The sequence below is a fragment of the Arachis hypogaea genome, chromosome 18 (assembly GCF_003086295.3).
Source record: "Arachis hypogaea cultivar Tifrunner chromosome 18, arahy.Tifrunner.gnm2.J5K5, whole genome shotgun sequence".
NCBI classification, from domain to species: Eukaryota; Viridiplantae; Streptophyta; class Magnoliopsida; order Fabales; family Fabaceae; genus Arachis; species Arachis hypogaea.
Window position 1 is genome coordinate 19,002,380 of NC_092053.1, and position 72,089 is coordinate 19,074,468.

The 72,089-nt window shown below is 35.0% G+C and overlaps 4 protein-coding genes across 7 annotated transcripts; 3 read left to right on the plus strand and 1 right to left on the minus strand.

The window, feature by feature from the left end:
• Positions 1-4,116: 4,116 nt before the first annotated feature.
• Positions 4,117-7,898, plus strand: LOC112772386 (G-type lectin S-receptor-like serine/threonine-protein kinase At4g27290). Of its 3 annotated transcripts, XM_025817319.3 has the most exons (8): positions 4,117-5,533; positions 5,609-5,746; positions 5,837-5,964; positions 6,045-6,255; positions 6,498-6,735; positions 6,848-6,998; positions 7,084-7,389; positions 7,550-7,767. In XM_025817319.3, exons 1-7 carry the CDS (start codon positions 4,258-4,260, stop codon positions 7,387-7,389), a joined length of 2,448 nt encoding a protein of 815 aa, XP_025673104.1. In that variant the 5' UTR covers positions 4,117-4,257; the 3' UTR covers positions 7,550-7,767. The 3 variants fall into 3 exon arrangements, 2 of the variants coding, with proteins under 2 accessions (XP_025673104.1, XP_025673105.1); XR_011876586.1 differs by lacking the exon at positions 6,848-6,998 and having other exon boundaries at positions 7,550-7,898; XM_025817320.3 differs by lacking the exon at positions 7,550-7,767 and having other exon boundaries at positions 7,084-7,491.
• A 2,123-nt stretch (positions 7,899-10,021) lies between these two features.
• LOC140181276 (serine/threonine-protein phosphatase 7 long form homolog) lies at positions 10,022-11,442 on the plus strand. Its single transcript, XM_072224807.1, has 2 exons — positions 10,022-10,087; positions 10,672-11,442. Exons 1-2 carry the CDS (start codon positions 10,022-10,024, stop codon positions 11,440-11,442), a joined length of 837 nt encoding a protein of 278 aa, XP_072080908.1.
• A 47-nt stretch (positions 11,443-11,489) lies between these two features.
• On the minus strand, positions 11,490-12,632 carry LOC112769692 (uncharacterized). Its single transcript, XM_025814178.1, has one exon. The coding sequence runs from the start codon at positions 12,630-12,632 to the stop codon at positions 11,490-11,492; it is 1,143 nt and encodes a 380-aa protein (XP_025669963.1).
• Positions 12,633-47,355: 34,723 nt separating this feature from the next.
• On the plus strand, positions 47,356-51,114 carry LOC112769181 (G-type lectin S-receptor-like serine/threonine-protein kinase At4g27290). 2 transcript variants are annotated; one of them, XM_072225744.1, is made up of 8 exons: positions 47,446-48,751; positions 48,858-48,986; positions 49,074-49,204; positions 49,291-49,501; positions 49,802-50,039; positions 50,161-50,311; positions 50,395-50,700; positions 50,890-51,114. In XM_072225744.1, the coding sequence occupies exons 1-7, from the start codon at positions 47,479-47,481 to the stop codon at positions 50,698-50,700; spliced, it is 2,439 nt and encodes an 812-aa protein (XP_072081845.1). In that variant the 5' UTR covers positions 47,446-47,478; the 3' UTR covers positions 50,890-51,114. The 2 variants fall into 2 exon arrangements, with proteins under 2 accessions (XP_025669408.1, XP_072081845.1); XM_025813623.3 differs by lacking the exon at positions 50,890-51,114 and having other exon boundaries at positions 47,356-48,751; positions 50,395-50,886.
• The last annotated feature ends 20,975 nt before the right edge of the window (positions 51,115-72,089 follow it).

A 72,089-nucleotide genomic window follows, 5' to 3' on the forward strand; every position in this document is an offset into this window, starting at 1 on the left:
AGTCTTCTGTCCCTCATTAAATAACTCGTAGAAGTAGCTCTTCCACCTTTCATTAATCTTCTCCTCTTGAGCCAATACCTCTCCATCCTTATCCTTTATGCACTTAACCTGATCCAAATCTCTCGTTCTTCTTTCCCGACTCTTTGCGATTCTATATATACCTTTTTCTCCTTCTTTCGTGTCCAAAGACTGGTAGAGACCCTCATATGCTCTTGTTCTTGCTTCACTTACAGCTACTTTTGTCTCTTTTTTAGCCGCCTTATTTTTTCCCAATTATCTGCATTGCGGCATAAAGACCACTCTTTAAAGCATTCCCTTTTTATCTTTATCTTTTCTTGTATACTCGCATTCCACCACCAGGACTCCTTGTCTCTTGGTCCTATTCCTTTAGATTCACCAAAACTTTCTTTTGCTGTTCTTCTAATAACTTCTGCCATCTCCCTCCACATCTCTTCTGCGCTTCCATTCCCATCCCACTTTGCCTCTTCTCCTACCCGTCTTTGGAAGCTTCTTTATTCCTCACCTTTCATCCGCCACCACCTCGTCCTTGGGTTCTTCGTATGATGTCTTTTCCTCAACTTTTTCTCAACGCGAAAATCCATGACGAGCACCCTATGTTGTGTTGTCAAACTCTCTCCCGGGATAATTTTACAGTTAATGCAAAATTTCCGGTCGACTCTCCTCAACAAGAAGAAGTCGATTTGAGAGTTTGTCATGCCACTCTTATAGGTTATAAGATGTTCGTCTCTCTTTTTAAAACATGTATTTGCAATGAGAAGATCAAAGGTTGAGGAAAAGTCCAAAATAGTTTTACCCTCGGCATTGATCACCCCGAAACCATGGCCTCCGTGGATACTCCCATATCCAGTCACTTCTCTCCCAACATGGCCATTTAAATCTCCTCCTAAGAAAATCTTATCTCCCAAAGGTATGCCTTGAACCAAACTCTCTAGATCCTCCCAAAATCTTATCTTGTGTTGTTCGTCCGAACCCACTTGCGGTGCATAGGCGCTAATCACATGGTACGCACCTCCCTCCACCACAAGTTTGATAGAGATGATCCGATCTCCCACTCTCTTGACATCCACTTCTTCCTTCTTCCACTGCTTATCCACAATTATTCCAACCCCATTCCTATTCTTCACCTTTCCTGTATACCAAAGTTTGAAACCAGAAGTATCAAACTCCCTAGTCTTTGCACCAACCCATTTCGTTTCTTGTAGGCACATAATGTTAATCTTCCTCCTTGTCATGGTGCCCACCACCTCCATGGACTTTCCTGTTAGAGTGCCTATGTTCCATGTCCCAAATCTCAACCTTCTGTCGCTTCGACCTTTACCTTTGTGAACTAGCTTATTTACCCTCGTCCGTTCACGAAAACGCGAGAACCCTTGCTCATTTAACACTACATCCGGGCACCGATGCATCAGCTCTTTCTTTGACACCGTACTCGAGCCATACGATGCATTGCTTCTGGGCAACGACCTAGCTTTAGCGCAATAATGTCTTTGATTCATGTCATGGGGGTTCGGCTATATTTTTATGTTGGTTGCCGAAGACCTAACACAACCCTCCTCCTTTATCCGGGCTTGGGACCGGCTATATACCTCATTAATAAATATTTAAATTTATTCTTATAATTATATCTGTTATATTTTTTTAATTTAAAAATTATTTTACTAAACATAATTATTTTTTGTGTGTATAATTTATTAAAAGTTATTTTTATTTTAATTTACTAAATATAAATATTACAAATTTTAAAAAAAATTAAAAAATCAACTTTAATAAACTAATTTTAAAAAATAAGAATTTTACAAAACCAACTCTAAATGGCAGTACTAGGGGTGTTCACGAGTACAAATAATCTGATTACCCACTCAAAATCAATTTGAGGCTATTGTATTGGTTCTAGATCTAATGATAATTGGGTACAATCGAATCTGACCCGATCAAATTCGATTTTAATTGGTTTGGGTATTGGTTCTAGAATCGCAGAACCCGAACCAACCAAATTACCCAATTAGTTTAATATTAATTAAAATATAAATAAAATCTAATAATATATATACAAATTTATCTCTTATGTTAGTTATTTAAGTTTGAATCTGATGATGTATTATTTTTTAATATTATTATTACATATTTATATTATTTAGATTTTTTTTTAATTTTTAAATTTTATTTTCAATTGGTATCCAATTACTTAAACCGATTGAATCTGGGTTTAATCGGTTTGAATTGATTCAGATCCACTCACTAAAAATTATAAATCTAAACCAATATGAACCAAATAAAATTTAATCAGTTCAATTATCTTTTTTTTTTTAAATTTGAACAAACCAGACCCGTAAATATCCTTATTTAGTACTTTGATAGTTTGATGACAATTTAATATTTTAATATAGTTATTAAAAAAATTTAAAATGTAAATTAAATAAAAAAATTCTCATTTAGATATGAATAAAATATCAGAAAAAATAAAAATAAAAATAAAAATTTTATATTTTAATTTAAATTTTAAAAAATAAATTATTATTTTTATTTTAAAAATTTAAAATATTGAAAGGCTTATTCATGAATTAATAAAATTGATTTTGTAATCATAAAAATGAGTAAATTATTTTTTTCATAAAAATTTAAAATATTAATAAATCTATCGATGAATGAAATTAACGTTTGGATACTTTTTGTTACAAATATTATGCTTCGTGGATCACACTTTGGTTTATTTTTGAACAACTTTTTAGCATTTTAAATTTTTATGTGTAAAAAGAGTAGTTTATTAACTAAAAAAAATTGTTTTATAAACTTAATGCAAAACGAAATGTTAGTAACTCCAAAATATTATTCAAAATCATTCTTCAATTCATTAACATATATAGAAGCATATATTATTGGGAATTTTGATAATTTTTTTAAGAAAAAATACTTTAATATACGGGTCTCAAAAAAAAAAAACATTAGGGACAAACTTATAATTTTAAAAAATAGTAGGATTAATATTTTTTATTAAATATTAATCAATATATTGAGTTAATAGTTTACTTTTATATTATTAAAATTTAGGGTTTAATATTTAGAATTTTAAAATTTAATATTTAAGAGCAATAAAGTTAGACGATCAAATTAAATATTTTACTGATCAAGTCAAATCTTTTTCTTCAACAGTGTTATCTTTTTCTTTTTCATTTTTTTTATATATATTTAGTAAAATTATTAAGCACATAAATTTTGATACACAATATAAAAATATTGGAATATAATACAAAAATTTTAGTACACAGAATACAAATTTTAAAGGATTATATATTTAAAACATTAATACTAAACCAACAAAGTACATAAATTTTGATACATAAATATAATGCACAATACAAAAATTTTGTAGAAACTACATATCTAAAACATTATTAAATTATTCAACTAATAAAATACATTTGTATCAAAATTTTATGTGCTATACGTTAAAATTTTTTTGTTATTTACAAAATTTTTTATGTTATATTAATAAGTTATGTGCTGTATGTAAAAATTTATGTATTATGTGTAAAAATTTATATTATATCAATAAGTTTTTCTACTATTCAATAAAAATGTCTATATTAAAAAACCGTGAAAAAAGAGAAGCAAAATATGTGATCTATGCGTGCCTTTTATTTTATTTTATTATTTTTTTTGAGCTTCTATCAATTTAATTAAATTTAATTAAAAAATATTTGTACATATAGCAATAGCATTACTATTTTAAAATTTAAATTTGGATAAATATTATAAAAATAATAAATTTTATTAGTAAGTATTCTATAATTTTTTTTGTTCGGAGAAAATGAAGTAACAAATTACAAGGTAAAACACTTATCAATTTTTTCTCACCATAACTAAGGATGTATTATATAGCATTAGGTGGCATTCATGATATCATCATTAGGCTAATTTTGATCATTTTGTGTATGACGGCATACCAATATAATATATAAAACACAGATGGTGTAATAAACAAGCTGCTAACTGATATGTATTTAGTCTTATATTATTGACTAATAATAAACCTAATCTGGTCATCTGAAGTGAACAATTGACAAATTCGTGTTACGCAACACAATTTTTTCCCCCTAAACACCAAAATAATAATAAGAAAAGGTGAATCAAGAAGCAACTTTCAACTTTGACATGAAAGCAATTTAAGGAAACCTTATATTAACACATTTTCTGATTTTTCTGCTTATAGAGAGAGACTTAGATTCCCACTGCAAAATGGAAGGCTTTACAATAATGATTCTGTTCTTCTTCTTTCTGATGAACTATATGGTGGTGGCTTCAACTGCAACGGACACTATAGATTCACTGCAATCTATCAGTGATGGTGAGACAATAGTTTCTTCTGATGAAATCTTTGCATTGGGATTCTTCAGCCCTGGAACTTCCAAGAACCGTTACGTGGGAATCTGGTTTAACAAAGATCCATCCAAGACAGTAGTTTGGGTTGCAAACAGAGAAAAACCCCTCACTGACTCCTCAGGGATTCTGAAGCTCAACAACACTGGAACTCTAGTCCTTCTTGATCGTAACAATAGTGTTATTTGGTCCTCCAACACAGCAAGATCCGTCATGAATCCAATTGGAAAGCTTTTGAATTCAGGAAATCTTGTTGTGCAAGAAACAAGTAATAATGGTGCTAGCAAAGAAGATTTTGTATGGCAAAGTTTTGATTATCCATCCGACACGCTCTTGCCTGGACAGAAGTTAGGAACAAATCTAAAAACAGGACAGAATTGGTATCTAACGTCTTGGAACAGCTCGGACGATCCATTTCCAGGTAGATATACTTTAGAATTCGATGTCAATGGATATCCTCAATTAGTCCTTAAAGATGGAGGATCCAAAAGATGGCGTGCCGGATCATGGAATGGAGTTCAATTCAGTGGAACGCCACAAGTGAAAGAAAACTCAGGCTTTAGATATAAATATGTTTCTAACGAGGAAGAGATATATTTTATGTATGAACTTATCAATAATTCAAACCCTCATAAAGTGGTTCTAACGCCGGAGGGAATCAACCAGAGAAGCCAGTGGAATCCGGACACATCGAGTTGGACCAACTTGGCGAGGTTACCGGCTGATGATTGTGACTACTATGAAACATGTGGAGCTTATTCTAGTTGTAATGTTAACAACTATCCAATGTGTAGTTGTTTGGATGGATTTGTGCAAGATAATTATAAGGAGGAGCAAGGTTTATCAGATGGTTGTGTAAGGAGAACTTCATTGGATTGTAATGGAGATGGGTTTTTGAAGTATTCAGGGCTGAAATTGCCAGATACAGAAAGATCATGGTATAGTAGAAATATCAGCATTGAAGATTGTAAGATGTTGTGCTTGAAGAATTGTTCATGTATGGCTTATGCAGCTTTGGATATAAGTGAAGGCGCAAGTGGTTGTTTGATGTGGTTTGGTAATTTAAATGATATTAAAGTTCTGACTCCATATTCTCTTGAAGATATTTACATAAGGATGGCTGCTACAGAACTAGGTATAAATACTTTCTAATTTTTTTAATTAATTAATTGTTTATTTTTGTTTAACGGGTGTATTTTTCTTTTTATAGAAGCTATTCAGAAAAATAAATCTCACAAATCAAACATCCGAAAGAAAAGGACGATCATCATAGTTTGTGTCTTATCTTTTAGTGTTTTAATCATATGCTTGGCCTTCATCGTCTTTAGATGGAAGATACGAAGAAAAGGTAGTTAAGTAACTCTTATATTATTTAAGTAATGTGGGGAAACAGAGCATGTATTGCATTTACATATCACATATGATACTACTTATGCAGGTGTAATGAATGACTATGAGGAAGATCTACAATTGTCTTTGTTTGATATGTCCACAATTTCTTCGGCAACAAATAATTTTTCAGCTGATAACATTTTGGGAAAAGGTGGCTTTGGTTCGGTATATAAGGTAATGGAACCATTTTACTTTTGTTTTACAAAGCTATTGAGAATCATAATCTTTTGCCTATGTGTTTTTATAACTTTCAGGGTGTATTAAAGGATGGGAAAGAAATAGCAGTTAAGAGACTCTTACAAAATTCAAGTCAAGGAATCCAAGAGTTCAAAAATGAAGTTATGCATATTGCCAAACTTCAGCATAGGAATTTAGTGAAGCTCCTAGGATGTTGCATTTATGCAGAAGAAAGATTGCTAGTCTATGAATTTATGCCCAACAAAAGCTTGGACTACTTCATATTTGGTTTGATTTCAGAAAACCTTTATGATCATTCAATTAAGTTGCAACTGTACTCTAACTTGGTGAATGAGAATTCTTTTTTTTTTCTTTGAAAAATATATAAAAATGAATTTATATGAAACAGATTTTCCACTTATGATTTCTTATTAAATTTTGAGATAATCTGTTGATCCATAAACTATTTAATTATTTCTCAACTTACAATCTTACTACAAGAAAGATATAATTGGCTACTTTTTGGACAGATGAAAAGAAGAGCATGTTACTAGATTGGACAAGGCGCTTTGACATTATCAATGGAATTGCTCGAGGTCTTCTTTATCTTCACCAAGATTCAAGACATAGAATAGTTCATAGAGATCTTAAAGCTGCAAATGTTTTGTTAGACAGTGAAATGAATCCAAAAATATCAGACTTCGGGCTAGCTAGAAGTTTTGGAGGGAACGAAACTAAAGCAAACACTCGGCATGTTGTTGGAACTTAGTAAGTCTCTTATGCTTTGCAGATTATTAATATGGGTATGTTGTATGTATGATGGCTTGGCTATAGGTTTGATTTTTTATCCTTTTCTTTTCCTTTGGTTGGATGTGCGCAGTGGATATTTATCACCGGAATACATAATTGATGGAGTTTACTCAATAAAATCTGATGTATTCAGTTTTGGTGTATTGCTGTTAGAAATAGTGAGTGGAAGTAGAAATAGAGGATTCATTCATCAAGATCATCACTTTAATCTTCTAGGACATGTAAGTGTGTAACTGAATTTTAATAATCACCTTTGTTATATCTGCTTCTAATCTTAACCACAAGCTTTGCAATATACATATGCAGGCATGGAAACTATTTATGGAAGACAAAGGGTACGAAATAATTTATGCTCCAATAAGAGATGCATCTAATTTATCTTCAATGCTAAGATCAATTCATGTGGGACTACTTTGTGTGCAAAAAAGTCCAGATGAAAGGCCAAACATGTCATACGTTGTTCAAATGTTGAGTAGTGAATCCACACTACCTCCACCTAAAATGCCTGGATTCTTCACAGAAAGAGAAATGGTTGATGAAGGTTCTTCTCCAAGTAATAACAGAACATACTCAATCAATGATGTCACAGACAGCATATTGGAGGCTAGATAGGTAAAGTTTCATACGGAGATCAAGAGATTCTTGTATATATACTCTAAAAGTTAAGAACGTCTTAGACATCAATTATATTTTAAGAGTTTTATATTGTATAAACATACTACTGTACAAGTTAATCTAGTATACCACTATGAATATTGCTTCTTTGAAACAGAGTTAATGCAAGAAATGGTGAACCAGCTCCCATGTGCTCAAAGCAAATGTGGCTTCTGAAAATCAGATGATCAAGAAACTTGTCAAGAGCTTAGCAGGTTGCAGCAGGAAGCTGGAAATCAAATAAAGTGTTGAAATATATATAGTCTATATAAATCTGATTCTTCTAAATTTGTTTTTCAATTGTTATAAAGAAAAATAAAAGCAATCTACATACAATTAAAAGATAGTCAAACTATAACATAACTCTTTTTCACAATTTTCTTTTGAATTGTCAACATCCATAAATTGTACATTATAATATTTATTCTTAAATTATTACAAAGAATAAAAAAAAAATAATTTCAACTTAATTTTCAAATATCAAATAAATTAAGAGAAAATTCCACTCTCCTCTTCTGCGAGATGCTAAAATGACACTCCCCTCCCCTTTATTTTATAAATATACATTTCCCTCCCTTCTAATTTTTAAAAAACCTCCTCTTTAATCCATTTTAAATTTTTTGTGTTAACTAATGTTAATTTTATCCATTTAAAAAAAATAAATTATTTTTTATAAAAATATCCTTTAGTAAAAATTTTATTTTTTGTCATTAAATTTTGCTTACCAAAATACACTTTAATAAATTATTTTTTTATTGATTAAATTGTATTTTTATCAAAATATTTTTAAAAAAATTTAATAATTAAATTAACTTTTTAAGATTTCCTTCAATAATTTTTTAATTATTAAATTATGATTTTACCAAAATTTTTGTTAACAATTTTTTTTATTTTACTATTAATTTTTCGATATCAATATATATTATTTTAATATTAAAAAAACTCTTAGTAAGATTATTTTTCAATATTAATATATATTAATTGTTATACATATTAATAATGGTAATATTTTTTATTTAATGTTAAAATAATATACATTAATATTAAAAAATTAATAATAAAATATAAAAAAATTATTAACAAAAATTTTGGTAAAATCATAATTTAATAATTAAAAAATTATTAAAGAATATTTTAGAAAAAATAATTTAATTATTAATATTTTTAAAAATTATTTTGATAAAAATAGAATTTAATCAATAAAAAATAATTTATTAAATGGTATTTTGGTAAGTAAAATTTAATGATAAAAAAATAATTTTTTTGTTAAAGAATATTTTTGTAAAAAATAATTTTTTTTTGAAAAATAGATAAAGTTAATATTAGTTAATACAAAAAATTTAAAATGGATTAAAGAGGAGGTTTTTTAGAAGTTATAAGGGAGAGAAATGTATATTTTATAAATAGAGGAGATGACAGTGTCATTTTAGCATCTTACAGAAGAAGAAAGTGTAATTTTCTCATAAATTAATCTTGACTAATTTCATATTGTTATATTCTCTCTCTCTAAATAAGTAAATATGCAACGTTTCAACATATCTTGAATAAACAAATTAAAGCGAATGTCTACTTTAATTGTGACAAACAGCTATATAAAAATTATAAAAGTGTCTATAATGTGCATTTAGCTATTTAGAAATAATTATACACTTGCTTCTTTCTCACTTTTATATAGTTATATAATTGAAAGAAAAAATGAAACGTAGCATCATTGTTTAATTTTCTAAAAGACTCTCAGAGCTAAATTAAAAATGAAATAGGGAAACATTATTATTCCGATTATTCTATGGTATAATAAATTTCGTTTGATCAATATGTAGCTTCCACCTGTAGATACATTGGATTAAGGATTTAGCTAGGGTACTACTCCAATGAAATAACCTGTTAAATGTTTTATCCATGGTTGATTTTTGTGATGTGGCTCAATGATGTGAAGCCACGTTAAAAAAAAAAAACAAGGGATATAGAAGTGTTTTTTTGTGTACGTTGATGTTAACATTCTGACCGAAATAGGAGTCGAATCTTAGTTATATTAATATGCAGTAATATTATAGGGTGGCTATTTTCATGAAGATTTTATCATTGTTATTATGTGAAGATATTTTATTTTAATTATTGAATAATAAATTGTAGGATAATTTACTTAATTAAATTGTTTTACTCTCAATATTATGTAAATATATTATTTTTAAATTTAATACGTAAATACATTGTTTCACGTATCTATATAAACCGTTATTGGCAGTAATGGTTTATAGGTGTATAGAAACCGCTACAACCAGCCGTGGTTTACGTGTAAAATGGGTTAGTTATAAACCGTTGGTACCTGTCACGGTTTACGTATAATATGCATTGGTCATAAACTGCTACTGCCAGCAGCGGTTTATGTGTGTTGGTGTGCGTGCGTAAACCGCTAGAGCCTATAGCGGTTTATGTGTAGTTGGCTGCCTATATAAACCGTGGTGGTAGCCGCGGATTATTCATTTGGAGGGGTTGTGAGGTTTTTTAGAGAGAGAAAATTCTAGAGAGAGGTCAGAGCAAGTTGAGAGCGGGTCCGAGGTATCTCAACGGCGACTTCCGGCGTGTTATCATGGCAGACAGGACCTTGTATCGACTGAACGGTGTTGCGCATATTGCCGGTTCTATTGGTGACGAGGTTAGTTAATAATTATTTTTTTTTAGGCTTAGCATTTGTTAGTTAGAAAAATGGTATGTAAGGTAGACAAACTAGAATTTATAGATTATTCCCTCTAGTTTGAAATTAGGCTTCGCATGCTAGGATGTTAGTTTAATCGGTTTGGGTTAGTGTTTTGAATTTTTCTTGTTAACTTATAAATATGACTAGTTAGCTGAATTTCAAATCCCTTCAATGAATGTTATTCTACATGGTGTTGGTTTAGTTTAGGGAAAGGGACAGTTGACGTTAGTGATTTATTTTAGTTCGGTTAGTGTATTTATATGATTTGAAGTTTTTAATTTTAAAGCTTTATAATATTTTTATAATTCTGGCTGTTATTTATTCAAGTATGTGTGTTGTTATTTTTACTATCGTAATTAGTTTCTATAATTTGAAGCTTACATGTTTTTCGACGGCTTAGTTATATAGGGTTCATAGATTAATTTATTTACCGGTTCATCATTTGTTGATGATTTAAGATATTTGTTATTGTTAGATAGGGAAATTTTTTTATGGATAGGAGAATTTAATTGGACTCTGTATTTCTTTCATGTTCTGTGCAGCCCACTAGGTGTATATACAGTGTGAGACGGCAACAGAATATGCCCATGCATGAAAGAATCATCCCGTATTTAGAGAGGGCTGGATTGTACCATTTGGCCAGGCTAAACAGCCAATGGTTCTGGTTGGATGAGTCATTGGTTAGTGCGTTCGTTGAGAGGTGGCGTCCTGAGACGCACACGTTCCATATGCCTTTCGGAGAGTGCACAGTGACATTGCAAGACGTGGCATTTCAGCTAGGGCTGCCTGTGGATGGGGAGGCTGTGAGTGGTTGCCTTGGTGAGTTTGAGAAATACATGGAGGGTGGCCGACCAGCTTGGGAGTGGTTTGAGGAGCTATTCGGGGAGCGGCCTCTACCGAATAAGGTCAAGCAGATGACAGTACACTTTACATGGTTCCACGAGAGGTTTAGGGTGCTACCACCAGATGCGACCGCAGAGACTGTCCGCATCTACGCACGTGCCTACATCATGATTCTGTTATCGACTCAGTTATTTAGGGACAAGAGTGCGAACCGGGTACATATACGGTGGTTGTCATTTGTGGCAAACCTTGATGACATGGGGAGGTATAGCTGGGGGTCGGCCGCTTTGGCTTGGTTGTACCGATGCATGTGTCGGGTAGCGAACAGAAATGTGACTAACCTTGCGGGTCCCTTCCAGTTGCTGCAGAGTTGGATATTCTGGCGGTTTCCATCTTTGAGGCCGTCCGGGTTTGAGGTTTTCTCTTTCCCGCTGGCATCCAGGTATGGGTTATGTTTTTTTAATGCTTAAAAATTTCATGGGCGGTTTTTTAAGTTTGTGTCTCATATGATTTACAATTAGGTGGTCTGCCTACTTACCGTCATGTGACCATATCCTCTCCCCCCATCCTTGTGCTGTGTCCACCTCTCATACTCCATTCTGTTTGCCCAATCGCACATGGCCGGATTCTCTGTCCTCATTATATCAAACCAATAGTTAAATTCTGCTTCCGTCTTTGCATAAGCGGCATTTACCAGCCACCTCCTCGCATCCTGTCCCTTGAAAGTAAGGGCAAAATTTGCAGCAACATGCCGAATACAAAATGCCCGATAAGCATGGGGAGGTCGCCAACCACTATCGGGGGACTCTAGTGCAGCCTTGATACCGTTGTGTCTATCAGAGATCACGAGAATACCTTGCTGTGGAGTAACATGTCTTCTAAGATTGGATAGAAAGTATGACCAAGACTCTGCATTTTCTCCCTCCACGAGTGCAAACGCAACAGGCAAAATATTCGAGTTACCATCCTGAGCGATCGCCAACAACAATGTCCCGCCATACTTGCCATAGAGGTGTGTTCTGTCGATGCTTACGAGCGGCTTATAGTGGCGGAATGCCTCAATACATGGAGGGAATGTCCAAAACATGCGATGAAAGTATACTCTATCTTCATCAACTTGGTCACCCACTCTAACCGGGGAGGTCTTCAGCAGAGCAACGGAACCTTCCATGGTGGATGTGACCACAAGGATCCATCGAGGCAGATCCGCATATGACTCCACCCAATCGCCATATATCTGCGCTACTGCCTTCTGCTTCACCAACCACACCTTCCGATAACTAGGCCTGAATCCATATGTCGCCTCCGTTGCCTCTTGCAACACCTTAATCGACACCGACGCATCAGCTCTAACCAATGGAAAGATTCTCGCACAGATGACATGATAATCAAGCTGCTTGTGATCGCTCGATATCGATGTGGCCATACATGTGTGTGGTCCGTTGTACCTCCTAACTTCCCATGTGCTCTTCCTTTTCCACATGACTATCCGAATCAACCACGTGCACCCGTTTCTAAACTCCTTGCATCTCCCTTGGTATTTCAGATTGTCTGACTCCATAACCTTGTACTCAACTCCACGCCGAATACTGTAATCTTTTACGCTCAGCACGGCTTCCTCCTTACTTTGGAACGATTGGCCAATCTGAAATTCAGTCATAGGTGTCCCATCATGCATCCCCTACCCATCGAATGTTGCATCTACATTCTGGTGTTGGCCGATGGCTTCCAAGTTCAAAGAAGAGAGATGGGGAGGGTACTCTTGTGTTCCAGAACCGGAACCTCCATGGGTTGTACGTGTACCTCTTGGAATATCATCATCATTGTCCCCACCAATATCGACCGGCTCCTCATCCGAATCATCGTCACACATCGCATTCTCAACTTGATCCGGTCCGGCATCAAACTCAAAATCAGGCACAACAGGAGCCACATATGCATGAACAACCCCAGCATGTTCGGGCTCAGGAATCGGAACTGCCGCTGCTACCACTGGCATCGATGTCGAGGCACCACCGGCTGTGGTCGACTGAGGATTTGGTGCCGATGCCCCAGAGCTATCCACACCATCTTCCAACTTCGCAAGCAGCTCAGGTATCCTCACCTCCGGAAAACTACGCCTGCAGTGAAACAAGACCTGCAGGTCTTCATCCGACCCTATCACGAAGGTCTCATATCTCACACCAGTTGAAACAACGGCTATTGGAATCTTGTAAAATAACTTTTTTACCCACTTCGTCCCACAGGTACCGAACTTCCGTAATATGCTTTGCTTAATCTCTGCCAGCGTACTCGACGATCGAATAAAAATACTAAGTGGTTCTCTATCTGTGAATTTCACACCATGCCTTTTGCTCTTTTGAATTTTTCCAGAGCAGTGAACTAGAGCCACAAAACTATCTTCCCCCTCCATTTGTGAATAACACTCTACCTCTCCACATTTGCCCCCTCCATGGTTTATATAGGCAGCCCCATTCAGCATGCTTAACGTAAACCGCTATAGGCTCTAGCGGTTTACTATCACACACGCACACACATAAACCGCTGCTGCCAGCAGCGGTTTATGACTAACCCGTTTTGCACGTAAACCGCGGTTGGTTGTAGCGGTTTCTGTACACTTGTAAACCGCTACTGCCAGTAGCGATTTATATAGACTCGTGAAACAATGCAATTGTGTATTGGATTTGGAAACAATGTATTTGCGTAATATTGAGGTTGAAACGATTTAATTAAGTGAATTGCCCTAAATTGTAGGACTTAATTTTTATATGTTATAAAAATATTACTTTTATTTAAAATGTGGCCAAATAAATAAATTATACTTTTTAAATAAAGATTATCATAAAAAGATGTTTTTGACATCTTTATCATATTTTTATCTTGTTAACCGTTATTTTAGGGTAAATTTATTTATAGTTACCACGTATTGACATAAATATAAAGATTCAAAATCATATTTAATAATTGAGATAGAATATAAACATTATATCTAAGAATATTAAATTTATATATCGTATGTTTTTTTTAACTAGAAGAATATTGAAATACTAATAAAAAATATATTTTATTTTTTTATTATTTTTATTATTTTTTATAATTATATTTTTTATTAATAGATATATTTTTTTGTATAAAAATTTAAAAATAAATTAAATTTTTATAATTTATTATTTTTATACTTAATTTATTATTAAGCAAAATTTAAAACACCAATTTTTATGTTTCGATTTTTTATATTTTATTTTTAATATTTTATTTTATTCTATTTTCGAAACTAAATTCATCAGTCTCGTAGACACGGTTCAAAAGTCAAAACCATCTCCTCGTTGAAACACAAGGCATCAACTATGATATTAATAGGTCGGCATTTGAATACGTACTATTTCTAATTTTCTATTACTATTATGTATTATCTTAACATAGTAAAACTTGAGTGATAATTTTGACACCTTATTTTATGGCGAAGCAGATTAGTAAGGAGAACAACATTGACAGAGATGGTCGTTTTGCTAGCATTTTTTTTTTTTTGGTTAAAAAGAAAGATTGGGTCAGGGATAAGCAACTTTTTACATATTTAAATAATTTTTTTTATTTTTATATAGGTAGATACTCCAATAAAAATTTTATAATTGTCTTTATATAAAGATATTTTATTTTGACTACTGAATAATAAATTTTAGGATTTAATTTTTATATGCTATAAAAATGTTATCTTTGTTTAAAGTGAGAAAAATGCATCAACTGGTTAACCAAGCTTTTTAATGAGATTTTAAGGTAAAAGAAGATGCCTGATGAGTGGAGAAAGAGCACCTTGGTATCTATCTACAAGAATAAGGGGGATATACAAAGTTGCGAAAACTATAGAGGGATTAAGCTTATGAGTCATACTATGAAGTTATGGGAAATGGTGATAGAACGGAGGTTGAGAAAAGAGACATAAGTAACAAAGAACCAATTTGGATTTATACTAGGCAGATCTATCACTGAAGCGATATACCTATTAAGAAGGATGATGGAGAGGTATCATAGTAATAAAAGGGATCTACATATGGTGTTTATTGATTTGGAAAAAGCGTATGATAGGGTACCAAGGGAGGTCTTATGGAAGGTTTTAGAAAAGAGGAGAGTAAGGATCGCATATATTCGGGCAATTAAAGACATGTATGATGGGGCCACAACTAGTGTGAAGACTCAAGGTGGTGTGACAGAGGAATTTTCTATTGGTATAGGATTGCACCAGGGATCATCCTTAAGTCCATACCTTTTCACATTAGTCTTGGAAGTACTCACAGATCACATCCAAGAGCCTGTGCCATGGTGCATACTTTTTGCCGATGATATCGTCCTTATGGGAGAGTCAAGGGAAGACCTAAATAAGAAGTTGGAGTTATGGAGAGAAGCTTTAGAAGTGTATGGTCTGCGCATAAGCCGTAGTAAGACGGAATATATGGAATGTAAGTTCAGTCTGAGAAGGGAAAACCCTAATAAAGAGGTAAAGATTGGAGAAAACATCCTACGAAAAGTTAAAAGTTTTAAGTATCTTGGGTGCATCATACAAGATAATGGAGAGATTGAACAGGATGTAAATCATAGGATCCAAGCAGGTTGGTCAAAATGGCGGAGTGCATCTGGTTTTATATGCGACAAAAAAGTGCCTCTAAAACTTAAAGGTAAATTCTATCGCACCGCTATAAGACCGACTATGCTGTATGGTACGGAGTGTTGGGCGGCTAAAGGGGAGTACGAACATAAGTTGAGTGTGGCAGAGATGAAGATGTTGAGATGGATGAGTGGTCATACGCGATTGGATAAAATAAGGAATGAAGATATAAGGGAGAGAGTTGGAGTAGCACCCATTGTGAAAAAGATGGTTGAATCGCGTCTCAGGTGGTTTGGACATGTGAGAAGAAGACCGATAGAACATCCAGTCAGGAGGGTGGATGAGATGGAAGATGGACAAAGGGCGAAAGGCAGAGGAAGACCTAAGAAGACCATCCATGAGGTGGTCAAACGAGATCTACATGTAAACGGTCTCTCTGTAGACATGATACATGACAGAGCACAATGGCGTCGTTTGATTCATGTAGCCGACCCCACTTAGTGGGACAAGGCGTTGTTGTTGTTGTTGTTGTTGTTTAAAGTGTAATAAAATAAATAAATCACACTTTTTAAACAAAGATCATCATAAAAAAATATTTTTGATATTTTTATTAAAATAGTTACCTTTTATATTGTTAGTCGAAATAATTATTTTCGAAAGGTTAAGCTGATTCGAAATGTTGGTAAAGTGTCGGAAGAGAAGCAGAGGACAAAAAGATACACGTATAAGCGTTAAGTGGAAGTTATTTGACACAGACTCGATTTCGATACTTTAATAAATCGAGCAGTTACTCGAATGAGGAATCGAGCAGTTTTTCGAATGAAGAATCGAGCGGTTATACGAATAGGGAAGTCGAAGGCTTTCTCTGAATCAAAGATTTGTTGGTAACGCTTATGGGTAAAAGAGCGGGAACAGTTACCCAGAAATCCGCACACAAGGCAGCATCGTGCAATTAATGGTCGGTTATAGAAGTGAGTTATAAATATTAGTGAGTCTTAGGAAATCAAGGTTGGAACTTTTCTACAGAAACACACTCAAGCACACTCACATCCCCAGTGAATTTTTAAGTCTGCCTTCGAATTCAATTTCTGTAGGGTTCCTTCCATTGTCTTCACTTTTCAACTTTACAATTTCTGTAAGTTTTAACTTTTTCTGTTCAATTTATCTACAATTTCGGTAAGTTTTATCTTTTCCTATTCAATTTATCTTCAGAGCATATTTTAATTTTATTGTTAAATTTACATTTCAGTACCCTTATTTTTTCATGTCAAAAGTCCTTTGACCCAGTTGAAGGCATTTTAATCGCTTTGTTTAAAATTCAATGCAAGCCATTTCGATTTCAGTCAGTTTTACTTTTCGAAATCTTTATCTTATGCCTTTTTCAGTTTTTGCACCTTCTAAACTCATTTCTTTTCTTAATGCTCGTCTAATTCGAGGACCTTTAATGCACTTATAGAAAAATTGGTACTTGCAAAAGAGGAGTAGGTTTCGTTCCCAGACCATTAGAATCAAACCACCATCGATTTGTTAAAAATCGACAAAACAAATTGGCACGCCCGGTGGGTCGGTTTTAAACTGAAGTGTGTCAAAAGATTTTTGGTGTCATTTGGTGTATGCAATTGAGAAGTGGAAGGATTATTCACATGACTGAAGAAGTCTCAAATGTAAATGGTGGTTCGTCCACCAATAACAGCATACCAGTAACTGTGCAATCTTCGGACGTTACTTCACGTTCAGAAGGTTTGATTGTAAGTGAAAGTACAATAGTTACTAGTGTACAAACTGGAAATAGTGGGCATAATATTCGTCCACGTGGTAACTTACCACCAGTCCAGCCTCCAGTGACTACTGGTTGGCCTCCTTATGGCCTTCCTCCTGGTTATACTCCACCGGTGAGTGGTTTCGTTCCTCCTGTTCGTTTTAGGAGTGAAAATAGAGTAAATAATTTTCAAAACCCACAACAACATTCCGAATTCTCTCATGATTATAATGTGGGCTCTACGTCAAATGCTTCTAATTCTATGGCGGTATTTCGACAACATATAGAGAAAAGTCATCATGAGTTGGTCAATTTATTAACTCAACAAATGACTACAATTCTAAATCTTATGATGGCTGATCACGAATCGAAATTCGAACGTCTTGCAAGGTGTAAGACCCATAATTTTTGAAAAATATTATTATGAGTTAATTTCAATTTATTTATTCATTAAATATTTTATTTTTAGAAATTATTTTACTAAAATTAATTAAATCAAGTTTCGACAATTAAATTAGAAATTTTACTTAATTTTATAATTATTGAATAATTTTCTATATTTAAGTTATACAGCTTAACCGTTGCAAAAGAATAAGAATTTTATACAATTTAGTTAAATAATAGAGATTCTAGAATTTAATACTTTAATTTTATAAACAAAGAAAATTAATTATATTATCTTTAATTTTAAATTAAAATATTCGATTAGAAGTCAATTAGTAAATTAATAATCAAATAACATTTTCAAAATAATTTAATAGATTAAATTAGATTTTTAATTAATACTCTATATCCCTAATTTTGTTAAAATTATCTAAACTACTTAAAACTCTAACCCTAATTCCATTACCCACCGTCACTCACCTCACCATTACCCCCAAAGCCCCAAGCTATCAAGAAAGAAAGGAAACAAAAAAAAGAAAATAGAATTAGGGGAAAAGAGAGAAGAGAGAGTTGCGATGTGAATGAAGAAGAGAGGGAGAAGAGGGAGCTTACCACACCACCAACGCAGGAGAGAGAGAGAGAGAGAGAGAGAGAGAGAGAGAGAGAGCTGCCAGGAGCTACTGCGTCACCATCACCGTCGAAGGACCAGCTGAGGGAGAGCGGCGCCGAAGAGAGAGGAAGACACGAGCAAGGGCAGAGGGAGAAGGGGACCGCGTCAGCTCGCCGCCAAGCTGCTGCCATCGAGGGTCCGCGCCGGCACTGTCGTCGTCGTTCCTTCGTCGCCGCCGAAGCTGGGTCACCGGGAGAAGGAGAACCCGACACGAAGAGGGTGAAGAGCCACTGTGGTTCGTTGCTCCCAGCTCGCTCTCACCACTGCCTGTGCGCCATTCATGCTGCCGCCGTTCTGTTTGCTGCCGCCGAGGATCCCGTCGCCGTCAGATCTGTCGTGTCACCGCCGTGCTTCCATCAGCGCCGTGGATCTGCTTTGTGGCCGAACTGAGCTATGTATGCAGGGTCAGAACGCGATGAGAAAGGGAGACACCTTCCGCCGCTGCCTCGTCCCCAGAGTCATGTCACCGTTGCGAACCGCTGCCGTTCTGACTATTGGAAGCTGCCATCGAGCCTTTGCCTTCTTGGTAAGCGTTTTTATTTCTAGAACCTTTGAAAATTAGTATTTCAATATTGGTTGTTAGAAATTTTGAGCTGTTGGTACATTAGGGATTCGTTTCTGGTGATTGCATGTCAAAATTGGGGTTGCTGCCACTCTTTCTGGTTTTGTTTGAATCGCGCCGCCACATCTCTGGATGCCGGGAATGGCGTCATAGCCGCTGGGACCACCGTTTGAGCCGCTGCTTTTTGGTTCATTGTTTCTTCTTAGTTGTAGTAAGAGTTTTCGTTTCTAAAACCCCCTTTAGTCACTGTTCTGTTGTCTTAGCTGAGGTTTTGCAGCGTTATTTGTTACATGATTGAGTTTCGGTATTTTATATTATGATTAGAGTTGCTGTGGTTACTATGAAAGTGGTTTGGAGTTGAGGTTGCATCTACTGTTGTTACGGGCCAAGAGAAAATGAGTTTGTGATGTGTTCTTGAGTTTTCGAATTTTGACTATTCGAGGTAGGGGCACTTTTCTTAAACTTGTTTTACCTTTCAGAGTTGTTATAGATCGATATTAATGCGTAAGATATATTTTTGTGATTTCGTAAGTCTTATGAATTGAATTGAGTTGCTTTGGATGAATGAGATTATTAGTTTGATTGATAAACTGATCGATTGACAAAGTTGGATATTTGGATTAGTTGATTGATGTTGTTAAAGTGGTTTTCCTTGAATTATCAGAGAAGATTTATTATTGACTTTTAGGTTAATTTTGGAAACGGTTTGATTTTAGAAAAGATTTAATATTGAAATTTGATTTGATATTAAACCCGATTTGATATCGGAATTTGATTTTAAAATAAATTTGGAAAGGACTTGATATTTGGAAACGGGTTATTTATTGAGAATGATTTGCTATTTTGGAAATGATTCGAAAAGTGTTTCAGGAATGGTTTGGTTTGAAACTGTTTGAGAAGACCGAGAATTCTTAACTATTGATTGATGCTGTTAGTTGAAGTTGGTTTAAATTGCGATTTATAGGATTGGTTGATTGAATTTTGGATTTTGCAATTTCCTTGGATTGAGTGTTGTTGTGATAATGGTTATTGATTGGATTGAGTGTTGTTGTGATAATGGTTATTGGAAATAATTTGACTGATTAACAGGCATTTGGTTTGGTTTGGTTGGGACCGAAAAGGGTGGCAGTGTCTGAGTTTTAGAGGAGATGTTGCCAAAATTTTATAAAATTGGAAGTTTTATTTGAAGTAATTAATTAAAAAGATTTGGTTTTAGACATTATATGTTTTAAGATTGATTTATCTATCAGAGAAAGAATTGTGTTTTGAATTGGGATTATTAATGGACAGAATGGAAAGAAGGATGATGAGGATTTTCTTTGAAATATGGTTTTTGAATGAATTTGGAAATGAGATTTAGATTGATGAATGATTATGATGTTGAGAATGTTGAGAATGTTAAGATATGATCTTTGAATTATTTATATGGCTTATGAATTTGAATTATCTGAGATACGAGGTTCCCTGGATAAAGTACCATGGCTAGCCACCACGTGTACCAGGTTAAAAACTCGATACTCTGTTGACCCTACGACGTAAGTGTGACCGGGCACTATATAAATTCCCGGGAATGTAACCCCCCATTGAGCAATATTGATTATTTGAGAAAAAACTATGCATAGACTCTTGGGGATGCACGTCAGCGGACAGTCTAAGTTCAATTCAAACTTATCGGGTTGGCTGGATAACCGACAGATGAGCCTCATCAGCCATAGGACAGGCATGCATCATATGCATTTGTATGTTTTGTTTGGGTTTGAACTGGTTTTGGTTTGCTTAATTGCTAAACTGTTTTTAACTGCTACTTGAACTATTTGCTGTAACTGCTACCTAAACCTGTGCTTTCCTTGTCTGTCTTGCCTGTGTTTGTCTTGGCGTGCTACATTTGAGAATAAACTTTGGTGCTGAATTAATGATTGTGTTGTTTACTTGTGTGGTTGATTTCTGATTGAGATTTTCTTATAAGAAAGGAAAGGTTTCTGATTTCTGAAAGATTAAACATTGTTTCTTTGAAAAGATTTTGAACGATTACTTGTTGGTTTTTAAAAGATTCATAAGGCAATGATAATCACTGAGCTTGAAAACAGTTTTCTTATTAAATATCTTCTTATGACAACTTTGAAACTCCGTGGTGAGACCATGTGGTTAGGTTTTCACCCCCCTACAGCTTTACCTTTTTAGGAACCGGATGAAGCATTATGAAGAGTTATATTGTGTTTGGTTTATATGTTGTTGTATTAATTAGATTATTTTCTTCCCTCGTCTTTGTTATTACAAGTTTGTAAGAGGGATAGGAGTTGTATGTTTTATATGTATATTATATTATGAGATATTATGTAAGAAGTCTTGTATATGAATCTATGCCTGCTTGTATTTCTCATAAGATAAAGTATTTATTTCCAGTTTTCAAAGAAATCAGTGATATGGTGTCGAGTCACAGGCTCCTATTTTATTATTTAGTATATAAAGTAGTCGTAATACTTCTAGCTATCAGAGTGGCGCAGCCGGAAGCGTTACATTCTGGTAGTGAGGGTATTACACAAGGGAAGTTAAACGGATTGCTCGAATTGTTGATTATGATGAAGGCGAGATACATGATGTCAGGGGGAATAATGAGGGATTCGAAAATATATTTCAAAATGAAAACAATATTTTAAACAGAGAGAATCCTCATATAATTCCCCGTGGTCAAAATACAGATGATGTTCTAGCCCGATTACGTGCTAATCATAGTGGTGAACGTTATCAAGTCACAAGGATTGTGGAAGATGTACTCAATCAAGTCGGTTTAAACGTTGGGTTTATGAACCGACCCCATTTTGTGTCTGCTTTCCCTCAAGTTTTTCAAATGGCTGAAGTGTCAAGAGGGGTGAAGAGTCCAAAAATAATTACAAAATTTGCAGGGAAAGTTGGAGAATCGACTACTGAACATGTCGCTCGATATTTGGTTGAGATTGGGAACCTAGCCAATGATGAGAATTTGAAAATAAAGTTTTTTCCTTCTTCGTTAATGAAGAATACGTTTACTTGGTTCTCAAATCTCAGGCCAAATTCGATAACGACGTGGAATCAGTTAGAAACTGCATTTCATGCTCAATTTTACCAAGGGAAGCTGAATATAGTAGTTACTGATCTAGTTGCTTTAAAATGAGAAGATGGTGAAACAATTGATGATTATATGATACGTTTCAAAAATGCTAGAAGTAGATGTTATGTGTCATTACCTGAGAGTGAAGTGGTGAAAATAGCAGTTATGGGGTTAGGATTCTATATGCGTCAAAAACTACTTAATGTGTATATACCTGACTCAGCCTATTTGGCTTAAAGGGTTCGTCAGGTCAAACTTATGAAAAAGAAAAAAGAGAAATATAAGAATGAACAAAGGTTAAAGAGTAAACCTTTTACTCGAAAAGAGAAAGTTGCTTATATGGCAATGGAATCCTCGGAAGAGGAGTTCGATTTTGAGGTGGAGGTTGATTTGGCTGAACTTAAGAAGGGTCGTCCATATGTTTGTTCTTTACTCAAAAAGCTCCCTAGTAATGAAAAGTCGAATGATTTAAAACTAAAGAGTGAAAAGAAATATAGTTTTGATATCTCGAAATCTGATCAGATTTTCGATGTGTTGCTTAAAGATGAACTGTTAGTTTTGCCTGAGGGTAGAACTTTACTTTCGGTGAAAGATTTAAAAGGGAAGCCTTATTGTAAATTTCACCAGGCAACTAATCATTCAACTAACAGTTGTGTTCGTTTCAAGGACCTAATACAGGAGGCCATTATGGAATGACGTTTGAAATTTGATGATGGGAAGAAAGAGATGAAAGTTGATGCTGATCCTTTCGATGCTGAGGCCAATTTTGCTGAACCATATTTTGGAGTAAATATGGTTGAAATGTCTTATGATTTTGACATGGCTCTAGGAGATTTCGAGTCACAAGTCCGATCTGTATACCCTGGAGTAGGGGATGGATTATTGGAGTTCCTTATACAGCAAAAACTTAAAGATCGAGACGTATCTCTGTATCCTCGATGCAATAATGCTATGTTCGATGCTGAAGCTACAACAATTTTTGAGAAAGAGAGGATGAAGAAAAAATTGGCTCATAGAGAGGAACATGCTTGTCAAAAGTAACCAATTAGATGAGTGGAAGGACAAAGTTCCAAGGCTCCTCAGTAGAATGTTGTCGCACCGATGAGCCATTCACAGGCTATAGGAGTTCAATAGATTCGAAATTGTCAAGAATTTCAGAGTTGAGATGCCCAATACCGACGGAACCCACAGTGGGGACATCGGGGACCTCCTCGAGATCAATATCCTTACCACTGTGGTCGAGCCAGAGGGTACTCAAGGGGTAGAGGAAGACGAGATCAACTGCAAAATAAGAAAACTCATTCTGGTAAAGGCAAGGGGGCAACGCCCTCGGTACACTCTCGAATAGTCTTTCCCTGATGGAGAAACATGCCCAAAGGGTATTCCTTCCCCTGCGAAGTTGGATAAAGGCAAGGCGATAGCTAATACTCCAGGTGCTGACAAAGAAAAGGATGTTGATTTAGATGAAGAGTATTTCGAAGAGGGAGATGATGAAATGGTTAGAACTATTTCAATTATTCCAACTGAATACTTGGGTGAGTATGAAGGCAACCCTGAAGAAGATTATGATATGGATGTTGAAGAAGATTTTTCTTTCATCCGATATGAGGATGAACCAGGGTATTTTCTGAGGCCTTCTAAAAAACAAAAATCTCATCTTCACCTACTTTATATCACTACCACTTTGAGTGAAATTAAAGTAAATAAAGTTTTAATTGATGGTGGAGCAGCAATAAGTCTTTTACCGGAGAGGATGCTGATGAAAGTTGGTAAGCATCCTGATGATTTAGTTCCCACCAACATTGCTGTAACAGACTTTAGTGGTGCTTCTACTCCTGCGAAAGGTCTGGTTACCTTGGGGGTGAAGGTGGGGTCTTTGGAGCGAAACACTATTTTTGTGGTGGTGCCTTCGAGGGCAAGCTATAATGCTTTACTGGGCCGGGACTGGATTCATGGAGTTGGAGCTGTACCATCTACTGTGCATCAGAATGTCCTCCTTTCGACAAAAGATGGAAAGCCTAAAATTGTTAAGGATGATTCGAATTTGTATGTCGAACAGCTACATGTCAATTTTAGGATATATAGTCCAAAATTGAAGCCTTTAAATGTTGACAGGGTGTTAAATTCTTACAACTGTGAGGGCTGCTATTTGTCTTCAGAAAGCCTGACGGTGAAACTGCGCTATCCACACCTCTCTGTGGCCCCAACTGGTTGGGATTGTTCGTCTTAGAATGGATTCGAGACGTTGTTCGATGGAGCATGCTCAAGATGTCTCGGATTACTTGGTAATTTTAAATGATTATATAAGTAATTTCCCTTCGGTAGAGAATAAAGGTGGTTCTTCTGATGAAGTTGAATCATTTAGGAACATAATTTCTTCTTTTAGCAGCAAAAATTCGATATCTTCAATCAAATTTAGTCATGGTTTAAGTTTTTCTTCATTATGTAATTCAAATGATATTATTAGTCACACTGCTGATGAAATAGCAGAAGTTCATTGTATTGAAAATGAAGCTGTTGTTAACCCAGCATATGATCAAGTTCATTCTATTCCTAATGAATCTGTTGATTTTTCTTCCGAGTGCATCTATGATTTAGAGCCTTTGGATTTTGAAAAACAGTCGGTAAAAGATGAAGATCACCTAAAAGGGTTTGAATCTCAAGATCCCTTAGAAGAAATTAATCTGGGATCTGTTGATGATTTTCGAATCACTTATATTTGTAAAGATCTTGCGGAAACTTTTCCATCTTTTACATGAATTTAAATATGATTTTGCTTGGTATTATCATGAGATTCCTGGTATCGATCGTTCTTTCGTAGAGCATCGATTAGCATTGAATCCAAATGCTCGACCTGTGAAGCAAACTCCTCGATGTTTTGCTCCAGAAATCAATCAAAAGATTAAGGAAGAAATAGAACGGTTAATTAAAGAAAAATTTATTCAAACCACACGTTATGTTGAATGGGTTTCGAATATTGTTCCTGTAATGAAGAAAAATGAAAAATTAAGGGTGTGTATTGATTTTAGAGACCTGAATAGTGCCACCCCAAAGGATGAGTATTTCATGCCAATAGCAGATATGTTGGTCAATTCTGCAGCAAAAAACAAAATTTTAAGTTTTATGAACAGTTATTCAGGATATAACCAAATCTTCATTGCAGAAGATGACGTGTTCAAAACTGCTTTCCGTTGTCCCGGGGCATTAGGCACTTATGAGTGGGTGGTTATGCCTTTTGGTTTGAAAAACGCTGGTGTAACTTACCAACGTGCAATGAATGCCATATTCCATGAGTATATCGGGAGATTTATGGAGGTATATATTGATGATGTTATTGTCAAGTCAAATTCAGTGAATCAACACATTGATCACTTAAGAAAGATGTTTGTTACTATGCAAAAAAATGGATTGAAAATGAATCCTTTAAAATGTACCTTTGGTGTATCGGCAGAAAACTTTCTAGGTTTTGTTGTCACAAAAAGGGGATTACAATCGATAAGAGTAAGGCTGATGCAATATTAGTATTGTCTTCTCCTAAATGGAACAAAGAAGTGCAATCATTCCTAGGAAAAGTAAATTATCTTCGAAGGTTTATTTCGAATCTTTCTGGTCGAACTCGAGTATTTGCACCTTTAGTAAAACTAAAGAATGATTCGCAGTTCGAATGGACACATGAGCATCAACAGGCATTCGAGTCGATAAAGACTTATTTATCTAAGACTCCAATAATGGCAAATGTCCGTCCACATGAGCCCTTGAAACTGTACATTAAAGCATCTACAAACATAATTGGGTGTATGTTAGCCCAAGATGATGAGAATGGATATGAACGGGCAATTTATTACCTTAGTCGAGTTTTGACTGATATCGAGGTAAGGTATTCCTCAATAGAAAGATTGTGTTTATCTCTATACTATGCATGTATGAAATTAAAGTGTTACATGGTAGCTAAACTTGTAAAAGTTGTTGCACAAACTGATCTTGTCAAATACATGTTGAGTTTTCCAATATTACGGGGTCGTTTGGGAAAATGAATGCTAGCTTTGACAGAGTTTGATTTGCAGTATGTCCCAGCAAAAGCTGTGAAAGGCCAAGTTATTACAGATTTTGGGTGTGTTTGGGAAATTTGTTGGAAGGGAAGAAGCACGTTTAGACTTCTTGAAAGCTTCAACTTTTGGTTTGGCAAAATTTTTTTTCATAAACGCAGAAGTGATTTTGCTACCAAAACCACGTTTACAGGAAGCAACTATTTTTAGCTTCTGCATTTTTTTAACGGGCTTTTAGCCATGGATACTAACCGTTTATTTACCTTTTACCAACTTTATCCTTTATGTATGTTATTGTATTATCTTTAGAATTCTTGTTATTTCTATTTATATGAGCTCTATTTTTTATTATTTATTATTTTTATTTTTTTCAACTGTTTGTTTGATATTATATACTTTTATAATTATGATTTTTGTGCATTATGTTTGTTATTATCTTTTTATAATATAATTTATTGATTCTATTAGGTAAAGTAAATTAAACAAAAAATTAACGATAAATAATAATAATAGTAAAAATTTATAGCATACAAAAAAAGAATACTAAAAATACTAAAAATATATCATATAAAATGATCATAAAGAACTTTCAGATATGTTTCAATTACTACAAAGTAAATATTTAATTTTTTTGATTATTTTTAGTACTCTCTTTTATAATTGTAATTCTCATATACTATGTTTTAGTGTAATTGCTTATAATATAGATTATGATTTCATTAAAAAAGATAAATTAAATAAAAAATTAATCATAGATAATAATAAAATCATAAACGTTGGATTCCAAATTAATATTAAAAATAAGATTATTAAGAGTGCTAGAATAAGAGTACGATGTAAAAAAAATACTAAAGTAACATTCTTACGTTAATACTTAAAAAATGTAACATATTTGATTAAATATTCTTTTACATATGTATATCTAAAATTTATATTTTTTATTTTTATTTAAAAAAATATTTTGTCTATTTTTATATGTTATTTTTATTTTAGTAAGTAAATATTAATTTGATTATAAAATTAACTAATAAGATCTATTTAAATATCTAAATTAAAATGATAGGATAATATAAAAAAAAAATTTTAAGTTGATGTCTATTTTAGTAATTTTTTATCTAAAAGTGATTTTGAATGGTATAAGCCAAACTAACATTTTCTACTATAATCCATTTTGATAAAAAAATTACCAAACATAAATCACTTTAATACAAACTTACTTTTTATCAAAATTAAGTTTGCAAAATCAATTCTATGCAAATTTCCGTTTGTAAACTGTAATCCAAACACACACTTTATAGTTGATAACTTGAACAATCCGAATGGCTAGGGGGCAAATATACTCGACGTTAAAGTTGATTATTGGAAGTTATATTTTGATGGAGTGAAGCACAAAGATGGTCCAGGGATAGGAATTCTCATTGTGTCACCAAAAGGAATCCCATCAAAATTTTTGTTCGAGCTAAAGTATCCTTACTCGGATAATATGGTAGAATATGAGGCTTTGATTTTAGGTCTAAAAATTTTAATTGGGAAAGGTGCTTTGGAGGTCCAGATCCTAGGGGATTCTCAATTGGTCTTGAAACAATTATCAAAGGAGTTTAAGTGTAACAATGAGAGGTTGAAAAAATATTTGGCAACAGTTTGGGAGTTGTTAACTTCTTTTCGAAAAGTTTCACTGGTCTATATCCCAAGGATCCAGAATGGAATTGCTAACGAGTTGACTCAAATTGCTTCGAGGTACAGGATAGGCCCAGAAACATTATAAAAGTTGACAAATATCCGCCAAATATTGGTACCTATGGATGAAAGAGATGTTCTAAGTGTGGATGATTGGGAAGATAATGATTGGAGAAAACCCATTGCTAAGTATTTAAAGAATCCTAGCACTAAAGTTGATAGAAAGATAAAATTGTGAGCAATGAATTTTGTCTTGATGGCTGATGAGTTGTATAAGAAAGGAATCGATGGGAGTCTTTCGAGATGTCTAAGTCAAGATGATAAAGACATTGCTTTAGGAGAAGTCTATAAAGGCATGTGGTGCTCATCAGGCTGGGATGAAAATGAAATGGGTACTATATCGAAATCATGTCTATTGGCCCTCCCTGATCAAGGATTGTATCGAACACAAAGGCGTGTCAAGAATGTCAAAGGCATGGGTCGATACAACAGATCCCAGCGTCTGAGTTGCATTCGATTATTAAGCCATGGCCATTTAGAGGTTGGGCTCTGGATTTAATTGGATTGATTCACCCCCTTCATTGAAACATCATAAATTTATTCTGGTAGCAATAGATTATTTTACAAAGTGGGTCGAAGCAATTCCTTTGATCGAAGCTGGGCAAAATAAAATAATAGATTTTATTAAGGACCATATAATCCATCAATTTGGAATTTCTCAAACGTTGAGTACTGACCAAGGGACTATGTTTACTGGCCAGCGAATCAAGAATTTTATAGCTTCAAGGAATATTAATATGGTTACTTCAACTCCTTATTATGCACAAGCCAATGGCCAAGTTGAGACAGCAAATAAAATCCTGATTAGTTTGATCAAAAAATAACTCGGAAGTAGACCCCGAACTTGGCATGAAACTTTAAGCCAAGTACTGTGGGCTTATCGAAATTCACCAAGGGGATCAACAAGTACCTCACCTTATAAATTAGTATATGGCCATGATGCAGTGCTTCCATTAGAAATCAATCTTAATACTTTAAGAGTGTCAAAGCAAGACGATTTTCCAGTCGATGATTATTGGAATGCAATGTTCGGTGAGCTGAACGAGTTAGACTCGGAGCGAATTTTGGCGCTCGAAAACTTGATTCGGCAAAAAGAAAATGTTGTCCAAAATTACAATCGTCGAGTAAAAGGAAAATGTTTCAGTATAGGTGAGTTGGTTTTGAAAGTTATTTTGCCAATGGAAAAGAAATTGAGAATTCTTGGCAAATGATCCCATACTTGGAAAGGTCCTTTCCAAGTAACTGGATTATTTTCCAGAAACGCATATCGAGTCAAAGATATCGAATCTAAAAATGTAATTAATTCCATAAACGGGAAGTATTTAAAGCCATATCATTGTTTGTTAACTTAGAATTGAGATGCATAAGTCTGGGGATGAAAACAAAAGGAAACCATTACAAGCATTGAACCTTAAGGAGGAGAAAGGTAAGGCGCCAAAAGCTTTGCTAAGTCTGAACGTAATTTAATCCTTTCACTATCCATCGCCGAAAGTGCTTCGATTTGCTCATATTCTTTGTATTGGGCCTTGCCAAGTTGCTTCTCACATTCTTCTTTTTTTCCCTCAATGGAATGGATTTCTTGTACGAGCTTCTGGTTCTTGTGTTGGATAGTAGCTAGAGGTGTTGCTATATCAGCTTTTCTCTTTCGAATTTTGGCAATTTTCTCATTGATTTGAGCCAATTTTGTTTCAAGATGTCTTTTTTCTTTGTCATAATAAGCTTGAGCGAAAAAGGCTTGAGAGATTCTTAAGTCAAACTTTTCACGGGAAGCTTTTATAGACTGGAAAGCTGCAATGTAGCTATTTGATTCAGACCGAATTTTAGCTACTTTATCTTTAACCTCTTGTAGCTTATCTTGAGCAGATACACACCTATTAGCAACTTTTATGAATTGGCTAATGATAGCAGAATGTTGGGATGGAACCTGAAGTTCAAGAGATGAACCTAGGATATCAGACAGAATTGAGTTCAGGGTTGCATTATTTGTCCATTCAGAAGGTGGATGGTCCAGAAGCTTGAGAAGGGCCAAAAGTTGTTCTCGAGCATCAATACTTGGCTTAGGTGGGAAATTAGATGTAGAGGGACCTATAAGTGCAGTGGTAGAAATGGGCACCTTATCCTCCTGAACAACTTGATTCAGGATGGTAACTAGTGTAATCAAGTCAGCATCTTTAGATTCAGAGACTATGCCAGATATCCAGATCCTAAACTAGGAGGAGTTAGAAGATCAGCATCCTTGGGTGGATTGAAAATTCTTTGTGGTGAAGGGATGGTTATTAGAGCTTGAGATGGAGAATCTGAATCGGGGGCAATAGTTTCAGAGACTCGAGAAGAAGAGTCAGAATCAGGAGCCACCTGAAATCCAGTAGAGATTTCAACTTGGTTTAGTGGAGAAGAATGTTCGATACTTAAGATCTGTGTTGGAGAATGGTGAGCATGTTCTTCTGTTAAATCAACTATTTGGGTCTCAATTGAGATTGGAGGAGCTACCTGGAGAGGTTCAGCAGATGCAATAGTTTGAATTGATGAATGAGATGCTTGCTGCCCTAAATCTTGTTGATGTTGTTGAAATGGTTGGTCAAGCGTAAGAGATGAAGTGATCGATTGAGCAGTAGTGATAGGCTGAAATACAACATACATTAGTCGAGGTTTACTCTGATTGGAGTAATATATTCGAAGACAATATAATATTACCGGAATAGGTCTTATTCTTCAAACCAACTGAGAGCCTGAATCCGAATCAATTGTATCATCCGACTTTGAGGATGTAGCAAAGAGATTTTGAATGGATGGTTCATTATCATCAGAAGAGCTCTCGCTTGATGGTTGCAACTGTAACTAAAGAAAGATTGAAATCAAGAGGAATGCAAGCAAATGTGGTTTTTGAAGAATTTTGGTCAAAATGTATATATATAAATAAAGTACAGTTATCCTTCTAGAAGTCTTCGAAGGAGTCCGTCGACCTTTCTTCGGTAGTTGTCGTGAAGAGGCTGTGGCCTCAGCTTTCCTTTTCAGAGGCCTCTTGGGAGAGCCCTCAGCAGTAGGAACCGCTCGAATAACAGAACTCTTGATTTCTTTTATGTTACGACTGTACTTAGAATAATAAGTAGCCCACAAGTCAAAGCAAGATTTTGTAATGAATGAGCTACGATCATAAACAAGATAATTATAGCCCTCTCTTTGTTGTTGATTCTTCGAGAGACAGACATCAAGCTCTTCCTTCGAAGCCAAAGTGACATGGTAAAAGGGTTTGCTGTTCTTGGGGAGTGGAGTTGGGATAGCCTGGGAGAAGCCTAGTTGTCTGGCTGTATAGTGAGCAGCGTACAGAGTGGCTTTGAAACGTTCCTTTTTATGTTGAGGTAGCCCTGTTGGATTCACTTGCACAGCTAGTAGAGTTGCCCAACTCCTATTGGCAAGTTCATTCTCCTTGGTGTCATTGGGGAAAAGAAGACGTTCGAGCCAGGCAGGACCACAATTTCGACACAAAAAAGGGGCGAAATTGAGGTCCTCGTTATGGAAATTTTTACAAGAGTGAAAAAGGAAAAAAATAGCCCAAAATCGGTTCTCATCTGATTGAGCTTCTGGAAAATTTGGTTTGAAATTAGCTAATCGAAAGCCCTCGATATGTTGTTTGTCTGAAACGCCACCTCCGGGCTTTATCATATATTTTTTGAAAGTGGCATTAAGCCAGAGTTGGAGAAGCCAGAGAAGACCTCCCGTGCTAATCAAGTAATTGCTTCGAAGACAGTTGACAAACTGGACAAGCTCTTCGAAAATATGCCCTAGAAGTAACTTGGCCAAATTGAGGTTGTTCCCTTCATGAAGGAGGGCAGTAAGTGGAAGGAAAAGCTTCTGCATTTGAACACTTCGAGAGTAAAAGATTATTGCATTCAACCAATAGAATAAAAGGCCACATGTTCATCATCTATAACAGGGTCATTTTCTGCGCCCATATGGTGAGCAATGAAGTCACTGTAGGAAGTCATAGAAGCAATGCTGTACTGCCGTTTAGGTTGCATATCAGAAGTAAAATCTGGAGGGCTAATTGAGAGCCCTGTAATGGCAGCTACATCGAGGAGTGACATACCAATCATCCCACAAGGAAGGTAGAAATTGTTGGTAATCCTATTCTAGAAATGGGTTACGGCCCCAATCATCCAAGGATGTGTTGAAGGAGAAAAGTGAGAAAGCCGTAGAAGATCTTGAATCCCAAGAGCCCCCCAGGTAGTGTTCTTCACTAGTGCAAAACGCTCATGCCAGGCCATAAAGTCAGTTCCACGAGGGGTGAGTTTAGGGTTATTCCTAAAGGGTTTTTGATTGGTAAAAAAGGAGATATCAAGATCTTGATTAATCAACAAGTCTTCCCCTTGAGCGTTTGGGAAGTAAGGAAGTCGCTTGTTCGCCCTTTCTAAACTCTCGATGGGACCAACAAAACAATGGGTGTCATCACCCACAGTGAAGGGGATAAGGATTCTGGGGTCATCAAGTTGGAGTAATGGGTCATCAATGATTTCATCATTGGCCTGGTTCAGCATGTGTAAGGCTGGAGGAGCCGGTGGTGGCACCATAGGATGCTTGCCCTTGTCCTGAGCAACAACGTGAGATGAAGTAGCAACCATTGATGAGAAAAGAAAAATGAAGGGTGAAAAATAGAGGCAACTCAAGAAGGAAGAATGCAAAAGATATTGAGAGAATAAGAATTCGAGAAAGTTAAGCAAAGATGGAAGTTTTGAATTTAAAGGGGGTTTTGGCTTAGCCATTATGCAGAAAGAATTCAAAGAGAAAAGATGTAACTTTGCGAAGAAGGCGAAGTGGTGGAGAGAGAGATTGTGAATCGTGGCAGACGTGTCAAACGGGTCAAAATTAATGGAGAAGGTAAATGGCAATTATGATCAGTTAAAGTGATTAAAGACTGGATTAGGATTAAGTATTTCATCTTCCAAGAAATGACTTCGAAAGCAAACACATTAATCTTAGGGGGCAATTTGTTAGTCAAAATAATTATTTTTGAAAGGTTAAGCTGATTCGAAATGTTGGTAAAGTGTCGGAAGGAAAGCAGAGGCCAAAAAGATACACGTACAAGCGTTAAGTGGAAGTTATTTGACACGGATTCGATTTCGATACTTTAATAAATCGAGTAGTTACTCGAATGAGGAATTGAGCATTTTCTCAAATGAAGAATCAAGCGGTTACACGAATGGGGAAGTTGAAGGCTTTCTCTAAATTAAAAATTTGTTGGTAACGCTTATGGGTAAAAGAGCGGGAACGGTTACCCAGAAATCCGCACACAAGGAAGCATCGTGCAATTAATGGTCGGTTATGGAAGTGAGTTATAAATATTAGTGAGTCTTAGGAAATCAAGGTTGGAACTTTTTTCCAAACATACACTCAAGCACACTCACATCCCAGCAAATTTATGAGTCTGCCTTCGAGTTCGATTTCTGTAGGGTTCCTTCCATTGTCTTCACTTTTCAACTTTACAATTTCTGCAAGTTTTATCTTTTCCTGTTCAATTTATCTTCAGAGCATATTTTAATTTCATTGTTAAATTTACATTTCAGTACCCTTATTTTTTCATGTCAAAAGTCCTTTGACCCAGTTGAAGGCATTTTAATCGCTTTATTTAAAATTCAATCCAAGCCATTTCAATTTCAGCCAGTTTTACTTTTCAAAATCTTTATCTTACGCTTTTTTTAGCTTTTGCACCTTCTAAAATCATTTCATTTCTTAATGCTCGTCTAATGCAAGGACCTTTGATGCACTTATAGAAAAACTAGTACCTGCAAAAGAGGAGTAGGTTTCGCTCCCAGACCATTAGAATCGAACCACCATCGATTTGTTAAAAATCGACAAAACATATGATGATTATTTTTTTCTTCCTGTGATTTATTTGCAGTGAGGAGAATGTATATTTACTTTGCAAGAAGTTGTACACTGATGGAATAGCCAATGCTGAAGGATATGATATTTTTGCTGTTTTCATTTCCAATGAAAAGAAGCAGGCATGTACCATGTCATATACATTATTATTTATTCTTAGTCTTAGGGGAGATTTGTAATTTGCTTGCTAGTTTTCTTGTTCAAGGTGATTCACCTTACCTAGTAACTTTAATTTTTTTCCACACAAATGAAAAGTGGAGGAAATATCCGACTCCACTCGACCCTCTCATTCGTTCCAATAAAGCCAAAGGATAAAAGGTAAATTTAACTAACTACTACTCTCACCTTCACTCTGGCTCATTCCTCTGCATTTTTGTCTTCATGCATTTTTTTTTATTCAATTCATTTCACGTGCTTAAATGATAATGGGGGATGAGGATTATGGATAAAGTTTTGAATTTTGTGCTAATGGGTAATTGAGTCAATTGCAAATTTGAAGAAATGTGAGCTGAAAAGTGAAGAAGATAGAAGTAAAGGAGACTACTTTCAGCTTTAGGTTCTAATTTTTTCTTTATATATGTGTGTGTTAGTTGTTTCTAGGGGTGGAAATGGGGCGGGTAGGGGTGGGATTTTTCCCTATCCGACCCCGCCTCGCCGTCCTGTTACTCATATACTACCCGCCCCATCACTACCCGCAGGTAGTAAATTACAGAACCTGAACCTGCCCCTGTGGGTACCCGCCCCACCCTACCCGCCCTTATAAAAATTAAATATTTTAATTTTTACCTATTCATATATAAATTAAGACAACTTAAAATTCATAGATAAATTAAAATACAAACATAAAATTCATACAATGTCATTAGCTTAAATAACTTGAAATTAAAAAAATAGTATTAGATCACTACAAATTTAACATCATAATAAAGAAATTACAATATTAGATATAAAAGAATCTTCAACCCTTATTCTTGATCATTTTCAACATCTTCATCATCATTAAAAGTTTGCAAATCAAGATTTAAACCTGAAAATCAAAAGAGATAACAATTAGCAAATTAATTGGTACTATTCAAAAAATTAGCATAAATGAAGATTAAACAATATATCACCTTTACTTCCCAAAGGTGCCCACAACCAACTTTGGCCACACATCAAAGCTTCAATTATGTCTTGTTTGAGCTTTGCACGATGAGGAAAAATTACACGACCACTTGTACTAAAAGCATATTCAGAGGCAACAGTGGATACCGGAATAGCATATATATCCTTAGCTATTTTTGCAAGAACTTTAAATTTCATCTGATTGTTCTTCCACCATTTCAAAACATTAAAGTTATGATCATTTGGAGGATGAATTTCCTCCTCAAGATAATGATCAAACTCAATATTTATATATGAACTCCTTGTCATTTTTCTTCTTTTAAGATACACCATATAATCATCACCCCTAAATAAACTTGTATTTCCACCTTCATTAACTTCTTTTGTACCAACACCAACACCGACATGTGACACATCAGAACTCATTTTTTGAGTGTATTCATTGACCAACTCATTACACAACTGATGAATTCTATCAACTTTCTTGGAGCATTCTGTTGGATCTGGATATATTTTTTCAAATTGAAACTCAACCCCAACCATCTTGTACCTAGGGTCTAAAATAACAGCAACATCCATAATGCCATGAATTTCATCCCAATACTTTTCAAATTTCTTGTTCATGTTAGATGCCATATTAGCAATTAACGGATTAGTAGAAATTTTTCATTCATCCAATGACACTTTTATTTTACAAACCAGAGTAAAATAAAGATTATTAGTTAGAAATTTAGACTCAAAAAACAGTTGAGTAACATCATAAAACAACTTCAATCTATCACATATTTACTTTGCAAGTTCCCACTCCTCATTACTTGGCACAGTTTTATATTGGGGTTCCTTTTGCCTTAACCTAGGAAAGACAGCTTTATACAACAAAGCAGTTTCTAACATTAAATAAGTTGAGTTCCATCTAGTTGCGCAATCAAGAACTAATTTCCTAGTAAATGAGATCGCTGTTTTAGCACACCAACTCACAAAAGTTTCATTCCTTTTCTGTGTTGCAGTCTAATACAATACTCTACTACGAATCTTTTCTATACTTTTCTTAACAATACTTAAGCCATCCTTCATAATCAAATTCAATATATGAGCACAACAACACATATGTAACAATTTACCCCCCAACATCAAGCATGAAGAATCTAAATGCCCCAACAGTCCATCTATCATAGCATCATTAGTAGAACAGTTATCCAATGTAACAGTGGACAATTTTCTATCAATGTTACATTCTAACAATATTTTCATCAACGTTTCAGTGAGAACTTCACTTGCATGGGGACAAGGAACATAACAAAAGCTGAAAAGATTAACAAACATGCATGCATTTTTAGATTAACGAAACTCAACATATGAAAACAACACAATGTATAAAAGTTTATAAAAATTCTTAAGGTACCTCAATAGGCGCATATGCAACTTCCACGAACTATCAATATAGTGAGCCGTGACAACTATGTATCCTTTTTCTTGGTTAAAAGTCCACATGTCACTAGTTATTGCAACTCTACTATCATTTTCATCTAGTTGAAGAGTTAACTTCCGCTTCTCATCCCCATACATCTTCAAGATGTCTTTTCTGACGGTGTTTCGACTAGGCATTTTAAATGTTGGTTGCATTGAAGCAAAAGCTCGCCTCAATCCATGGTGGTCCACACAACTCATATGATACTCATGCAAAATAATCATTTCAGCGATACATTTCCTTGTAAATGAAGGATCAAACACAAAGCCATCTTCATTCACCTTTTGCTTTTGTGATTATTTTGACAATGATTCAACAATTGATGATTGCCTAGAGTTTGCCACTTTTATTCTTTTACAATATCGATCCACATGATTTCTCAATGACTTGGTACCATTCCTCGGATTTACACTAAGCACACTCTTGCAAAACTTGCATTTCGCCTTCTATTCACCTTCAACTTTCAAACGATCAAAATACTCCTAATAAGCACTCTTAACATGAGTCTTATTGTCACCTTCATTAAGAGTTGATCCTTCTGAAGTTGAGACATTATCCGTTGCTTGTGGAGTTTCTGAAGTTAGATTAGCATTATTTTGAACTTCAATTTCATTATCATTAGGAGCAACACTGTTGCTTTGTGTGTCTTCTCTAGCATTACTAGCCATGAAGTAATTTGAAAACACCTATATCAATAAAATTAAAATTAATGAGGGTATAAAATTAGCATAAATTATATCATAAATACATAAAAATCAGAATACACAATTGCAAAATCAGAATAAAATCAAAATTAAAAATGCATAAAAATGATAATTCAAAGCATAAATGCACAAAATAATAAATACATCTACTGATTTTTTAATATTTCTTTGTTCCTAATATAATAAGCTCACACACTAACCTCCTGTTACTGGTGTAATTATACTAGGCAAAATTTCCATTGCACAAGTATATTCTAAACCATTAAATTTCCATTGCACAAGCATATATTGAAATGTGATTGGAGGAGAAATTGGAATGTGATTTGATGATCATCCAAATTACCTGATGATGCATGACTTCGTCAATTCATAGAATCAACAATTCCATATTAACAATATTTTAAACAAAACAAATTATATCTAGAAGAATGTCAATTATTATGTAATTATCAAAACACAAAAGAAGAAAACAAGCTTTATTTTGGTATTGAAAGAATTAATTAATTTACTAAACCATACAAGAATTTTGGGAACCTTAAAAACAAAATTAATTTAAGTGTTGACACTCCTTGTTGAAAGTCCCTATTCAAGCAAATTAAAATTTTGTTTATCTTATTTCTACGAGTACAGAGTGCTTATAATGTTATAAATCAATACTTAATATGTGTAAATCAATATATGCTTGTGCAATGGAAATTTAATGGTTTAGAATATCTTTCAAAGAAAAAATGCACAAAAATCAGAAGTTTTAGGCAAAATTTAGCCAAATTTATTCAACCAAAAACTGCAAAATACCAAAACATATAAAAAAATAGTTTTAGGCTTATTATGCCTTATGCCAAGCTGCAAAATAAGACTGAGAAAATAGCCTCTGTGAGCTTTAAAAATGTCCATATATAAACTCTTTTCTACATGATTAACACTATTACACTAAGCGTATTGCTCTGGTCTTTATTCTTAACAAAAGAAACAGAATAGTTTGTGATTCTCTCCATAATTAGAAAACCATGAGCATATTTCCTTTCATAAACCAAATCATTCTGCTCCTTCAAGGGTCTATTCAGTACTCAATGACAATTGTAAAATCAGAATAAAATCAAAATTCAGAATAAATAAGAATGATAAATCAAAACCAAATATGCACTTCTTCTTGTTCTTATGCATATAACCAATCAACAAAGAAGCCAAAACAGCTTCAATTTTTCAAGCTTTATTCCAACTAAGTCTGATAAATTGAACCAACAAACATATTGTTCCCTAAATCAAGCTGTTTCAACCCACCAAACTTAGTAACAAACTCAGAAAACTTCCCAAAGAATCTGTTATCACCCAAATCAAGAAACTGAAGACTCTTACAAGAAGAAGAGTTAGGCAATGCAGGTTCTGAAACATTCTCATAGAAGGAGTTTCCATAAACCCTAAGAGAAACAAGTCTATCACATAATTTCCAAATTAAAGCAGGAATCTGCCCAGTCAAAAGATTTCATGCATTGAATTTTAAATGATCTTTTGAGCATCAAAATTAATTTTAGTTTTTGCTTAACTATTTTAACATAAAACATAAATCATAAAAATTAACTTAAAAAGAAAAACTGAAGAAGCACAGAAGCAGTAAGTAGTAAGCGAGGAGTGCTTAGTGCTTACCAGTCACCAGAGAGATGACGAGGGATGAAGGAGGGACAACAAAGACCAGAGACCACAGATTGGAGAGGCGAGTCGGCGAGGACAGTGACGGCGAGAAGCGGGAGCGACGCCGACGTGGGGATCTGGTGAGGATCTGAGCCCTAATTCCTAGGGTTGGTGAGCGACGGCGGCTGTGACAACGCTGACCGGCTTACAGCGACGGAACAAACTGTGACAGCAAGTCGGCAACTGACTGGTGGTCTGGTGTAGCTGAACCGAGGCTATGGTCCTTGGAGAAGAGATGAAAAAGTGACAAAGTGAGTTTGCCTAGGGTTGGGAACTAAAAGGGAGTGACAGTAAGAACTAACCCTAATTTCTAAAATTTTATTTATATATATATATATATGCACTCCAGGGCGGGTAGGGTGCGGGTTTAGCCTGAACCCGACCCCGCCCCGCCCCGTTCATCAACCCTCCACGATTCAGACTCGCCCCGCTCTAGGTCGGGTTTAAACCCGCCCCGACCGGGTAGGGGCGGGGTGGGTACCCGCGGGTACGGGTACTACTGCCATCCCTAGTTGTTTCAGATACAATTAGCATAGAAATTAAACTGTCATTTCTTACAATAATAGTAATTTTGAAGGTGAAAATGGTGCTGGGGCATGCAGGTTAAAATCTGAAATGGGAAGGTAATAGAAGTGGTGGCTTCAGAGAAAGGATTTTATACTGTTGGAAAATGATCTCTGCAAAGTCACACTTTGGTTGATCTTCTGCAACAGCTAAGTCGAGGTTTCGTTAATGTATGTATTTTTCATGCTGCACTATTTTTTTGTGTTGGTTGTTTTCTGGTTACTAATCATGAACTTGTTGCTGTAATGGAACATATTCATGTTTTAAGTTTTTACATTTTCTATATTCTGTGTTGGTTGTTCTGTAAATTTTAAACAAGCACAATTTTGAAATTCAAGTTTTCTTTTGAAATCCTTTTAAATAATTTTCTGATTGGTGCAGGCATATGAATCTTTAATGAAAGCTTTCTCTAAACATAACAAGGTAATATTTATACCAATTGATTTTATTTTTACTTTTAAATAAAAAAGTGTTTTTCTTTTTCTTTTTCTAACAATTTTATCTCGTTCAGTTTGGCAATCTTCCATATAGATTCTGAGCAAATACTTGGCTTGTCCCTCCATTTGTTGCCGAGTCACTTTCAAACTTTCCTGCCCTTCCTGATGAGGACAAAAGCTGGGGTGGTAATGGTGGTGGCCAAGGTAGAAATGGTGAATATGAGCTTAGACAATGGGCTTTAGATTTTGTAGTATTGGCTTCTCTTCCTGCAAAACTGAAGAGGAGAGAGTGGTCAGAGATAAAAAAGCTTTCCTGCTGCACAGTTGATTTGTTGATACCTCGATATTCATAGCCATCAAGGCAATACAACATGTCATGGAATCCAATATAAAGAACGAATCAAATTCTCCAATTTCAATTCTACATGAAGAGCGCGTAGAAGACTTGTCAGTTGTTGTCAAATGCGATATTCGCAACGGAAATAGAAAGTATGATTCTATATCTAATGAATCCAGTTTGCATAAGGAGGATGTTCAGAAGAATTTGCTCAAAGGTTTGACTGCAGATGAAAGTGTAATTGTTCATGTAAGTTGTAATCCTATCTAAGAAATTTGCAAAAGAATCAGAATGAACTTTGCTTACTTTCAGTTTTGCACTAAACTTGTACAATGATTATTGATTAATGAAAGAGTCTATAAAAATTTTATTTTGTGAATATTTGAATTTAATAAAATATTTTATGTTGAGTAATTAATTTTAGTATAGTTATATTGTGTATAATATAAAATAAAAAATAGTATAATATAACTAAAAAAATATTACTAAAGATTTTTTGTAATATTTTTTAAGTGTTACAAAAAATATCTACGGTAATATTTTTCTAAGTGTTACAAAAAATATCTATGATAACATTTTTCTAAATGTTACATAAAATATCTATTATAATATTTTTTAAGTGTTACAAAAAATATCTATAGTAACATTTTTTAAGTGTTATAAAAACTATCTTTTGTAACATTTTTACTAAATATTATTAAATCTTTGAAAAAATGTTAGTAAAATTCTTTAATGACATAGAGTATATTTAATATTTGTTAAAATATTACTAATATATATAAGTAACATTTTAATACGATTTAGTAATATTTTTTAAATATTAGTAAAAATTAATTATGTAGTAATGATATATATTTATAAATAGTAAAATATTTATCAATATACATTCACTCTTTTAAGTATCTGGTTAAGAATGACCAGATTAATTTACATCTATCTCATCACTATTGCCAGATTAATTTACATCACGACAGATAGAGCCTACTAGCAAGTAGTAACACGGTAAGTGCTTGTACCTCGATGGTTTTCACAGTTTAAGTATTTATTGATTTTGCCTTTAATAATATTAAGAAATTGAAAATTTTTAAAATAAATTGTATTTCAATATTTAATTTTTATTATAAATTCAAAAATTAATAACATTCTTATAATAAATATTAAAATTTTATCAAATGAAAAAAAGAAAAGGATATAAGATTCGCGTTATATTTTAATACTTCTTGTATAATGAACATTTTATGCGTTAGCTTTCTTTGTCAAAAGCGCTTTTCGAATATGCGCTTTCTAATCAAGATACCAAACAATAATAGGTACTACATGAAAAGTAACGACATGTAAATAAATAGTTTTGAAAGAGTGGTATATTGATAATAAATTTTAGAAATTGTGGCATATTATTAAAAAGTCAAAAGAGATAAAGTGAGTGGAAAAAAAAAAAGAAAATTCTTTAATTTAAAAAAAAAAAGACAGATTTTATTTTAATTATAATAAAAAATATTACATGATATATTTTAGTTGACAAATTAGTAATTAGTGATAATATATGAGATGGTGGAGTAAGTGGAGGAAGAAGAAATGTAAAAAAGAAAAGAGGAGAAAGGAGAGACCTTGATTTTGAAGAGATATTTTAATTTTGTTCTTGCTGAGGTTTGGGCGCTGTATAACTTATCTATCGGTGAATACTTGTAAGCTCTCCGTCAAGATGAGTTATACGTCGGTAAGGAGAGAACAAAAGGGTGGATATCTGCAAAAGACACTCCGACGCTCAAGTCAGTAAGTGTTTAAGAGGTATAAGAATAATTTTATGAATATAGAATGTAAGATATGAAATAGAAGTTATCACGTATTGTGTGTCTATAATAATTCTATGAATAATAGAATGTAAGACATGAAATAGAACTTATAGAACTTATCATGTGTTGTGTGTCTATCTTGAGATATAGAAAAATTGATGAAAGATATTCATGTTATGACCGTTTAGTCGTTAAGATGGAAATAATGGTCATTAAGTCGGTAATGAAGATGTCAGTTATAAGCAAAGAATGAATGATAGTTAACGCCAAGTTATAACTCATAATGCACAATAAAGACCGAGTTATAAGATGACGAATCACAGCCCCCAAGCTTTGTTTGCCGATCATATGATCCAGGCTTAAGCTTAAAATAAAATGAGTTATAATTCGATTAAAATATAAGTGAATGATATGGTGAGCCCCCAAGCTTAGTCGGGTTATTATGTCGGCACTTATTCAAAAAATAATTGAGTGATAAAAGTCTTCAATCAAGATAGTTGTATGAGGGATATTTTTCCGCTTAAGAACAATTTTAGCATTTGATTGTATGTGAACTAAAAAATTCAAAAATAGATATCCATTGACGGAATTGATTATATGATCCGAGGATATAATGGTTAATTGTCTTAGAAAATTTTCCGGCCCACAACAGCTTATTGATGAATTTCTCGCTCGCTCAAAACAATTAGTTATTGAATATTTACAATTTATAGTGAAGGTTATACGACATGAATAAGATAAATTGAGAAAATGAATACCTTGAAATGTGAAAGAGTTCAAAGTAAAAGAGTTCAAAGCAAAAGAGTTCAAAGTAAAAAAAATATGCCTTGAAAGTTGATAATTGTAGAGAAGAAGACAACATATATGAATGTCATACATGTCAAATGTGAATATCTGAATTTTGTTTTGTAGGACATGCTTTAATTTGATAATAAAACAACAAAATAATAGTTATTGAATGATACATTTAGTATAATATTTTTAGCAGTTACATATGACGAGGGATATTTCTCGTGTAACAATAATAAATTTTGAATGTTTGCACGTATTTTTGCTTAACTTTTTGTATTAAATCAATAACAACATAAAATTAATAAAATGAATAGTGCAATAGTGATATATTGCTAGAGAATAATATATAATCAATCAAATGAGACATAGAGCTATTAGGATTATTTTTGAACAATTCAATTTTGAATTTAAGTTCATGCAAAAGTATATTTAAATTTATAAATGTGGTAAGAAAAATAAATGAAGTATTGATAATAAAATAAATAATAAAAATTGAAATAGTATTAATGAAAAATTTTATTATGAGTTTTGAAAGAATTCAATTACATTCCAGACTTGGACTCATTTAATTGTATAGATGATAATAATAAAAATAAATAAATATAATTTATGAAAAAAAATTAGCATGATCGTGTGAAAATTATAATGCCATATAGAAATGATATGTTTGGAATTTGTTCATGAGTGATTAATGAATTCATATATAAATTGAAATTAATAAACATGCTTTTAATTTGATGTTGTAGTTTATCAAATGTTAAGAATGATTTTTAAATTTTTTTTTATAGATATGCAGACCTTGATTTTGGAGTATAGAGAGCAAATTTAATAAAACTTGAATAATAATAATTATTCAGGAATGTTTTGAGTATAAAGAAGTTTTTGCGCAACTGGAGTATAGAGAGCAAAACATGTTCGACAAGTGTGATACATGGATAAGAATAGCTAATGCAAAGAATAAATCATGGTACGTTTGGATTTAAAATGACAATGATATATAGGGAGAGGTTTTATCAACGCTCTCATGATAATAGATAAGAAAAAAGTAAGAGATGAGGCTACTGTGTAGTAGATGATCCCAAGAGCTAAAAACAAAATTATAAGTGATTATATAGTAGGTTTTGTACTCTTTCCGCTTTTGGTCAAGAATAAAAAAGATAGAACATTGCAAGTAATTAAAGAACATGAAATTAAAGAAATTTTGTATGTGACATTGATAAACTACTATTTCATAGTTTATTTTGTATTAAATTGAGTGGATTTTGTCAACTATTTTCATACTTATTCATATAATTTGCATGTTTTTAAGCTTCCTTCCTAATTTTGTGCTACGATTGAAAACATGCTTCTTAGGCCTTAAAATCGCTAATTTTTAATCCTCTTTTATTACCATTCGATACCGTGATACGTGTGTTAAGTGATTTCAGAGTTAATAGGGCAGGAATGGCTTAGATGATGGAAAGGAAGCATGCAAAAGTGGAAGGAACACAAGAATTTAGAGATTTGAGAAGCTGGTCTCCACGCGTACGCATGGCTGATGCGTACGCGTGACCAAGCCATAACCAAATGACGTGCACGCGTGGCTGACGCCTACGCGTGGCCAGTGCAGAGTCCAAGCGACGCGTACACGTGGCTGACGCGTACGCGTGATGAGCGTCATGTGCCTCAGTAAAATAAATTCGCTGGGGGCGATTTCTGAGCTGCTTTTGACCCAGTTTCAGGCCCAAAAATGAAGACAAGAGGCTACAGAGTGGAGATGGAAAGATCATTGGAATCATTCATTCATACACACATTTTTAAGTTTAGTTAGATGTAGAGTTCTAGAGAGAGAGGCTCTCCCCTCTCTCTAGCTTTTAGGGTTTCTTTTAGTTTTATTTCTTTTCAAATTCAGATTTCCATCTTGCTTTAATTTAGTTTCTTTTCTACCTTTTATTGTTCTAGTATCTTAGTTTATCTTCTATTGTTGATTTCTTTATTTTTCCAATTTAGTTTATGAACTCTTTTTGTTAGATTTAATTTCCCTTTAATGCAATTTGAAGTATTTCATATTTATGGCTTCTTTCTTTAATTGTTAGTTATTGATTCCTTGCATGTATTAGTCTTATATTTTACTATCTCTTATTAATTTTCTATGTTTTTATTTTGTACCTTCCAAGTGTTTGATGAAATGCTTTGTCAGATTTAATTTTAAAATAGATTTTTGTGTTCTTGACTTAGGTTGATGGTTTGGAGACTCTTAGATTGTCAAGGTCTCTTGTTGATTGGTAATTGAAGATTGCCGGTTGGCTTGAACTTCACTAAATCTAGTCTCTCACTATGAGTGTGAACTTAAGTTGATTGTATGCACTTGACTTTCCTCCATTGGTTAGAAGTTAACCAAGTGAAGGCAATTTACATTTACCACCACAATTGACGACGATAATGAGGATAGGATTTCTCATTCTCTTTCCTTGCTAAGAGCTTTCTTAGTTATTAGTTTATTTCTTGCCATTTTACTTTCTTGTTTCTCATTACAAAAATCCCAAAATTATACTTTCCCATAACCAATAATAAACTACACTTCCCTGCAATTCCTTTGAGAGATGACCCGAGATTTAAATAGTTCAGTTAATTTTATTGGGTTTGCTTAAGTGACAAACAGTTTAAACATTGATTGAGGTTCAATTGTCGGTCTAGATCTATACTTGCAACGCGATTGTTTTAGTAAAAATTCTTTACCGACATTTATCCTCCGTCAGACATACATTGATTTATTTAAATTTTTAGGAGTTTGAAGTGCATATTTTTAGGTTTCGAATTATTGATAGAAAGTATAAAAAATTAAAGATTAGTGTCAGTCATTTCATTATTCTAAATGAATTGTTTGTAAAATCCTCAATGAATATTATTTGGCCTTATGAAAGTGAGTTTTGAATAGAGATTGAGAAATAAAAACAATTAGAATAGATAAATTACTAAAATATGTAAATATTATTTAAAAATTAATTCAAGTATTTGAATAAATTCAAATTCTTTGAATCTATTCGGTGGAGCAGGAAATTAGTTTACCGGCTCCACGGTGGGTGCTAATTGTTCTTGTAGAGGTTTGGCCGCTGTATAGCTCATCCATCGGTGAATACTTGTAAGCTTTCCGTCAAGATGAGTTATACGTCGGTAAAGAGAAAATAAGTGTTTAAGAGGTATAAGAATAATTCTATGAATATAGAATGTAAGACATGAAATAGAAGTTATCATGTGTTGTGTGTCTATAATAATTCTATGAATATAGAATGTAAAACATGAAATAGAACTTATAGAACTTATCATGTGTTGTATGTCTATCTTGAGATATAAATATTGGTGCCTTTTATAGACATAAAATTGATTAATGATATTCATGTTATGATCGTTTGGTCATTAAGATGGAAATGATGGTTATTAAGTCGTAATGAATGTGTCGGTTACAAGCAAAGAATGAATGATAGTTAACGCCAAGTTATAACTTATAATGCACAATAAAGATCGAGTTATAAGGTGATGGATTAAATTTAATTGTAAACAAAGAGTGTCATATGACGTATTTTTTTGTGAAATTAGTAATATATAATGCACCTGTAATAATATATAAGAGAGATAGAGTGTGCAAAGGAGAAAGAAAGATAAAAAAAAAAAAAGAGAAAAAGAGAGAGCTACTTAATTTTGGAAGAAAAATTTTTATTTCAATTAAAATGAGAGAGTGTCATGTGACACATTTTGGTAATAGATTTTAGAAATTGTGGTATGCTAATTAAAAAGCCAAGAGAGATTGTGAAGAAAGGAGAGAGAATTCTTTAATTTTACAAAAAAAAATATTTTATTTTAATTGAAATGAGATAGAGTATAATGTGACATATTTTAACTTATAAATTAATAATATATAACAAATTTTAATTATAATTATAATTAAAAAATATTATGTGATATATTTTAATTGTCAAATTAAAAATTAATGATAATATATAAGATAAATATAGTGAATTGAGAAATAAGAACATAGAAAAAGAGAGAGAATGAAGAAAAGACTTCTTTAATTTTAAATTTTTTTAACTTAATTATAATAAGATAAAGAGAATATATTATTATTTTTATTTCTAAAATTTCTTGACCAAAAAAATTTACTTTGTATTCATAAAAAATGATTAAACTAATATTTTTATAAATAAAAATTTAAAATACTAATAAAAGTATCCATAAATAAAATTTAAGTTTGAATATTTTTATCACATATAGAGGTTATTTTTTGTGGATACACAACAAATTTAATTTATTTATAAATAAATTTGTCAATATTTTAAATTTTTATGAATAAAAAATTTAATAATTTACTCAATTTTTTTTTAAAAATATTTTATAAACTTATGGATACAGATCGAAATGTCTAATGACTTCATAAAATTATTCAAAAGCATTGTTCAATTCATTAACATCTATAGAAACATGCATTATCGGGCTTTTTTATTTTTTATGTTTTTAAAAAATAATATAATATATAGATCTCATACAAAGAAACATGAGGAGAAACTTAAATTTTTTGAGAAATTGAAGTAACAGGGTAACACTTATCACTATCAGTTTTTTCTCACGCGCAATTAAGTATGTATTATATAGCATTAGGTGGTATTCATGATAAATAAGGTACTAACTGGCAAGTATTTAGTCTTATATTATTGACTAATAATAACTTAATTGGGCCGTATGAAGTGAACAATTGACAAATTCCTGTTACCTAACACAAAATAATAAGAAGAAAAAGTAAACCAGTAAGCAACTTTCAACTTTGACAGAGAAGGCAATTCAATGAAACCTTAGTACAAGTTATTAAGACATTTTCTACATTTTCTGCTTACAGAGAGACACTCAGATTCACACTGTAAATGGAAGACTTCACAATAATGATTCTCTTATGCTTATTTTTGATGAACCATATGGTGGCTTCCACTGCAAGGGACACTATTGATTCACTGCAATCTATCAGTGATGGTGAGAAAATAGTTTCAGCTGATGAAATCTTTGTATTGGGATTCTTCAGCCCTGGAACTTCCAAGAACCGTTATGTTGGAATCTGGTATAACAAAGATCCAACAAAGGCAATAGTGTGGGTTGCAAACAGAGAAAAACCCCTCACTGGTTCCTCAGGGGTTCTGAAGCTCAACAACACGGGAATTCTAGTCCTTCTTGATCATAACAGCAGTCTTATTTGGTCCTCCAACGCAACAAGATCCATCCTGAATCCGGTTGCAAAGCTTTTGAATTCAGGAAATCTTGTTGTGCAAGAAACAAGCAACAATGGTGCTAAGGAAGAAGATTTCGTATGGCAAAGTTTTGATTATCCAGGCGACACGGTCTTGCCTGAACAGAAGTTAGGAATAAATCTGAAAACAGGACAGAATCGATATCTAACCTCATGGAGCAGCTCGGATGATCCGTTTCCAGGTAGATATACTTTACAAATCGATATCAAGGGATATCCTCAAGTATTCATTAAAGAAGGTGCAAACAAAAGATTTCGTGCCGGATCATGGAATGGAGTTCAATTCAGTGGAACGCCACAAGTGAAAGGAAACCCAATCTTTAGATATAAATATGTTTCTAACGAGGAAGAGATATATTTTATGTATGAACTTATCAATAATTCAAACCCTCATAAAGTGGTTCTAACGCCGGAGGGAATCAACCAGAGAAGCCAGTGGAGTACGGACACATCGACTTGGATCAACTTGGCAAGGTTACCGGCTGATGATTGTGACTACTATGAAACATGTGGAGCTTATTCTAGTTGTAATGTTAACAACTATCCAATTTGTAGTTGTTTGGATGGATTTGTGCAAGATAATAATAAGAAGGAGCAAGGTTTATCAGATGGTTGTGTAAGAAGAACATCATTGGATTGTTATGGAGATGGGTTCTTGAAGTATTCAGGGCTGAAATTGCCAGATACAGAAAGATCATGGTATAGTAGAAATATCAGCATTGAAGATTGTAAGATGATGTGCTTGAAGAATTGTTCATGTATGGCTTATGCAGCTTTGGATATAAGTGAAGGCGCAAGTGGTTGTTTGATGTGGTTTGGTAATTTAAATGATATTAAAGCCCTGAATCCAAATTCTCTTGAAGATATTTACTTAAGAATGGCTGCTACAGAACTAGGTATAAGTATTTTCTATTTTTTTTAATTATTCTTTTTTTCAATTTTCTGCTATTTATTAATTAATTGTTTATTTTCGTTTAACGGGTGCATTTTTTCTTCTTATAGAGGAAAATAAATCACACAAATCAAATGTCCGAAAGAAAAAGACTATCATCATAATTTGTGCGTTATCTTCTAGTGTTCTAATCATATGCTTGGCCTTCATCGTCTTTAGATGGAAGATACGAAGGAAAGGTAGTTAAGTAACTCTTATATTATTTAAGTGATGTGGAAAACAGAGCATGTATTGCATTTACATATTACATGATGCTAATTATGTAGATGTAACAAGTGACCAACAAGAGGAAGATCCACAATTGCCTTTGTTTGATATGTCCACAATTTCTTCTGCAACAAATAATTTTTCAACCGATAGCATTTTGGGAAAAGGTGGCTTTGGTTCGGTATATAAGGTAGTGAAACCATTTGCCTTTTGTTTTACACAAAAAAAACACTATATATGAAAATGTTACATTATATATATTGTTACAACTTTCAGGGTGTATTAAAGGATGGAAAAGAAATAGCGGTTAAGAGACTCTTACAGAATTCAAGTCAAGGAATCCAAGAGTTCAAAAATGAAGTTATGCATATTGCCAAACTTCAGCACAGAAATTTAGTGAAACTCCTAGGATGTTGCGTTTATGCAGAAGAAAGATTGCTAGTCTATGAATTTATGCCCAACAAAAGCTTGGACTACTTCATATTTGGTTTGATTTCAGAAATCCTTTATGATCATTCAATTAAGTTGCAAGTGTACTCTCTATCTTGGTGAATGAGAATTTTTTGTTTGAAAAACATATAATAATGAATAGACTACAATATATTATTTTTCTTTTCAACACTTATTATCTTTTATCTACAGAAATTATATATGCAAAAAGATTTCCACTAGAGGTTTCGTATTAAATTATGAGATAATGTGTTAATCCATGCACTATTCAATTACTTCTCAACTTAAGTTTACACTCTTACCACAAGAAAGATATAATTGACTACCTTTTGAACAGATGAGAAGAAGAGCATGTTACTAGATTGGACTAGGCGCTTTGACATTATCAATGGGATTGCTCGAGGTCTTCTTTATCTTCATCAAGATTCAAGACATAGAATAGTTCATAGAGATCTTAAAGCTGCTAATATTTTATTAGACCGTGAAATGAATCCAAAAATTTCAGACTTTGGACTAGCTAGAAGTTTTGGAGGGAACGAAACAAAAGCAAACACAAGACATGTTGTTGGAACTTAGTAAGTCTCTTATGCTTTGCTGATTGTTAATATGGGTATCTATGATGGCTTGGCTATATGTTTGATTTTTTTTTTTTCCTTTTTCTTTCTTTTTCTTTTTCCTTTGGTTGGATGTGCACAGCGGATATTTATCACCAGAGTACATAATTGATGGAGTTTACTCAACAAAATCCGATGTATTCAGTTTTGGTGTATTGGTGTTAGAAATAGTGAGTGGAAATAGAAATAGAGGATTCATTCATCAAGATCATCAATTTAATCTTCTAGGACATGTAAGTGTGTAACTGAATTCTAATAATAATTTGTTATATATGTTTCTAATCTTAACCACAAGCTTTGCAAAAAATATATGCAGGCATGGAAACTATTTATGGAAGACAAAGGGTACGAAATAATTCATGCTCCAATAAGAGATACATCAAATTTATCTTCAATGTTAAGATCAATTCACGTGGGACTACTTTGTGTGCAAAAAAGTCCAGATGAGAGGCCAAACATGTCATATGTTGTTCAAATGTTGACTAGTGAATCCACACTACCTCTACCTAAAATGCCTGGGTTCTTTTTAGAAAGAGAAATGGTTGATGAAGGTTCTTCTTCAAGTAATAACAGAACATGCTCAATCAATGATGTCACAAATAGCATAGTGGAGGCTAGATAGGTAAAAAATTTCATATGCGGATCAAGAGATTTTTGTATATATACTCTAGAAGTTAAGAACATCTTAGACGTCAATTATATTTTAAAAGTTTTATATAGTTATTTTATTATATATATGATTATTTGTATAAACTTACTACTGTACAAGTTAATCTAGTATACCACTATGAAAATTGTTTCTTTCAAACAGAGTTATTGCAACAAACGGTCAACCAGCTCTCACGTGCTCAAAGCAAATGTGAGTTCTGAAAATCAGATGATCAAGCAACATGTCAAGAGCGTAGCAGGTTGTAGCAGGAAGCTGGAAATCGAAGTGTTGAAATATATATAGTCTTCATGCACTTCTAAATTTGTGTATAATTATTAAGAGAAATATAAACAATCTACGTATAATCACTTCTACTCCACTTCAGCACTTGTCTATTAGTGAAACACATTTGGAGATCGAAATTTGTAGGTATGATTATCAATAAATAAACTCTGGCTATGCTACACCTGCGGTACATAATCGGTCCTAAGCTCAGATAAAGGAGGAGGGTTGTGTAGGCATTCGACAACCAACATAAAACTTAGTCGAATCTTCATGACATGGATTAAAGACGTTATTGCGCTAAAGCTAAATCGTTGCCTGGAAGCAACGCACTGCATGGCTCACGTTCAGTGTCAAATGAGTAGGAGCCGCTGCATCGGTGCTTGAATGTAGTGTTAAATGAGTAAGAGTTCTCGCATTTTCGTGAACGGACGAGGGTAAATAAGCTAGTTCACAAATTATATGGCTGGAGTTAGGACTTGTATAATTATATGGATGGAGTTAGGCAATTCAGAATCGTGGAGGGAGATACAGCCACAAAAGCAGACCCAACCCAAAGAATTCTACCCATTCCTAATAGATCCATACTCCTGGCTTGGTTTCCACCCACTCCAACGCAGACCCTCTTCCTCCATTAACAACATATGAGAGCTCCATGAACGTTGAAGAAGATGATGTTCTCGTGGACTCACTGCATGCTACCGTGGACGATGCTTTTTCCGGTCACGTCTTGTAATACCCTACTGCACAGAGCTTTACGTTTAAGTTGTAAAACAGAGGTGATGAGGTATTACGACGTTCAAAATAAAATATACATACATAATATAACTAAAGGAATATAATATTTGAGGAGCCTTAAAGGGTGGTTAAGCAAAAAATCGCGAAAAGAAAAGCGCATTACACTCGAAGACGTAAAATTGGAGAAAAGATAAGGGTAAGACATGAGTATATACAAAGAGTCAAATACCAAAATACAGAATATCAGGCTCCAGACGCAACCTGTTAAGCTAAGGCTGGCCGGAATATAAATACATAAGCATAAGTATATATCCCAAAATAACCCAACATGCATAAAGAAGGCACTTAGTTCTCCAAAAAGTCTCTAAGAGGATTAAACATCATATATATATATAGGAGAATCTATGAACAGAAGATACATAACAGACAACCCCAAAATATAACTTCCCAACTTCGCTTGCCATAGGAACCTCCAGACGCTCACCAAGGCACATCTCGACCTGCATCTGAAAACAACAACATATATATGGAATGAGAACCGGAGGTTTTCAGCATGGTGATGGTGCCCACATACATAATATATAAGGTCCCAAAAAGCCAGAGGCAATCCTAGAACTCTGACACCCAGATTTAAATCTTAAAATTTATAAATTGAAAACCATAAACATGGTAAGTTATCTAAGGTTCTTATTACTAATTCCTTTCTAACTTAAGTCCTAATGTCCGCCTTCCTCCAATCCTCCAAAACTCCTGTACACAGACAAGCAAACACAAGTAGGATACAGATACAGCAGGTAGCAGATATAGCAGGTAACATAATAATCACATAGGCAAGTCCAATTAATGCACAATCAAACAAAACACACATATGCATATGATGTATGCCTACCCTATGGCTGATGAGTCTCATCTGTTGATTATACAGCCAACCCGACATGTCCGGTAGCTAACCCGGACATCGTCCTCTTGAAAACTGGTGAGCGGTAAACCACCTCGATTCTCCCTATCTGCGGGCAGTAAACCACCTCGATCCCCACAGACATTTTCAATTAGAAAATAGCACACACGTGGGCGGTAAATAACCACGATCCCCACAAAACAATTTTCTTTAAAATCTGGTGCGCGGTAAATAACCACGATCCCCATAAAACATTTCCATATCAAATTCATCCTCATCATCACTCAATTCATTCAACAATTATCATCATCACACCTCCCATTCCGTTCATCAATAATTCATACTCAAAACATAATTCTCTTCTTAACTAAATAAAACTCAAAACATAATGCATTTCCTTTCTTTATAAATTGAAGTCAAATAATATAATTCTTTTATCCATACTTGTCTAAATAATACTTCAAACCAAATTTTTTATTTTTTATAAAAATTTTGGCAGCATTTCCTTTATAATTCGGACTTTGCCACTCTCCTTGGGTCCCAACCAAACTACTTCTGAAACCATTTTTAAATCATTTCCAATAAGCAAACCAATTCCAATATCGAAATCATTTCTAACTTATCCTATGGTCATCTAGCCTATATTTTCACAAAACATTATATATTATCTACAAGAAACCAAAACCATACCTTGGCCGATTTCTCCCTAAGTTTGGAAGACTTCAAAAACCTCTCCTTTCACAAGCTCCAAGCTTCCAAACATCAATTCCTCAAACTTAATCACTCGGATTTCGTTTCAAACTGCCCAATTGAACTCCAAATCAATAAGAACACAATCTAATTCACACAATATCACTATAATCATCATAGGTTTCACTAATTCAATAATTCACAATGTTTCAACAGTTCCTTACCTTACCCATGGATGAAATGGACAAAGGCCAACACTATCCACGACCTAATTCGACCCTAGAACATCAATACCACATCATCTCTCAAAATCAAAACTTTAAATTTTAAAATTAGGGGAGAGTGGCTAGGTAAGAAATTGATAGATTCTTACCAAATTGATCTATTGGTTTTGTCAAGAATTCCAAGATGAACGCATAGCCACTGATGGCTCGTCAATTGGAGCTCCAGATTGAAAGTTACGTGGAATTGAATTTTTGAAGGAGGGTTTCGTTTGTTTTCTCCTTCTTCCTCGGTGTGAAACCCATTTTGTGAAAGAAAGGAGGCTGAATGCCTCGTTTATATAATGGGCCTTGGCCAAGTTTGGGCTCGATTCAACCGGTTTGGCCTGTTGGCCTGTTTTTGGGACAAAATCTTTAAAATTAGTATTAAAATTTGTATTTTAATTATTTCTTCCATTCTAAACTATAAAATTTAATTTTTTAATTTCTTTAAATAATAATTAATTTATTGGCTAATTATTTATTAATTTCGTGAGTTTTACACGTCTCGTTACTGCCTCTGTGCCAAGTATATGAAAAAAGTGTGGAAAAAGCATGGAATTCCTCCAAAATTTTACACGTCTCCTAGCTCATAGAATTTTGAATCAAATTTTCCAAGATTTTCTTTATTGTTAAGAACAAAACATTTGCATCCAAAAACATGGAAATACTTAAGATTAGGAGGGTTCCTTTCCAAAGCTCATATGGAGTTTTCTTTAAACCTTTCCGAATGATGGTTCTATTCAAAATATAACAAGCTGTATTTATAGCTTCAGCCCAAAAAAATTTTGGTACATCATTTTCACAAAGAATTGCCCTAGTCATTTCTTGAAGGCTTCTATTCCTTCTTTAAACTACCCCATTTTGTTGAGGAGTTCTAGGACATGAAAAGTTATGTGCAATACCAAAATTATCACAGAATTTTTTAAAATCTTGATTTTCAAATTCTTTTTCATGATCACTTCTTAAGTGGGCTATTTTCAAATCCTTTTCATTTTGAATCTTTTTACAAAGTGTGGAAAAAGCATGGAATGCATCATTCTTATGAGCTAGGAAGAGAACCCAACCGAATCTAGAGTAGTCATCCACCACCACCAAACCATAATGTTTACCTCCTAAACTTTGAGTTCTTGTTGGACCGAAAAGATCAATATACAACATTTCCAATAGCCTCTTGGAGGAAATTCCATCTTTAGATTTAAAAGAGGATTTTACTTGTTTGCCTAGTTGACAAGCATCACAAGTAATATCCTTATCAAATTTAATGTTAGAAATTCCTCTCACCAAGTTCTTCTTAACAAGCTTAGAAATTTGGTACATATTTGCATGACCTAATTTCTTATGCCAAAGCCATTTTTCAGATTCAAGTGAAGTAAAACATGTCACTTTTTTTATCTTTTAAATCCTCAAGAGTTAATCCATACACATTATCACACCTTTTAGCTTCAAACAAGATTTCACCAGATTTTTCACAAATAACTAAGCAATCCAATTTTCTAAAAATAACTTCATAACCAAGGTCACATAATTGGCTAATGCTTAGTAAATTGTGTTTCAAACCATCAACAAGCAAAACATCATTTATGAAAAAAGAGAAAATTTTACCAACTTTTTCTATGGCCACTATTTTTTCTTTTCCATTATCACCGAAAGTGACAAAATCTCTATCATACTCATCAAGCTTGATGAGGAACGTTGCCTTTCCGATCATATGCCTAGAGCACCCACTATCCATATACCAGATGTTGTCTTTTCGCTTGGATGCTAGGCAAACCTACAAAATAAGCTCAAGTGACCTTAGGTATCCAAATCTTTTTGGATCCTTTGATGTCAAACCATCTTCTTTGTCCCAAGCCATTATAATCACACACAATCTTGTAAACCTTGTTTCCAATCATTCTTTTACTAAAGAAGCACTGAATAGGAGAATGTCCATTCTGATTGCATAATCTACAAAATCTTTGAGTTGCTGTTTTTCTAAAGCTTGTTGGGTTTTGAAACCTTACATCATTTGAAGATGATGCCATGTTTGTAAAAGAAGGTTTTTCAACAGATTTTGCAAATTTATGAAAACCCAGCCCAGCTTTATCATAAAGAGGTTTTTGACTAGCCAAAAGTTGATTTAAGTTTTCAGAACTTTGAGCAAAGGTGGCTAAGTCCTATTTAAGTCTTTTTACCTCTTTAAGCAACTTCTCATTTTCTTCAAAACAGTTAAGATATGCAACTACAGAATGCTGTTTTTCACAAGCTTTTATTTCAGCTTTCAACCGCTTGTTTTCCTCAACAAGATCAACAGCGGTTTCAGCCTCTCTCAACTTTTCTTTCAGAAAACCATTTTCTGCCTTCAGTATTTCTATTTGAGACTCAAGATCTTGATTTTCTCTTAGGAAACATTTAATCTTTTCAGAAATATGATCAATCATAAGATGAAGGTCTTCAGTGTCAGGGTTATGAAAAACTACCTGCTCTACGTGATCGACCATAAGGCAGGTTTGAGACTTAGTTTCAGATTCTTCATCTTCATCAGAGTCGTTTTCCAAGTCTTCCCAAGAAGACATGAGTCCTTTATTCTTTCTCCTTTTCGGCTTATCCTCCTTCTTCAGCTTAGGGCAATCGGATTTGAAGTGTCCAGCCTCTTTGCAGTTGTAGCAGATCACTTTGCTGAGATCCTTCTTTGCCTTTCTTGAGCTGCTTCCTCTGTTTTTCTCCTTCAGTTTCACCATTTTCCTGAATTTCTTAGCAAACAAAACAAAATCATTTTCAGATGAGTTATCACTGGATTCATCATCCAAAGTTTCAGAAACAAATTTGAGAGTAATTCCTTTCCTTTTTGTATCTTTTTTCAAATAAGTGTTTTCAAAAGCAAGAAAATTTCCTCTCAAATCATCATATGTCATATTATCAATGTTGCTACTTTCAGCTATCACTATTGCTTTTGTTTCCCACTTTTTTGTGAGACATCTCAAAATTTTTCTCACAAGCACAGATTCAGGATATGTGATTCCCATAGCATCCAAGCCAGTGACGATGACGTTGAATCTTTCGAACAACTCATCTATCATTTCTTCTTCCTTCATTGAGAATATTTCATACTCTTTGTTCAGCATGTCTATTCTGGTCTTCTTCACTAGGGTTGTGCCTTCATGAGTAATTTGAAGTTTGTCCCAGATTTTCTTTGCTGTTGTGCATCTTGATACCCATCGGTATTCCTCGAAACTGATCGCACAGTTGATGGTAATCAGTGGCTAAGAGAAGGGAGGGTTGAATCTTAGCCCCTTTTTGCTGGGTATTACTTTCTACCCTTTTAAAATAGCTTCAGGAGATTTTTCTGCTTTTTTTTGTCTCATAACCAGTCAAGAGATATTTTCTTTTTGTCTCGTAACCAGTCAGGAGATGTTTTTCAATTTTGTCTCCTACTTAACAGAAATAGAAATAGAGTAGAAGAGAGAGAGAGAGAATCACACCAAGAAGTATCCTGGTTTAGCTGCTAAATACAGTGCAGCCTACATCCAGTCTCCATCACAACAGTGACGGAATTTCACTATAATCATTTGATTACATACACCAATTCTCCCTAGGAACTACCCATTCCTATCTGGGACAAGTCCATAATCTATACCCAAAACTGAACTTGACTTGGTCACCTACCAAGCTTTCAACTGCTAAGTGCTAACCCAACTTGCAAGGAGATTCCCATAGAATCATGATACACAACACATAGATGTACAAAGGATCTCTAAGACATCTATGGCTTTTTCTTTAATTTTGTACACTCTGTCTTTTTTCTCTCACTGGCTTTTTTTTACAAACCTCACTCTGTTTATCTTTTTCACCATGAGACTCAGACAGACAAAACTAAAGAAAAGAAAACAAAATGAAACACATTGAAGGAGAAGAACTTCTGTTAGCTTGGGTAGCTTTGAGAACTCTGTACTTTCTCTCCTTGTCTCAACCCTTGGCCGTTCACCCTTATTATAGAAGGGAAAGCTTCTAAGGTTGAAACCGGTTGAACCAAGCCACTTTCTTCTTCTTCAATAATCAAAACCGGTTTGGACAGAGAGAAGAGAGAGAGAGAAACTGAAAGCAAAATCAACATGCAATTACCTCTCTCTCATCATTCTCCTCAAGCTTCATCAATCTGAGCCTTCCATTTTGACTTGGTCCCCAAGAAGGATTTCTGACCCTTGATGAACTCTTGATCCTTGACAGTTCCTTCTGTCGTTCCATATTTGCTCCTTCCTCAATGTAGCTCCAATAGCTACCTTCTGTGATGGATGAACAAAAGTGGAAATGAGCTTCACCTTAGAGATCTTCTTCTCTGACCGAAATGGATTGCTACTACTTTAGGCATGGAGATCTTGAAGCTTCTTCACCACATCTTGCCTTAAGTGGAAAAGATCTCAGACACGCCATGCCTTAGATCTTCTTTTTGCAAGGGCCATTATCACCTTAGCCGCTTGCTTCTTCTTAGCCTCTTTCCTTCTACTAGCTTCACTGCTTTTCTGATTGCTTCTTCTTTCTTTCTTCCTGTATGACATGACCGAAGAAGAGAGAGAGGAGAGAGAAGAGAGAAAAGGCTTTCAATGGAAATAATGAATGAAATTAAAATGAATTAATTTCCACTTCCATTCCCCTATGCATAATAACGTGTGAGGCATTGAAAGCTATCAAATCAATTTTGATTTTTCTCTTTCCTGTTACCAATGTAATTAAATCAAATTAATTAAATTTAAATTCCATCAAAAGTGGGAGTAGGTAACCAAACTCATCATGCTCCATTTCCTTTCTTTCCTTTTTTCAATTTCGGGCCAACACTTTGTTGGATCAAAAGAAAATAGTTTTGGGCTTCACATTAGTTCCCTGGCCCAATAAACATAATAATAATTCAGCCACAATGCTTGACTAATTGTTGTACCAAAGGATGAATAATTTCTCAACATTTTGGGCTTTATGTTGCTTATGCCCAATGATCAAAATTCTGCACACAAATAGAAATTATTAAACAAATAATTTGAAGCCAAAATCAAATTAATAATTTCTAATTAATATTTTTAACAATGTTTAATCATCACAATAATTTGAAGTTTTCCAAACTCAACACTTTTGTTACAAGAACAAAAAAATCGTAGTCATATAAGTTTTTTCTGTATGTCGAGTCAAATGCCAACACATCACTGAAGCATTTGTAGTTATGCTGCATGTGACCATTTGACCAAAACAGGTGACTAAGGTGCTTCTCAGCGCAATACGAGTACTGTACAACTGCCATAGGATCCAACTCAGCCTTGCCCTTCAAGATACGTAGCTTATTGCTGTGGACCTTAAACCAAATTAAAAAAAAAACGTTATTCATTAAACTAATAAATTCTATTGCTTCATCTACTTCAACTATTTTATCTTCTCAAAAAAATATAAAGGTTTAATTTTTTTATTTTGTTTATAATTTTAATTGCTCTTTTGTTTTTTTTTAATTTTTAGAATAAATAAAAAATAGGACAATAAATAATTATGCTTCACAATTTTAATTCTTACATTAGAAAATTCAGACATCATTCTGATTATCTACAATTTGAATGATTTTATTTTCTCCAACTTATCAAGAGGATGCAAACTAATATAAATTATTTAAATTAAATTCATGTCATTTGATAAAAAAAGGCAAATTTTTTTTTTAATAAAAAAGGAGTTATTTTAAGCAAATAAATATATACTTACTCATTAAGTAAATGAGAGGATGGAGGAAGAAAATTTATTAAGTTCAGAAAAAAATATGCCATCTATTTTTTAATGAAAGAGTAGTTATATGACATATTTTAGTTGTTAAGTCACAACAACAACAACAATATAATAATAGTAATAATAATTGAGTCCTTTTTTTTTGGTATTCTAATTAAATCTAATTTTATCCTGTCTACACTTTTCTATCATCTTTGGTTTTTAACTTGTATACAAAAATTACATATATTTTTTGCCCAACTTTTGTTTAAAGATCTAATTCTTTTTTTGTGTACACCCATTTCAAACCCATGATTTTTTATCTCAAAATTTTCTAAATGCCCCAGGGATAAACCAAAGACAATTACCGCGCTTAACCCTAAACCCATTTTAACTAAGCATCCATCAACTCATTCTAAAGACCCACATGCCTTAAGATTATCGAACGGTCAACTAAAAGTCATCCTTGGTCATCTAATACTATTATTAGCGAAGAGAGAAAAAAAAAGGAAGAGGGACTTAGTGAGTCACGTGACTCACCCCCCTCCCGAACTCCAGTTATTTCTTTCTCCCAAAACCCTTTCCTTTCTTTTCAATTTTATTTCTTCTCTCTTCTTCTTCTTCTTTGTCCTTTCCATCTTCTCATCTCTTCTTCTTGAAATCATACACTATCATTAAACCCACTTCTTTCATTTTACTTCCTTCTCCTTCTCTTCTCTAACTTATTCATTCAAATTTCATTTATCACAACCTTATATCATGGAGTTTCAACTTAATTAGTGAGGAAAGTATTCAACTTTTGAGTTCCGATTATTATTGAGACTTTAAGGTAATTCTTTGACTCAATAATTAGCTATATCTCAAATTTTTATCATCCCTATACTTGTGGGTATAGCAAAATCTGAAATTAGGGTTATTAGGGTTAGAAAATTTGGGGCTTCTATCAAATTCAGTAAGATTATGTTAATCGACAATATTAGTAGCTACAAATATTATTATTGTCATATTTCTAGAGTTGTAGAGTTATTGGACATCATTTGGTAGCTCGTTAACGCACTCAAAGTTCTTCCGGTTCTTTGGAATCAAGTTGTGAGTGGATATTATGTCTATAATTATTTTTGGAGTTTGAAAAGATTTGATTATATTAATTTTTGAATTTTGAAATAAATATTGATTTGTGAAACTTATAATTTTATAAAAATACACACGAGACGATATTTATATATTTTGTAAAGCATACATATTTTCTTATTTGACTCTATTGAATTTTAATTAAATTTTAGTATGCATTCTTATGTATATTTGATTTACTATGAAAATTTAGTAATATGTTATAATTATTAGAGATTTGTTCTAAATGATTTGGTTTGGTTTGGTTGGGAGACTCTGACTAGAAAACCGTAGTTAACGACGGTTATGATGTTAACTTAGATACATCTAACTCAGACCTCAACTAGCAGGGGTGTTGCTAACCCAACGTGTAGGCCACACGTTGGATCTGCTATGCCGTACGGGCACACTAGAGGAAAGAGCTACCCTTAGAGTTGGAGCCGCCCTAGGTTTGTAATATTTAATTTGATTTTACTTCTGGAATGAGAACTCCCATTTCAGTTCATCCGCTTAACTACTTATCTATTTGTTTGCATAATTAATTAATATGAATTTCTCATCTTTGAAAGGAAATATAATTTTCAAGGTAAACTCTATATTGTCTCGTGTGGTTATAGATGTAATGTTTGCTCACTGAGTTGCAAAACTCACCCTATTATATTTCCATATTTTTCTGATACATGAGTCATTTCAGGTTCTATTTCACCTGCCCCTCAGTAGATCTTAGTCACTTTGGTGAGACCTTCTTCTTTCTAAGGGCTAACTAATTATGTAATGGAACCTTTGCTCAAAATTTAGATTATGTCAATGCTCCATATGTCACAGGTAGGATCCTCGTGTGGGTTATGTTATTTTGAATATCGAACTATTTAGATAGTAGTTATAATTTGGTTATGTAACACTTATAGATTTGACTATATACTCTAGTTATCAACTTAATATATATGATGCGTATTTTGGACATGTTTGGTGGTGGATATGATTGAAATATATTGTTGTTGGTTTCATTGGAAATGGATGTTTATTATTGATACAAGAAGATAATATTTATGTTGGTAAGGTCCTAGGAATAGAGGAGATTCTGTTCGTTTTTCTGAAAATTTAGTCGTTTGGCTTGCTGAGGAACTTGTCCCTTGAGCGCCAGTCATGACTTGGTTCGAGTTATGACAAAGTGGTATTAGAGCCTGGTTTTCCTGTGTAATATGGAGCAAGTGTCCTTTAGTAAGATCACAATTGTGCAAATGGAAGCTGGCCCATTTTCACAAAGTATGATGTTACTAGAGGCCTATAGGAAGTTGTGCTCAATCTTTTGGTCTCATAATTCTTTCTGTCTATCCTATTGTCTTTGAACTCCATATATATATGTCATTGGTAATCCAATCGCTTTATTTACTCAATAGGTGGAAGATGCCACCTAAGAAAAGACGTGGTGGAGCTGTTAATGCTCCTGATACTACTGAATCCAATAGGACAGTTTTTCCGCCACTTGGAGCCCTTCGACAAAGACCAAGGAGCCAAAGAATAGCTGATAGACGCGGAGAAAGGATACCCTATGAGGGAGTTCAAGAAAACCCTACAGTAGGAGTGGCTCAAGCAGACTTGACAGCTGAATTGAGGGGAATGAATCAAACTCTTAATGCGATGTTACAGGTCCTAACAAATCAAAATAGGGGTGAAGCGAGACTTCCTAATGCACCACATCCTCAGCCTCATAGGGTTCATCAATTGTTTGGGGATCAAGAGCTGCCAATTGAGAAGTATTTGAAGTTGAATTCGTCCACTTTCAATGGAGATTTATTGGATGAAGATCCACAACAATATCTAGAGGATGCAAAGAAAGCTATTCGAGCTCTCAAGTACACCAAAGAATGGGCAGTTGAGTTAGTATCCTACAACTTGCGTAGTTCGGCAAGATATTGGTATGAGTCTCTTCTTGAGAGAAAAGAAGCAGCTGAATTACCTCCTCCTTCCTGGGAAGAGTTCACTGAAGAGTTTCTCGCTCGGTTTTATCCAGCTAACAAGCAAGCAGAGGATGCAATTGCCTTTGAAAGATTAAGGCAAGAGAATATGACTGTGACCGAGTATGCTAAGGAATTTACTAGACTTTAGTTCTCCATACTTGGTAAATTCAGAAGAGATGAAAGTACGTCGATTCATTCGTGGGTTGGCAGAACCTATGTTCACTATTCTTATGCCTGAAGTCGGACGCATGTCTTTTAAGGATGTCCTAAACTCTGCTTATGGAATTGAAGCTGGGATAGTGGAGAGAAATACTTTTAAGAATGTTGGTAAGAAGCCTAAGATGAAGGGACAATTTTCTGGTGGAGTGACGAAGAGAATTATTGTACGGTTTGGAATCAATCATCAAAACAAGCATTACTTTGTTGGTAGCATAGTCCAAACCGACAATTAATTCTCAAAATCAAATAATAATGTCACAATAAAAAATAACCGAGAGTATTTAACTCCCGGGTCATCATCCTTAGGAGTTACAATTAAGTGTACAATTATTGGCTATGAAGGAGAGAGCATGGGGATTGGGGAATGAAAGCAAGCAAGGGAATGTAAATAGCAAGGAATTGAAACAAGCATGCAAGGAATTTAAAGGTAAGCAATTAAAGGACTCTTAGTAAGAATTGGGGAGTTTAGGATTCCTATCCTAGTTATGGACCACAAACATGGCAATTGTATGGAATCAATCCAAATCAATCAATCCTCCTTGAGAATTGGTCAAAAAACCATAATTGATCTCAATCCATAAGTCCTAGTCAACTCGCTAATTACTTAGTGAAAGACTAGCGTCAATGGAAACCAAACCAATTAACTATTCTCACACAATGCGGAATGGACATCCACAACTCAATTACATCCAAACATCCAATTTTTCAACCAAGGAATTAAACGTGCAAAAAATTAAACATCAAAGCAATAAAAGTCAAAGCAATTAAATGCAAGGAAAAGAAATGGCAAGAAAGTAACTTAACATGCAAGAAAGTAAATGAAAGCAAGTAAAAGTCAAAGTAATAAAACTTCAAAAGCAAGAAACCTCTTGACAAGTAATTGAAGGCTAAGGCTATCTATCCTAGCCATTGACCACAAACATATGATGATTATGAAGAGTTAATCCTACTTAGTCAACCTTACATCGAAGATAAGTCAAATAGGCATAGTTAATTTCAATCCCTAAGTCCTATGTCAACACTAAGGGGTCACATAGAGTCAAGGGAGACCAAATCAACTAACTACTCTAATATATCAAACAAGAATGGACATCAATGACTCAAAGAACACCAAAGTCAACAATTCCAAGCCAAGAGTGGAGAAAAACTAAGTAAAAACTAAGCCAAGCATTTTATCAAACACTTGGTGTGCATGAGAATAAAATAATATTAAATTGTAATAAAATAAATTCTAAAACTACCAAAGTAAGAAAGTAACAATAACAACTAGAGAAAGCAATAAATGACATAAAAACATAAAATTGCATTAATTAGAATTAAAATGACAAAAAGTGTTCATAAAACATAAAAGTGACAAAATAAAGGAAATAACAAGAGAAATGAAGAAGAACAAGATGCAATAACAATAAATGACAAGGAAAAGTAAATGAAAACAATAATTAAAAGTAGAAATTACAGGAAATTAAACTAAAGAACCCTAATTCTAGAGAGAGGGGGGAGCTTCTCTCTCTAGAGAACAACCTACATAATGCTAATCTAACCCTAATTTCTTCCCTCCTTCACATGAAGTAAGGCCTTCCTTCATATAGCACTCAATCAGCTTCAGAAAGCCCCAAAAATGGACCCTAGAGGCCCAGAAATCGCCCCAGTGATTTGCAATAAATGAGTCACGCGCTGGGTCGTGTGCGGACGCACAGGTGTGTGCGTACGCACACATGCTGATTTTCTTCTTGTGCGTACGCAAGGTTGTCGTGCATACGCACACATGGTTTTGTGGCTTTTGTGCATACGCACAGGGGGTTGTGCGCACGCACACTCCAATGTGTGCTTCTCTTTTGTTTTCTTCATGCTTTCTCCCTTTGTACATGCTTTCTTCCACTTTTGCCTTGCCAAACTTGCCTTTAGCACCTAAAATCACTCATCAAACATGTCATGGCATCGAATGACATAAAAGTGGGATTAAAATAATTAATTTAAGTACAAAAACGTATGTTTTCACATTTAGGCACAATCTAGAGAGAAAACACAAAAGCATGCTATTTGGATGAATAAATGTGGGTTTATATGATAAAATCCACTCAAATCAAAGCAAAGTATATCATCAAATATGGACTCATCATGGAGCTAGTTCAGGGGGATTTCAGTCTCATCATGGTCAGACTAATCAGCAAGGTTATTCGGGTTATTGAGCTCGTCCTCAAAAATCTTTTGATGGAGTTGCTTCTTCTGCATCTGTTCGTATGAGTGTTTTTAGTCCAAGACCTTTTGTTGGGGGCACCCCTCAATCTTGCGGACATGGTTCTAATCAGACAAGACCAACTAAATTTTACTGCCAGTAGTGTGGTATCTACCATTCCGGTATATGTTTCAAGGCTACTGGTGCATGTTTTGGTTGTGGTCAATCTGGTCATCTTAGGAGGGATTGTCCAATTTCTAGAGGAGGCTTTGCTCCAGGTATTGCACGTCCTACAATATCAATGCTATCATCTTCAGCTATGTCTATTAGAAATTCTTCTGGTCCTAGTGGCAGAGGAGCAGGTGGTAGGGGTCAAACTTATAATAGAGGAGGCAGTCAAAGAAGAAGAGGTCAGGCACGTGTGTACGCTTTAACACGTCAAGATGCTCAAGCTTCTAATGCTGTGGTGGAAGGTACTTTACAAGTTTGTTCTTTAGATGCTCGAGTGTTATTTGATATGGGTTCTTATTATTCATATGTATCTCCACATCTTGCATCTCATTTCGATAAACAACCTAAACTGTTATCCCACCCATTTCATGTTGGCACTCCACTTGGAGTCTCCACGGTGGTTCGAGTCGTGTTTCGATCTTGTGTTGTTAGAATTAATAAGGTTGAAACCTTAGCTGATTTGATCTTTTTAGAACCAATGGAAGATATTGATGTCATCTTAGGCATTGATTGGTTAGCAGCTTGTCATGCTGATGTGGGCTGTACTCCAAAACTATGAAGTTTGACATACCGGGTATCTCACCTTTTATTTTTAAGGGTGATGATTGTCCCACTTTAGCTAGCATCATTTCATCTATGAGTGCTATGCAATTGATGGATAAGGGAAACTAAGAATTTCTGGCAGTTGTTAGAGATGTTGATGCCGAAGTACCTAGTCTTGATCAGGTTCCTATTATTAGAGAATTCCCTGATGTGTTCCTTGATGAGCTACCAGGGATGCCGCCTGTTCATACCCTGAGTCGAGCTATCCGACCCGGGATGTTTAGTAACAAGGCAACCGACCTCTTCAGGTCAGACAATCCGACCTCTTCCCAAAGAGCTCGGCCAAATCGACAGGAAAGCCCAGTAAAGGGCCCAAATAGAGGAACACGACCCAAATCCAAAGGCAATCCAAGCCTATAGAGATAAAGGTGGTTCCCTTGAAGATAAGCTGACTTCACCTAAAGATAAGATAAGATAAGATAAGATAACTAACTTATCTTATCTAGAAAGGTCAGCCCACACTACTATAAATACACTGGAGCACCCAGGTATAACTCATACTCTGATTCTACTCAAAACCTGCTTAATACCCTTGCTAACTTAAGCATCGAAGTCCCTTGAAGGTACCCCCACCCTCCAGTGACAGAGGATCAGCAGTGCAGTCAGTCCAACAAGTCGGACACAACAGCTCCGGCCGCCACCCACCGGCCGGACACGTCATCTCCGACCAGTACAGAAGATCTCGTCCGAGATCGACCTACAGTTTCAGGTAACCCTCGGAACATCGGCGCCATTGCCGGGGAACTTGGAAGTCATCCCATCATCATGGCGGATGATCATGATAACGACCACGATTCAAATCTAGAGGATAGAACGCCGCACAAAAATGCGGGCAATACGTTGAAAGATACCCCGGAATCTAACGGGGACAAAAACTCATCAAATCCGGGAGTGATAGAAGCGCTTCAAGATCGTTTAAAGAAACTTGAAAAAGAAACCTAGCATCAACGAGAAGTCGAAAAAGATCTGCAAAGAGAGGTAAGGCGACGCCGAGAATTAGAAGATAAACTTCTGAAACTCGAAGCTGATCTCAAAGCCAAAGCTACTCGACCCACCCTTGAGGACAACTCTCGCAAAGATCAGGATCCAGTCACTAGGGAGATCATGAAGACCAAAATCCCCAATGACTTCAAACTTCCAGATATGACCTTATACGATGGCACTACAGATCCCAACCATCACCTCAGCAATTTCAGAAGTAGAATGTACCTCACCGACGCCTCAGATGCAGTTCGCTGCAAAGCTTTCCCAACAACTCTCACAAAGACAGCAATTAGATGGTTCGAAAACCTACCTCCGAAGTTCATCTCAAGCTTTGATGACTTAGCCAAAAAGTTCCTGGCCAGATTCTCCATCCAAAAAGATAAGGCTAAGCATGCCCCCAATCTATTAGGAATCAAGCAAGGAGATCGGAAAAGTCTTCGCAACTACATGGAAATATTCAACAAAACATGCCTAGACATACAAAGTCTACCAACAGAAGCCGCCATCATGGGCCTCATCAATGGCCTACAAGAGGGACCTTTTAGCCAATCCATATCAAAGAAGTACCCCACATCTCTGGATGAAGTGCAGGAACGAGCGGAAAAATACATCAACATGGAAGAAAATTCTCGACTAGGAGAAACCTCAAAATCCGGATTCGCCTACCGAGACAAAGACAAAGAGTCCAAAAAGAAGGAAGATCGACAAGAGAAAAAAATTAGAAAATACCATAATTACACCCCTCTTAGGGTGTCCCTGGTGGATGTTTACAAAGAAGTCTGCCACACAGAAAAAATACCCCCAGCTCGACCACTCAAGGGAAAAGAGGACGAGGAAACTGAAATGAATATTGTGAATACCATCGAGTCCGTGGGCACTCCACCAACGAATGCTTTGACTTAAAAAATGTCATAGAAAAATTAGTGAAAGAAGGAAAATTAGATCGGTTTCTGGCCACCAGGGACGATGAGCAAAGAAAAAGAAGAAGAGACGAGGAGATTGGACGAACCGAGCGATCACCTCGTACACCAGAAAGACATGTCCATATGATACACGGAGGATTCGCAGTAGGAGGAATCTCCAAATCATCTCGCAAAAGATATCTCAAAGAAGTATATCATGTCGGAGGGAAGGAAGAAGTACCCGACATCCCTGTAATTACGTTTACCAAGGAAGATGCGTCCGCAATCATCTCAAGACACGACGATCCCATGGTCATCACCATTATACTAGCAAATGCAAATCTCCACCGCACACTAATAGACCAAGGGAGCTCCGCCGATATCTTATTCAAAACCGCCTTCGACAAGCTCGGCCTAGAAGATAAAGAACTTAAAGCATATCCAAACAGCATGTTCGGCCTGGGAGACACTCTAGTGCAACCACTGGGATACGTCCCGCTACACACAACCTTCGAAAAAGGAAACCAATCCAGAACACTTAAAATAGATTACATCGTGGTCGACGTGAGTTCAGCCTACAATGCCCTAATTGGTCGGACGACATTAAATCAACTCGGTGAAAAAGTTTCAACTCCACATCTATGCATGAAATTCCCAACTGCAGAAGGGATAGCTACGATAAAAGCAGATCAGAAGATGGCGCGCCGCTGTTATAAAAAAAGCCTAAACCTCAGAGGCAAAGGAGAAGAATTTCACACAATCGAACTTGGTGGAATCCAGAGGCGAGAAGAACTCCGTCCACAACCTGAAGGGAAAGTAGAGAAAGTCTAGATTCAAAACATCCCGGACAAAATGACCAATATTGGCACGACTCTAAAAGGAGATATAAAAGAATCACTCGTACAATTCTTACGAGACAACGTCGACCTCTTTGCGTGGAAGGCTGCAGACATGCCAGGCATAGACCATAAGCTAATGTGCCACAAGCTGGCAGTTTACCCAGGATCTCGGCCAGTACAGTAGAGGCGTAGAAAGCTCAGACCGGAACGATCCCAATTTGTGGAAGAACAGGTACAGGCTCTACTGGAGGCAGGATTCATAAGAGAAGTCAAGTACCCATTATGGCTAGCCAACGTCGTCTTGGTGAAAAAATCAAACGGAAAGTGGCGGATGTGCACCGACTACATTGATCTCAACAAAGCCTGCCCAAAAGACCCATATCCACTCCCAAGTATCGACGCTCTGGTAGATGCCTCCTCCGGATATAAATACCTCTCGTTTATGGATGCATATTCCGGATACAATCAAATCCTCATGTATCCACCCGATAAAAAAAAACCTCGTTTTTAACACCAAAAGCAAACTACTGCTACATTGTGATGCCTTTTGGTCTCAAGAACGCGGGAGCTACTTATCAAAGGCTAATGAATAAAGCCTTTTCAGATCATATCAGAAAATTCATGAAAGTCTATATGGACGACATGTTGATAAAGACACAAAGTGAAGAAACATTACTGTCCGACCTGGCCCAAGTGTTTGACACTATAAGGAAGCATGGCATGCGACTCAATCCTGCAAAATGCACCTTCGCAATAGAAGCAGGCAAGTTCTTGGGTTTTATGCTCACACAAAGAGGAATTGAGGCAAATCCGGATAAATGTCAGGCCATACTCAACATGAAGAGCCCAACTTGTGTCAAAGAGGTACAACAACTCAACGGGAGATTGGCAGCCTTGTCCAGATTCCTAGCGGGATCAGCGATAAGATTTCTTCCCTTCTATGCTACTCTAAGGAAAGGAAAAAAGTTCAAATGGACAACAGAGTGCGAACAAGCCTTCCAAGATTTCAAAAGATTTCTAGGATGGCCACCTATCCTATCTCGGCCACGAGAAGGAGAACCACTCATATTATACCTCGCGGTAAGAAGCCAGGTAATAGCCTCGGCATTAGTTCGAGAAGATGACAATGGGCAACAACCTGTATACTTCATCAGTAAAGCACTACAAGGATCCGAGCTGAACTACCAGAAAATAGAGAAATTTGCCTATGCTCTCATACTAACATCTCGACGACTTCGTCCGTACTTCCAAGCTCACACCATTAAGGTTCGGACCAATCAGCCCATAAAAGGGATATTGCAGAAAACAGATCTAGCAGGCAGAATCTTGCAATGGGCAGTCAAGTTGTCCGAATTCGACCTTCAATACGAAGCTCAGACGGCCATCAAATCACAACACCTGGCCGAGTTCATCACAGAATTTACAGACACCCCAGAAATCCCCACAGAATAGAATCTCTACGTGGATGGCTCCTCGAATAAAACTGGAAGTGGGGCAGGTGTGATAATTGAAAGTAATCAAGGAACCCAAATCGAACTCTCTCTCAAATTTAGGTTCCCTGCCTCAAACAACCAAGCTGAATATGAGGCACTACTAGCTGGTTTGAAGCTGGCTCAAGAGGTTGGAGCTCAAAAACTCATCATCTTCAGCGATTCCCAGGTGGTCACTTCACAAATAGCAGGAAACTACCAAGCCAAGGATCCCACCATGAAAAGGTACTTGGATAAAGCCAGGGAACAGCTCGGACAACTCGGGGAGTATGAGATCCATCACATACCCCGCGAACAAAATGCACGAGTTGATACACTCTCAAAACTAGCCAGCACCAAACCAGGAGGCAACAATAGAAGCCTCATCCAGGAAACACTACAGAACCCATCAATCTCGGAAGAGGAAAAAATCCTAGCCATAACAGGTTTAGATCAAGGATGGATGACTCCCATAATTAACTACCTCAAAACAGAAACACTTCCTACAGACGAGAATGAGGCAAAGAGGTTAAAACGGGAGGCACAATACTACACCATCATAAAAAATACTCTTTATAAAAGAGGAATCTCAATCCCATTGTTAAAATGTGTACCGACTTCCAACACAAAGGAAGTTCTAGAAGAAGTACACAGCGGCATCTGTGGTAATCATCTCGGAGCACAAGCACTCACCAAAAAAGTACTTCGAGCAGGATTTTATTGGCCAACTCTACAAAAGGAGGCCACAGAGTTCGTAAAGACATGTCCACCATGTCAAAAACATGCCAACTTTCACATCGCCCCACCGGAGGAGCTCATCAGCGTAACCTCACCTTGGCCATTTGCAAAATGGGGACTCGACCTTCTCGGACCCTTTCCTCAAGGATCGGGACAAGTTAAATTCCTCATAGTAGGAGTAGACTATTTCACAAAGTGGATCGAGGCAGAACCCCTAGCTAACGCCACTGCTCAAAGAAGTCGAAAATTCCTATATAGAAACATTGTCACAAGGTTCGGGGTCCCATACTCCATCACCACAGACAATGGCACCCAATTCACAGATGCAGGCTTCAGAAAACTAGTAGCTAACCTGAACATAAAGCACCAGTTCACTTCCGTCGAACATCTCCAAGCCAATGGACAAGCCGAAGCTGCCAACAAAGTCATATTGGCCGGGTTAAAACGGAGATTACAGGACGCAAAGAGAGCTTGGGCTGAGGAACTCCCACAAGTCCTATGGGCATATCGAACAATGCCACATTCCACCACAAAGGAATCACCCTTCCGATTAGCGTACGGAGTGGAGGCAATGATCCCAATAGAAATGGAAGAAGGATCACCTAGAGTAGTCCACTACAATGAAGAGGCCAACTCCCAACTACAAAGGGAAGAACTCGACCTACTTCCAGAAGTTCAGGAAAGAGCTCGAATCAGGGAAGAATCACTAAAGCATCGAATGGCTTCGAGATATAATCAACAGGTAGTGCCACGAGGTTTTGTGGAAAACGACCTCACTCTAATCCGAAATGATATCGGAACAACTCGACCCGGAGAAGGAAAGCTGGCAGCAAACTGGAAAGGACCCTACCGAGTCGTTGAAGTACTTGGGAAGGGCTACTACAGACTGTTCGAACTCGATAGACGAGAGCTTCCTAGATCGTGGCACGCCTGCAACCTAAGAAGGTACTATAGTTAGGAATGATAAAGGATCTTGGTATAAGGTACACTCTTTTTCCTGAAAAGGTTTTTTAATGAGGTACCAAGCTAAGACCTACAAACTATCCAACTTAAAGGGATGAAAAACTCCCGCATGTATATATTTGCACTTTCTTTTGAATAAAATATATTTTAGATATTCTACAAATTCTCAAGACGCATTAATCTGAAACATTCATCGTCCGATTATAAAGCAACAGATCGGCAGAAAGTGAAAAACAAATTCACTGCACGATCACGATAAAGACTAACAGAGATAAAAATGCGATTCATCTAAAGGTCGAACAAACAAAGATGAAAACCACCTTCTACAAATCGGCAAAGATGAAAATAGAATAATGCAAGAAGTTATCGAAAGTGATCCGAAAAAAGAACCTGACGAGGTCTTATGGATTTCTAAATAATAACTTAAAGACTGGCTGACGCTAAGAAGTCAGACCAAGTCAACCCAAGTTATAAGTAAACCCTGGAAAGAGGTCTGGCCAACCCTATTAAAGAGGATTACTTTAACTTAGAAGGGCCCGACATGACGAAGTCGGCCCAAAACATAAAGTTATAGAAGTGATCCC

Bases quoted from the DNA above. Each gene is read 5' to 3' on its own strand.
- LOC112772386 (XM_025817319.3), top strand. From the start codon at position 4,258: ATGGAAGGCTTTACAATAATGATTCTGTTCTTCTTCTTTCTGATGAAC. The intron at 5,747-5,836 runs GTAGTTAAGTAA...CTACTTATGCAG, and splicing joins ATGGAAGATACGAAGAAAAG to GTGTAATGAATGACTATGAG. The intron at 6,736-6,847 runs GTAAGTCTCTTA...GGATGTGCGCAG, and splicing joins CGGCATGTTGTTGGAACTTA to TGGATATTTATCACCGGAAT.
- LOC140181276 (XM_072224807.1), top strand. From the start codon at position 10,022: ATGGCAGACAGGACCTTGTATCGACTGAACGGTGTTGCGCATATTGCC. The intron at 10,088-10,671 runs GTTAGTTAATAA...TGTTCTGTGCAG, and splicing joins CCGGTTCTATTGGTGACGAG to CCCACTAGGTGTATATACAG.
- LOC112769181 (XM_025813623.3), top strand. From the start codon at position 47,479: ATGGAAGACTTCACAATAATGATTCTCTTATGCTTATTTTTGATGAAC. The intron at 48,752-48,857 runs GTATAAGTATTT...TTCTTCTTATAG, and splicing joins AATGGCTGCTACAGAACTAG to AGGAAAATAAATCACACAAA. The intron at 50,312-50,394 runs GTAAGTGTGTAA...AAATATATGCAG, and splicing joins AATTTAATCTTCTAGGACAT to GCATGGAAACTATTTATGGA.
- LOC112769692 (XM_025814178.1), bottom strand. From the start codon at position 12,632: ATGACTGAATTTCAGATTGGCCAATCGTTCCAAAGTAAGGAGGAAGCC.